The 72,089-nt window shown below is 43.8% G+C and overlaps 1 protein-coding gene and 2 long non-coding RNA genes across 3 annotated transcripts; all 3 read right to left on the reverse strand.

Moving 5' to 3' along the window:
• Positions 1 to 30,514: 30,514 nt before the first annotated feature.
• Positions 30,515 to 32,245, reverse strand: LOC142698090 (uncharacterized). Its single transcript, XR_012865680.1, has 5 exons — positions 32,193 to 32,245; positions 31,903 to 32,018; positions 31,558 to 31,694; positions 31,244 to 31,351; positions 30,515 to 30,576 (listed from the first exon to the last, which is right to left on the reverse strand). It is a non-coding gene; the product is annotated as an uncharacterized LOC142698090 (long non-coding RNA).
• Positions 32,246 to 32,265: 20 nt separating this feature from the next.
• On the reverse strand, positions 32,266 to 33,626 carry LOC142698091 (uncharacterized). Its single transcript, XR_012865681.1, has 3 exons — positions 33,537 to 33,626; positions 32,466 to 32,561; positions 32,266 to 32,354 (listed from the first exon to the last, which is right to left on the reverse strand). It is a non-coding gene; the product is annotated as an uncharacterized LOC142698091 (long non-coding RNA).
• Positions 33,627 to 33,687: 61 nt separating this feature from the next.
• Positions 33,688 to 35,220, reverse strand: LOC142698092 (phosphatidylinositol polyphosphate 5-phosphatase type IV-like). The gene is made up of 4 exons (XM_075847781.1): positions 34,744 to 35,220; positions 34,280 to 34,371; positions 33,934 to 34,058; positions 33,688 to 33,734 (listed from the first exon to the last, which is right to left on the reverse strand). Exons 1-4 carry the CDS (start codon positions 35,056 to 35,058, stop codon positions 33,688 to 33,690), a joined length of 579 nt encoding a protein of 192 aa, XP_075703896.1. The 5' UTR covers positions 35,059 to 35,220.
• Between the last annotated feature and the right edge of the window lie 36,869 nt (positions 35,221 to 72,089).

The raw sequence follows: 72,089 nt of genomic DNA on the forward strand, positions 1-72,089 counted from the left end.
ATTGCGCAATCATATTCTCTATGAGGAGGTAACACTTCGGAGGCCTTTTTAGAAAAAACATCAGCGAAGTCCTGAATAAACTCAGGTAGAGTGTTCACCTCCCCAGGGAGATAAATAAAATTAACAGAAAAACATGATGTCATGCATTCATTACCCCATTTTGTAAGATCCCCAGTATTCCAGTTAAACGTGGGATTATGCATCTGCAACCAGGGAAGGCCTAAAAGCAAATCGGACGATAATCCCTGCATCACCAGTACAGAGCACTACTCCAAATGCATGGAGCCAACAATGAGTTCAAAAACAGGGGTATGCTGCGTAAAATAACCATTAGCAAGTGGAGTGGAGTCGATACCCACTACCGGGACAGGTTTAGGCAAATCAATCAATGGCATAGCTATAGACATAGCAAATTCCACAGACATAATATTAGCAGAAGACCCTGAATCCACGAAGGCACTGCCGGTAGCAGACCTACCCTCAAAAGAGACCTGAAAGGGAAGCAAGATCTTATTAGGATTCATATTTACAGGAAATACCAGTGCGCCCAAGCGTCCTCCCCTATGGTCACCTAGGCGCAGAAGTTCTTCCGGCTGCTTATTCTTACGCCTAGGACAGTTGTTTACTTGATGCTTGTCATCCCCACAGTAGAAGCAGACACCATTCTTCCTGCGGAGCTCTCTACGTTGTTGGGGAGACACAGAGGCCCCGAGTTGCATCTGTTCATCCGAGTTCTCCGTGGAAGAACGAAGCAACGGAAACTCGGGAGCCATCATGATGGAGCCAGAGGAGAAAGCACAAAAGCATTCAAGTCGTCGTTCCCTGAGACGTCGGTCAAGACATACCGCTAAAGCCATAACCTGATCTAGAGAGTCTGAAGGGGGATAGCTAACTAACAGGTCTTTCAGGGCGTTCGACAGACCCAATCTAAACTGGCACCTCAAGGCAGGGTCATTCCACGGAGAAGCTACACACCACTTCCTAAAGTCAGAACAGTACTGCTCAACGGGTCTCTTACCCTGACGTAAGGTCACCAGCTGACTTTCAGCAAAGGCAGTCTTGTCAGTCTCGTCATATATGAGCCCGAGAGCAGAAAAAAAAGATCAACAGAGGAAAGTTCAGGGTCGTCAGGAGCCAAGGAGAAGGCCCATTCTTGGGGCCCGTCCTGGAGCCGGGACATAATTATACCCACTCGCTGGCTCTCTGAACCTGAGGAGTGGGGCCTTAGACGGAAATAGAGCCTACAACTCTCCCAAAAGGAGAAAAAAGTCTTCCGGTCCCCTGAGAACCGGTCAGGCAACTTGAGGTGGGGGGCAATACCAGGGTAGCATCACGCTGGTTGCCCCTCTGAGCCAGGGCTTGGACCTGTAGGGAGAGGCCCTGCATTTGCTGAGCCAGGTTCTCAAGGGGGTCCATAGTTGTGTCAGGGACCAGGGTATAAAAGGTATATGGGCCTGTGATTATGTAATGACGGGGTAGGGAGACAGACAGGTGAGCCCTAATTTACCCGCCACTCAGTCCGTGCCTACTTGCACGGCCCATCCTATTCGACGGCGTACAACTGGACTACGGTTCCTACGCTCAATATGTGCACGACAGACAAACAGACAAGGGTACACAGAAGCTAAGGGAAATTGGGCAGTTGCCCACGGCAAAACCGTGAGCGACAGGCGTAGTGAACGAGCCGAGTCAAACCAGGAGTTTACGAGGTACCAAACGCAGAGCAGGAGCGTAGTCAGTAAAGCCAGGGTCAAAATGAAGCAAGGTCAATAATAATAGCAGGAGCAGCAGAGCCAGGAAACAGGAAAGAATTACAGGCAAAGACAAGCAGGAAATGAAGGTATAAATAGACCGAGGCCAGGAGCTAGAACCGTCTGGCCAGGCTGTGATAGGTTCTCCCACTACTGAGCCTACCAGCCTGAGTGGGAGCAGATCGAGTCACTCTAGCAGACCTAGGAGCAGGTGCAGACTAATTAACCACGGGTGTCGACACAGAAACTGTGTCTGGCAGATCCTTTACACCACGTTCCCGTGACCCAATGTGCCACGTCACAGCGTATTCAAATCATGGAAGTGTCCGGTCTACATGACTACCGACTGTCATGGTGTGCAAACATTAGATCAAAATTTTGACATATAACTAACTGACTCTAAACCTCATAAGGTAATTTTCTTTAGCTATTGTACCAGCATGTAGGCGGAGGAGTAGGCTAAGAGAATGGAAAGTGGCTGAGGCGGAAGTTGGGCCAGAGTGAATATGACGCTTGACTGGGGTCTGGGGAAGGGAAGGGGAGAGAGACATGTGGGAAGGTGGGAGCAGAGGGGCAACATAAAAAAAATAATTAAACTGAATCTACTGCTTTAAAACAGTCACTCACCAAGTTGCGGAGCTGGCCCCTGCATGGGTCCCATTCCTTTCTACAAACCAATTACCACTACTCATAACCTTGATGAGTAGCGGCTGCCCACTTTATTTTACTTTTGTGGCCAGGCCCCTGACAGTAGTACCAGCGGTACTACCCTGATGGCAGGCCTGTTTGCAGGGGTACTAGCCAACTACTTCACAGATAACCCAAGTTTCAAGACCATGCAAAGTTATGGATTTTTGGCATCCCATGGAATATGGGAACAATAGGGAATTCTATCAGTAAGTATTCTGCCTGTTTCTTGGCTAATACTCCTAATCCAATTCCTTCTTCTAGCAGATTTTTTAAAGATTCCTTACATGCGGTGCTTGGTTTCGCCACAAGTTTGCGATATGTCGATTCATTGTCTAAAATGGTATGAACGTGTCTGGGATATAAACAGAAATCTAGAACAACTCCTGCTCCATAAGATTTGGAGGACACAGTTATACGCTGGATATATGGTGAGCACCTCTGTGTTTTCACCTTTAGCCCTTATGTGTACATAGTGAACCTTTTAGAAGGTTAATCTTTACCCGCTAAGGTGGAAGGGTTGGTTCCAATGCCTAGTTATGGTGGTGTCTGAGGAAATAAAGGTCCTTTTAGACGTCCCGATACTGACCATGAAAACCAGCACCAATCGACAATACAGCGTGTCACAAGGATCAATCATCGGTAATGTACGGGGGCAAACAATCGTTACTACACCAGACCCCGCACCGATCTGCCAGTCCAGCTGCCTCCGGGCTCCGGACAACACTGCTGGAAGCAGATTGCTCAGATCACTGCATAGCGGCCGTTTGGCAGAACTGCAGCTCGGCCTCTATTCTTTGACTGGAGCCATCTACTTCCGGCAGTGTTGTCCGGTGCCCAGAGGCAGCTGGAGTGGCGGATTGGTGCGTGGTCCAGGTGTCGGACACGCACCGATCATATACTGATGACCTATCCAGTGGATAGGTCAACAGTTGTCAGATCGTGGAAAACCCCTTTAAAGGGAAGGTGTCACAGAATTTTTCATTTTTTTTATATAATATTGCTTTTAGTATGTCATTAAAATAAATTGTATTTATTTGTGTTTTTTTGTTGTACTTTTTACTTTTTTCTTTCTTTTACTTCTCCTTGGGGGCTGCCATTTTTTTTTCATCTCTGTATCTGTCCATTAACGACACATACAGAGATGGAATACGGCACATACATTCCCATTGAGAATGCGAACGGGAGCCGTTCCATTCACTATAGCGTACGCCGTCTGTGTGGGAACGGCGCATGCGCCACTCCCACACAAACCAAAAGGAAGGTCTTTAGTAGAGTGACATCCGGCGCCATTTTCATGTGGACCGGAAACCACGGCCGGACAGTAAGATGACGACTCCCGGTCGTGGCTTCCGGCCATATGTTGAAGGCAGCGCAGACGCAAGTACTAGGAGCGGCAGGGCGGGGGCGGCAGCGGCGGCAGGAGCAGGTAAGTTATGTTTGTGTATGTGATGTGTGTGTATGTTAGTGTTATACTGTCTGCTGAGCACTGTATCTAATCCTCCTACACTGTGCATTCACTCAGAAAATGGCGGCCCACAGTGTAGGAGGTTTGAACATTCAACCCCCTCCTTTCTCCTGGCACTAGCCAGGACAAGGGAGGGGGGATTCTGTGAGGACACTAGAGCGAGTGTGTCTACTACAAATTTGCAGCACAAGGATATGAGGTTGCTTTACCACATGCCAATGCTGCCATTTTGGAAATTGCTCCCTCTAGTGACCAGCACATGGAAATGTTATAAATTAGAATCTAATTTATAATATTTCCTGACTTGTGAAAAAATTAAAAAAATTAAAACTATGTGAAATCGCTTATATACTAACTGTTTAACTGAAAAAAATAAAATAAAATGTCTAGCGCCACATTCCCTTTAATACTGGCGTTTCATACACCAGTCCTATTAAACAGTTTGCTGGAGTAAGATGCAACACATTTATTAACAGGCGAACGACTCTTAATAAATGTATCGCATCTTTTAGCTGCAACGCGGCCTGTCATCAGTACTTTCTACGTGCTGCGGCCTGCTGTAAGAGCCTGAGGGAATCCGGGAGGGAGAATCGGAGTGGTGAGGTAAGTACATTTTTAAAATGTATTTTATTGTCTGACTGGGGGGCAAACAGTATGATTGGGGGAGGTATGGGTCTGGCACGGACCTTTGCCTTGTTACGCTCCCCAGAGATAAATCTGGGCCGCATTATACATATAGATTTCTGCTATAATTTACATCAGTTACTGGCATAAATTATAGTAAAATTGTTGGCCATTTCTGCTAAGCCCCGCCCATTTTTTGCCCCCAAAAATTTCAACATTTGTGCATTTTGTGCATTTTCTATGCAAGTAAACTGTTGTAGAAAGGTTAATATATTCCCCCCAAAGGCTACAGACCGTAATACAATATCTTAACCCCTTCCCTCTTTAGCCACTTTTGACCTTCCTGACAGAGCCTCATTTTTCAAATCTGACATGTGTCACTTTATGTGGTAATAACGTCGGAATGCTTTTAGCTATCCAAGCGATTCTGAGATTGTTTTCTCGTGACACATTGGACTTGATGTTACTGGCAAAATTTGCTCGATATGTTCAGTATTTAATTGTGAAAAACACCAAAATTTAGCGAAAAATTGCAAACATTTGCATTTTTCTCAACTTAAATGTATCTTCTTGTAAGGCAGGCAGTTATAACACACAAAATGGTTGCTAACTAACATCCCCCATATGTCTACTTTAGATTGGCATCGTTTTTTGAACATCCTTTTATTTTTCTAGGACGTTACAAGGCTTTGAACTTTAGCAGCAGTTTCTCACATTTTCAAAAAAATTTCAAAAGGCTATTTTTACAGGGGCCAGTTCAGCTGTGAAGTGGCTTTGAGGGCCTTATATATTAGAAACACCAAAAAAGTCACCCCATTTTGAAAACTTCGCCCCTCAAAGTATTCAAAACAGCATTTAGAAAATTTCTTAACCCTTTAAAATTTTCACAGGAATTAAAGCAAAGTAGGGGTGAAATTTACAAATTTCATTTTTTTTTTGCAGAAATTAATTTTTAATCCAATTTTCTTTATAACACAAAGTTTTACCAGAGAAATTCAATTCAATATTTATTGCACAGATTCTGCAGTATTTAGAAATATCCCACATGTGGCCGTAGCTGCTACTGGACTGAAGCACCGGCCTCTGAAGCAAAGGAGCACCTAGTGGATTTTGGGGCCTTATTTTTATTCGAATATATTTTAGGCACCATGTCAGGTTTGAAGGGCTCTTGCGGTGCCAAAACAGGGGAAATCCCCCAAAAGTGATCCCATTTGAGAAACTACACACCTCAAGGAAATTATCTAGGGGTATACTGAGCGTTTTGACCCCCCAGGTTTTTTGCAGAAATTATTGGAAGTAGGCCCTGAAAATAAAAATCTACATTTTTTCTAAGAAAATGTAGGTAAAGCTAATTTTTTCTCATTTCCACAAGGACTGAAGGAGAAAAAGCACCACAAAATTTGTAAAGCAATTTCTCCCGAGTAAAACAATACCCAACATGTGGTCATAAACTGCTGTTTGGGCACACGGCAAGTCTCAGAAAGGAAGGAGCGCCATTTGGAGTGCAGATTTTGCTGGATTATTTTATCATTGGATATGTTTTAATTGTCCGTTTGTTTTTTTAGGTTTTTTACACATTTTGGCAATTTGTCGTGGAAATCGTTGTTTGAAAAAACTTGTGGTGAGGAAAGCTATTGGAGAAAACCGATCAGTCTCTGGGAATGTTGCTCGTATCAAGGTTCTCTGCCTGTCTCATCATAGAAAATTGTGGGCATTTGACGGCTTCTTTTTTTCCCCTTTCTTTCTTGTTATTGTATTGCTATATAAAAATATAAATGATAATAACGCTACTTTCGACAACTGTAGGGACCTGTATTATTATAATTATACTATTCATGATAAGAAGATGGGACACGCAGAGTATTATCCTATATGTGAGCGTCCGTTTGTTCTGATGCTTAATAGTTCTCTATTGGTTGGGTTACGTGTTACCCGACCTTATGCGCACGCGCATGCGCAGTCTTGAGTAAGACCACGATGCGCTTCTATGGTAACGGCAGATGCCGGAGATTGAAGGAATTGGTACTTCCGGTCATGCGCTGTGAGAACCCTAGACGTATACGAGATCAGCTATGTCCTTGGAGACTGTTACAAAGGTATTACATTGGCGATCTACAATAGTATTTCCACTATATTTGAGTGTGACGATGTGGGGGCTTGTTTTACTATGTAACGATGTATTTATGAGGGTTTACTAAACGTTATTATTGTTGTGGTTGTACAGGAAGTGATGTCATATCACAGGTGATATATAAAGTGTGCACTAATGTAATATCACTATGCTTGACAAAGACCCTATAGGGGTTGAAACGTTGCAGCTTTTTATGCTTGGTGAATAAATCTGCTTTTTTGGACATCTGAGTGCTGCACTTTTTCTTTCTACTATTATATAAACGGCATTACTTGTTTGTGCACATAGTTATATTGGATGCATATTCTGTGTTCATCACCATGGACCCTCATTCACATAATGCTACATTTCATTGTGTTCTCTGTTCTATAAGTGGGCATTATTTATTCATTATTTTGTGCTTGCCTACAAAAGGGTTAATGTATTATGGCATTTCATATATTTATAAGCATACTACCCTGCTACGGAATTCTTATGTTGACGCTCGTGTATACCTAGATGTGCGTCTTTTGGACGCACATGTATGGGTATGGATTGGCGTTTAAAATTAGCGTTCACTGCTATTTACATATGTACATTCTAGATGTTATCACTATACGTAGCTTGTTTAGTCTTGTACTCTACAATCGCCCCATCCTCTTTGCTGGCACTTTTTCTACTCTTTCCAGCTTCCAAAATGGCCACCGTCGTATAGTGCGCCATATTAGCGTTCCTATATTCTCCTGTCACGGCGTCCCCTTCTTTATGTCATGCGCACTCCCGTCTTGAGTGCGCAGATTTAGGGTTTGACTCTGGCCGTGTTGCCTCTGAAATAACACCACTCAGTAATTCTATCCTTGGTATTCAGTGGCGCACACACCTGCTGCATCACTTCAATCCTTAATGCTATTCACCTGTAGTAGTTGGCCACTATTGGCCTTTGGCTAAATTAACTCCTCCCCCCATCCAGTACAAATACAGTGCCAGATACCTCTCCTGTCAGTACCCCTTGAGAAAGCTACCGCGAAACGTGCGTTGGGGCTCGTGGTGTGGTGTCCACTTTTAGGCTGATTATGCAGTATACCGGTTGGTATAGGTCCTGGGACCGGATTTGAGTTGCGGTTACCCCCTGGTCACTATATCTTTACACTCACACATATACCAGTGTGGGTGGGCTCTGCTCGCTATGTACTCTGGTTGGCTCATTACTTTCTCTATTATGCAGGCACTCTGCATGTACCACATTGTGGTTTTTGAACTTCTTTATTTGCAAGTTGTTCTTTGAATTGTGTATTATGCTTTTCTTTGCCTCTTGAGTATTCTTTACTTGTTACAGCTCTTGTGTTCTCCATATCCATGCATTTTAATTGTATGTCTTATTTTAGGTCCTGATGGCCAACATGTTTTTATGTATATTTAATAAAGTATTGCCATTATTACAAGTCATACTTGTGTACTTGGTGTTTGATGTTGTCCCTTTTGGGATGTGTGATATGTCCACACATACAGTCATGGGTATTCATTCTTTGCTTTTGTTTTGATATGTGTGGACGTTTATCGTTTGGTCTGTTACTATATAGGTATTCATTAATATACAGATAGTTGTAGAAAGATGTGCCTAATATAATAAGAGTCGCAGAGGCCTATTATTAAATTCAGTGCATTTCTGGCTGTCCATGTATTTGCACATTTTTTACACCAGAAAACTGACATAGAAAAGTTAATAAACTTCCCCTGGTGTGTTGTGACGGGTCCATTAAGTTAATTGAATACAATCACAACGCAGCTTTCTTTTAAATTCAGACCAGGATGAAAGCTGAGCTCTGATTGGTTGCTATGGGCAATAAGGACAGTTATACGGTTAGACGGTTTTGATAAATTTGCCGCACTAATGATACCAGTCACACTCATCGAATAAAATGTACGTTTTATTTAAGGTTTTTGTGGATCAAAATATAAGATGGTAAAGATTATGTTAACCCCTTAATGACCGGGCCATTTTGCACGTTAATGACCAAGGATTATTTTTTGCTTTTTCACGGTCGCATTCCAAGAGTCGTAACTTTTTTTTTATTCCGTCGACATCGCCGTATAGGGGCTTGTTTTTTGCGGGACGAGTTGTGTTTTGTAATTGTACCATTTTTAGATGCTTATAATATATTGATTAACTTTTATTAACTTTATTTTAGGAGAGAATTGAAAATAAGCAGCTATTCCAGCATTAATTTTCACGTTATAAATTTACGCCGTTTACTATGCAGCGTAAATAACATGTTAACTTTATTCTATGGGTCGGCACGATTACGGGGATACCAAATATGTAAGGGTTTTATATGTTTTCCTACGTTTGCACAATAAAAAGCCTTTTAGAAAAAAATCAATTGTTTTTCCATCGCCGCGTTCCAAGAGGCGTAATTTTTTTATTTTTCCGTCGATGTGGCCGTATGTGGGCTTGATTTTTGTGGGCCAATGTTTAGTTTTCATTAGTACTATTTTGGGGTACATAGGACTTAGCGATTAACTTTTATTTTTTATGGGGGAAATGGGAGAAAAGAGAGAATTTTGCCATTGTTTTTTGCGGTTTTTTTGGACGCCGTTCATCCGGCGGTTTAATTAATGTGTTCATTTTATTGTTCAAGTCGTTACGATCGCGGGGATACCATATATGTGTATGTGTTATTTGTTTTGACACTTTTACTGAATAAAACCACTTTTTGGGCAAAAAAAGTAGTTTTATTTGATTTTGACTGTAATTTTATTTTTTTTTCCACAAACTTTATTTAACTGATTGACATTTTTTTTTTTAGTCCCACCAGGGGACTTCACTATGCGATGTGCCGATCACATATATAATGCTTTGGTATACTTGGTATACCAAAGCATTATTGCCTGTCAGTGTAAAACTGACAGGCAACCTGTTAGGTCATGCCTCCGGCATCGCCTAACAGGCAGTTGCTGAAGACAGACCTGGGGGTCTTTGATAGACCCCCGGCTGTCATGGAAACCCGACGGCGATTTGTTTGCGGGGGCGCCGATCGGGTGACAGAGGGAGCTCCCTCCCTCTGTCAAACACATTAGATGCCGCTGTCACTATTGACAGCGGCATTTAATGGGTTAAACTGCCAGAATCGGAGCGCGCTTTGATTCCGTCAGTTGCAGCAGGAGCCAGGCTGTGTATAACAGCCGTGCTCCTGCCGCTGATCGCATGGGTACAGTGACAGTACCCGCGCCATCACAGGACGGATATATCCGTCCTCCTGCGCGAACTAGCAGCTGCTGAGGACGGATATATCCGTCCTTCGGCGTTTTGGAGTTAATACAAGATCCAGCATAAACAATGGAAGATGTCACAGTATATACTGTAGTATCAGTAAGGGGTGGTAAATCTGTATTCCAGAGACACAGGAAGAGATGACATGTTCTCCTGTTCTGGGCCTGGTCTTCTGGGTGACATTGATGCCCCGATAACCACACTGATGTCTCTTCTGTGACAGATGTAGACAATTGTAAGTCTCGCCATTGGGATACTTGTAAGATGGCGGGTTCTGCCCTCGGTTGTTATTGGCATTGATGTTGATGTTCTGTTGATATCTGCTGACTTGTTCTGGGGGAGAAGCGCACAACCCTATTAAATATGGATCATTCAAGCTGCATGACAAATATAGAGAGGACATATCTAGAGGAACTTACCTTTCTATCAGCAACAATGGCGGCTCCTCCGGTGACAGGGAGCGCTGTTCTCGCCAGATATAACGCGGAATTGATGTTTATGCTGCAAGAGAAATATTTGCTATTAATGCTCTACTAATATGTGTGTTTCTTGGCAGGCAGAAAATAGAGATGTTTTAATGTGGGTTTTCCGTAAGTGGTCCTGGGGGTCATACTACGAACCTTATAGATGGTTGATCCGAGTAGTGGGTTTGATCTTGAGCTGCGCTGCTCAGGATGTTATAGGAACTTTCTGATGTTCACAAAGTGGCATTGTTGTTTTATCCACCTGAGATGGTAAATGTTCCTTAGGAGTCCTGCAAGATGCCAAGTAATGTCTAACATCAATAACAATGTTCCCCTCAGCCATAATTTAGCTTAGAAGGTAATGCACCATATCAGGCAATTGTATCAATGTGACTTTTCCTTAAAAAAATAATTATATTATATTTCATAAATACTTACAACTGGGATCCCCACTAATCCCGAGAATGGGGATCCCGAACTCCTCATTCCTCCTTGTTGCATCGCCCCCTCACAGTGAGGAGGAGTTTGAATGGAGCAGCGGTCGAGTAAACACCCACCGTTACATTTAATGTTTATGGGACTAAGAGGAACAGCCAAGCGCTGTGCTCTGCTTTTTCTATAGACCTTTAATGGAGCGGCAGCGTGCATGTTTGACTACTATGCAATCAATGTCCTCCTCTCTGTGGTCGAGCAGTGAGGAGGAATAGGGGGTTTAGGATCCCTGTTCTCGTGATATCTGGTGGTCCTAGCAGTGGTCTTTCAAGTGCTGGGGCCCCCAGTGATCAGACATTTATCGCCTATCATGTGAAATAGCCCTTTAAGTTGGTCAATTCTAACAAAGTACAGAGGAAGACCTAAGATGTGGATGAAGATTCTCACAAAAACATAATTAGCAATTACAATGCTCTTACCTTATGTGCGGGAAGGACATGAACACAGGCAGCTAAGTTTTTTGGCCTTTCCTCCTAATGCCCATTAAATAGACCTAGCGGTCAAATCGTCCACCAGCCAAGGGGATGCTGGAATGAGAAATATATTGATGTAGGATATATGATAATGTTAGCGGGTAACCACACAATAATTGTTTAGTTTGGCATCCTATAATCCTCCAGTACTGTGACCCAGGTGTACAGCCACCTGCCCCAAAGTGTGAGCTCTGCTATAAGGCCCATGTAGTAATGGCGGCTACTGAGAGGATCATACCAACATAGAGGAAAGCGTGACTTACTTATCTGAACCAGGCCTGAGGTTTACTTCAAAGATGCCATACACGGGTCAGTGGTCTGATGTTTTTAAAAGAGGGCAAGAGTCGTATCTCAGGACTCGCACATCTCCCTCACATTGGCTCTTATACAACACCCTGTCCTGTAGAGGTCATGAAGATAACATATCAGTGAAATCATATTATACATTTTTTATTTACTACATTGCATCATATAGTTACATTTTGGGCCCATTTTATTTAAATTGCCAAATATTAAGACTTTATTACATTTTAGGTTCTACTTGGTCACACAGATTTCATGAAATAAATATCTTTGGGCCATGCTGGACAAGGACATATTACACTGGGACATTGTGATGACCAACTCACTACATGAAAGTAAATGGACTGGATGCTATATTCATAAGAAATGACTTCTCAGCTATAATTATAATAATTCATTATATTGGGGGAGGGGATTAATTATATCATGGGTTAATGTTGGGTAGCTGCTGTGGTGGACATTTGTTTAGAGGATTTGTCTTGCTCTGGATCCACACAGCTTAAACTTACACAACCGGGCGATACTTCACGGAATTTATTGTCTATTGTTTCTTTAGTTCTAAAGACCAAATAATAAAAAATATATCCAATGTCAAACTTATAGGTAGGAAGGAATTCAATGGTGTTCTCCTTAAAACCTACAATTATGGACCCTTGAGTTGAAAGGACAAAAAAAAGTATTTGCATTAAAAACATGTGGAACTGATGATTGTAGGACTATATAGGAATGTGGGGAACATATCCACCATCATGACAGTGATTTGTATTGATCTGTTGAGGTGTATGTGGTAATGGCTGAGGAGTGATAGAGATCTGTCTACTAGTAACTGTACCGTTGTTCTTGGCGTCATTCAGATGGTCGTGTTTGAGGAGACTGGACATATCTCTTCCTTTAATGTTCTGCAGAAGAGATTCCACAGTTTTTCTGGCCTATTTTAGTTGGAAATTGAGATCCCCAAACCAAAAAACTCGATCAAAGCGGCTGGTGACGTCCACTGTAGAATGAGATAAACACAGGACACAATTAGACCACATGACTGCAATAGACTCGATGAAGATAAATAGAGAAATAAATAAATCCATGGTTTCAACCACATAAGTAATACTCACAGGCATTGGAGTTTATTCTTTCCGGAATAATTTGACGCAGACGGAGACCCTCGGTTATGGTCTTGTAGTCCTTGATCCTTTTTTGACTGCCCCAACTGCCAACAAAACATATGCATATTAGTAAATGAGACCTCCTGGAATTAGGAGAACCACCACATTTTCATTTTCTTTGACAATATAATCTAGGTTTCTTTATCTGATCTAGGTTTCTACTTCTTAGGTTGTGTGGTCTGCAAATAGTTTTTAGTTAAATGGGAATTCCATCTAAATTCATCTTTTGACATTTCAGAAGAGGAGACTGGTGGAGTTCCATGATCTGGTTCTCAGTCGCACTGATATTTCTGGTACTCTATATCTAAGACACAATAATGTTTTTGATAGAGGATAATGAATTTCTATAGCGGTCTGTAGAGGACATTAGGCCGTTTATCCATCCACTATTACTCTCCTCTCATTACATAGAATAAGTTTGATGGATTAGAAAAAGTTTGATCAAATGGCCGAAGAACCTTTCATTTTGCACCAAAACAATAATAGTACAGATCTCTTCATATTATATAATATATTTCAGTTTATTATTAAACAGCAGCACTTTTATACACAGTAAAACTGTACATAGTCACATATTAAAATCGGACATACTTACATTTGATATGGGAATTAATAAACAGGAAAGATGTTCCAAAGACGGTGAAGGCAACACCCAAAGCTCCTTTGGTTTTGACATGGTGGAATAGCCTGGTTGTTACATGGGTGTGCTCTACCTCTGTATAAGAAACACAAGGAGAAGGGTCAGTGGTTAATAGTACCACATGCATCAATGAAACAGAGATAATTTCCTCCTAAACATTATATTACATTTTGTAACTGTGGAATCAGCTCTCAGATCTCCAATACTCCATATAGTGAAGAATCTGAGAGTGGAGCTGTCAGGCGTCTAATTCTAATGACTAAATGAGATGTAAAAACACAATAGTTTATTCCTATAATCAGGACACAGAATGTAGATGTAAGAAAGTGAATCACACCTGAGCAGAACCAGATCAGTTCCCATCTAATAAAGATGGTGAGATACAGGACTCCGAGCCCGGATGAGTGGTATAGCACGTAGTGCGAACCAAGGGTCTCCTGTAATTTTATCTCCCATTCCTGCCTACAAGAAAACACAATTACATTTATTTATATATTAATAAATGACACCAGATTAAGATCCTCAATTTATCTGTTAAACAATCCATAGTATGGCCTCTGAGGTTAAATAGGAAAAGTAGAGAGTGATCCTACAATAAGTAGAGAATCGAGAGAGAATATAGGCTGTTGTAAGACGACTGAGAAGACTTACCTGTTTGGACATCCTTCCTGATGTCTTTGGCGTCATCTGATGGCAATAGCAGATCCTCCAGCCTTTCAGGGAACTCTTTCCATTCCATATTCCAGATGGCAACATACAGTCTCAGCCTCCTATCTGGGAAACAGCAATCTAGTTCTTTAGCGCCGATCACAGCGCTGCTGCCCAAGCTCCTGAATTCGCTCTTCTTGGTGTTCTTTGAGCTGATGCCACAAGATTTGCTGTGACTTGGATCGCTTGATTTTTCGGCTGCCATATCTTTGATGACAGAAAATTTCTGGAGCGAGATGTTAGGCTCCTCCATAGTCGGTATTTCTCCCATCAGATTTCCTTTATCAGGAATCTGGGAGACATGATATTTCTTCATTTTTTTCCAAAAGGGCATGGTTGTTCAATGCCCCGGGTGCTAGATTGCACCAATGTCCGTGGTAGAAAACCGGAAGACTGTCAAGTTGAAATTTGACTTATCGCATCTAGTTCTTCGAAAATAGGACAAATCGTTGACCGTAAAAGCAGCACAGTAAGTAACACAGTGTCAATCCAACAGCAAGATCTAGAATGACCAGAGAAAGGAATAGTTAGCGGCAACTCTAAGGGAACCGTTACTTGTGATGAAACCAGCTGGAGAAATTAGTTATTAAAGGGGTATTGTAACGGCTGCCGCGCTGCTCCCCGCCTTCCCCACGGCCTCTGCTCCGGTTCCTGTGTCCTCCATTACCACATGCTCATCCTGAGCTCCACTTCCCCGATCCGGACGCCCTGCTGGTCCTGGACGGCGTCAGGTATGTGCATCCCTTACCTCCCTCCGCGGCCGTCATCCTCGATGTGCAGCTGCAGTCATTAGAGGGCGCGCTGACTCGTTCTGTCTTAAAGGGCCAGCGCGCACCTTAATTCCAAAGACTTCCTATTTAAGGTTCCTCCTTCCTTTCCTCCCTGATAGTTCAACCAAGTTCCCCGTGAGCTTCCCTGTGCCCTTGTTCTCTGTTTCCTTCTCTTCTGCCTTGTCTGGATTTCCCGTTGCTGACCTCTGCCTGAACTTGACTATCCTTGCCTGCCGCCTGCCTTGACCTATTGCTTTCATACCCGTTACGACGCCTGCCCTATTGCTTCCATACCCGTTACGACGTCTGCTGCCTGTCCTGACTTCTGCCTATCCATCCGACCGCCTCTACCCGCTGTGCCAAGCGTTGCCTGGGTTCCAAGCACCATCTCCCAGACGACACCGAGGATCCACGAACAAACCGGTGATAACCGTTATAGGTATTCCAACAACAGGATCTTGTCAATCAAAAAGGTCAGTAAATAACATTAATTGGGGTCTTGGAGCTTGGACCCCCTGTTAATGACATTGGTTGAGGTTTGGAAGCTGGAATAATGTATTGGTTGTTGCATTGACCATATGGCAATTTCGGGTTTTATATAATTTTGATATTAATTGATAACTATTATTAATATTGACATTAATTATTCTTATTACTATTATTTTATTTATTAATAATTGTTAATTATTCTTGAGGATACGGTTGTAGGGGGTTAGGGATGTTTTACTGCAAATTAATCTGAGGAATGATATCTTGCTTTTTATTTTATCACTTCCCTAATGTTTGAATACAAGAAATATTAACATTCCTAATATTTATTTATTTATACACTAGATCCACTTGATAAACTTTATAATAAAATTACACAACCATAGACTCAGTATATACATGGCTGTCAAGTCTAACATCACAAGACTTTAGAATAGCTGAACCTGATGCTGGTTGGATACATATACATACACCAGCTAAGATATAGGTTGAAACTGATATGTAAATAGTATATATATATACCGTATATGTCGGCGTATAAGACGACTGGGCGTATAAGACGACCCCCAACTTTTACCCTTAAAATATAGAATTTAAGATATACTCACCATTTCGTGCAGGAGCGCTTCACTATGGCCAGGACCCAGGACTCTCTGTCTCTTTGAACTCGCGCATGCGCAGATAGGCTGCTTCATCGCGCGAGATCTGAGAGGCAGGGAATGAGAGGAAAGGGCGGGCCAGAGGATCTTACAGAGATGTTCCCTGGCGGCTAATACCGGCTTCCCTCAGATCCGTGGCGGATTCCGTGCATCCCGGGAGCCTATGTACCGGACTGCAGGCTCACAAGGTAACACACAACCTGTGTGTAGACAATATGTAGACTAGGGATGTCACGATACCAGAATTTGGACTTCGAAACCGATACTTCGTTTAGTATTGCGATTTTGATACCAATTTTGATACTTTTGCCAACAGTAATAAAAAAAAAATTCTTCCGTTTTCTGATGTGAGGCGCGACGTGTGATGAATTTTGAACGCGCCTCACATTAATAGTAATTAATCCCATCATGTTTCTCAGTCATATTGGGTTAATGTGCGAGGTACATGATGGGGTTAATTACTATTAATGTGAGGAACATGCAGGTTAAATTCATCGCACCTCGTGCCTCACATTAATAAGTGAATGAAAGCCGTGTTTGTTTCATTTTTTTACAGCGTACGTATCATAAATGATGCAAAAACATTGTTGTCCGTGCCATTACTGAATGTGTGTATTTTATGTATTGAGACTTATTTTAATGTTTATTGTAAAAAAGGCGTATGTGTATTTTTTTTTAAATTTAACAATACTTTGTTTTTACTTTATTTTTAAACTTTAATGTACTGACATATATCAGATATATGCCAGTACATTAACCTGTGGACGGATAATACACAGGCAGTTGTTAGGACATACTTGGGTATGTCCTAACAACATGAAATATGGTAAGACAGCCCTGGGGTCCGTCAATAGACCCTGGGCTCTCTGCCCATATATGGTATGGCCCTCGATCGCGTCACAGGAATTCCCTGTGACGCGATCCAGGGGCATCCCCCCTTCTCACTTTCCCCTGAATGCTGCAGTCAGCTGTGATCGCAGCATTCAGGGGAATAACGGCGGAGATGAGCGGTTTCTCTGATCTCCGCCGTTATAGAGCGGGGCTGCGGCTGTGTAATACAGCCATTGCCCCGCTCCTGACAGGAAGTGCGCACGCGGTCAGCATGAGGTGATGCGGCCGGCGCTGCACTAATGAGCGGAGGTTCAGGCACTGAGGACAGAACATGGGGGTGTTTTGCAGTGCGCCCGCCATGTTCTGTTTTCAGTGCCGCCGCTCATTAGTGCAGCGCTGGCCGCATTGCATCATCCTGACCCCGCAAACTTATCATGACTCAGGAGCGGGGCTGTGGCTGAATTACACAGCCGCAGCCGCGCTCCCATACATTCATGTGTTACTATACTGAGCTGTGCGGCCGCAGCCGCGCTCCCATACATTCATGTGTTACTATACTGAGCTGTGCGGCTGCAACGTGCATCCCTAATGTAGACAATATCCGGCATATAAGACGACCCCACACTTTTGACATTTTTTTAAGGGTGTAAAAAGTCGTCTTGTACGCCGATATATACGGTATATATATATATATATATATATATATATATATATATATATATATATAGAGAAATATATATACACACACACATATATTTATTTATACTGTGCCCACCAAAAGTTCCAGAACACCCTCATAACTTTTGAACGGCTCGAGGTAGAAGGTTGAAGTTTGATGGGATTCAAACGCTTTTGGAACGTGGATTTTGCTTGGTAATAGTTTTGTTTGGAGTTTTACTGGTATTTCAGTTTATAATGTGGGGCATATGTGAGCTGGGCAGAGTATATTAGGGGCATAGTCAGGTGGTATAATAATGGGGTAAACAATAAAATAAGTCATAAATATTTGTTACACTGTGAAGCAATCCTTTCTACACAGGCCGGTGTCGCACTGATATATGGCGTCCTTTCTTATCCCCCTTTTGGTCCACACTCCGCACCTTTGCAGTTTGGGGAATTTTGCTGGGAAGTGTTGTCCTGGTATAATACGGGCGCCCTCGCTTCCAGTAGATATGTTTGGGCCCTCCCCTTCCTGGTTCCCTAATTTTAGGGCCTTGATAAATCGCCACTAGAAACAGAAGAAATGTTCCCCTCGGGCCGGCACAACTGCATATATTTTTTTCCTGACTTATTGGAGCGATAACTAATTTTATTTTTTCATAAACGTAGTGGTATGAGGGCTGTTTTTTGCGGGACGAGCTGTAGTTATTATTGGTACCATTTTGGTGTACATGCAACTTTTTGATCACTTGTTATCCTTTTTTTGGGGAGGCAAGGTGATCAAAAAACAGCAATTCTGCCATAGTTTTTTTAGGTTTTTTTATACAGCGTTCACCATGCGTTATAAATTACATGTTACCTTTATTCTGCGGGTTAGTCCGATTCCGGCGATACCTAATTTATAGAACTTTTCTATGTTTTACAACTTTTTACACAATAAAATTACTTTCACTGTTCATATTGTAAATTCATATGGTCACCGGAAGACGCAACCAAATGTCGTTCAAGTCCAAGAGCACAATGACATCTTATCTATGGAGACTCAACTTGTTTCCTGATGAGCTGATAGGAGATCCGTGGGGATTGTGTCACCCTAGCGGCTTCCCTGCTTAATGTGTTTTGTCTCCGCTTGTAAAGAGAGTCCAAAATAAAATTTTAAGGAACTGAAGTTTAACCCCTTAAGGACGTAGCCTAGTTTGGGGCTTAAGGCTCAGAGTCCATTTTTCAAATCTGACATATTTCACTTTATGTGGTAATAACATCGGAATGCTTAAACCTATCCAAGCGATTCTGAGATTGTTTTCTCGTGAGACATTGGGCTTTATGTTCGTGGTGAAATTTGGACGATATATTCAGTGTTTATTGGTGAAAAATTGCAACATTTTGAGAAAATTTATAAAAAATATAATTTTTCAGAATTTAAATGCATCTGCTTGTAAAACAGACGGTTATACCACTTAAAATTGTTACTAGTTCACATTTCCCATATGTCTACTTTAGATTGGCATCGTTTTTTGAACATTCTTTTATTTTTCTTGGACGTTACAAGGCTTAGAACATAAATTTCTCATATTTTTAAGAACATTTCAAAAGCCTTTTTTTTTTAAGGTACCTGTTCGGTTTCGAAGTGGCTTTGAGGGGCCTATGTATTAGAAACCCCCATAAAACACCCCATTTTGAAAACTAGACCCCTCAAAGTATTCAAAACAGCATTTAGAAAGTTTATTTAACCCTTTAGGCATTTGACAGAAATTAAAGCAAAGTGGAGGTGAAATTTGCACATTTCATTTTTCTTGCTGAATTTCAATTGTATTAAAAAAAATTCTGTAACACAGAAGGTTTTACCAGAGAAATACTACTAAATATGTATTGTCCAGATTCTGCAGTTTTTAGAAATGTCCCACATGTGGCTCTACTGCGCTCGTGGACTAAAACACAAGCCCCAGAAGCAAAGAAGGACCTAGTGCATTTTGAGGCCTCTTTTTTTATTTTAGGCAGCATGCCAGGTTTGAAGAGGTGTTGAGGTACCAAAATAGTAGGAATCCCCCAAAAGTGACACCATTTCGAAAACTACACCCATCAAGAAATTAATTTATGGTTGTTGTTACCATTTTGACCCCACAGTTTTTACACGGCACGTATTTGAATTGGGCTGTGAAATTTAAAAAATGAAATTTTTTCCAATAAAATACAATTTTTAATCAAAATTTCTTATTTTCACAGGGAACAAAATACTCCATTTTGTTGCCCAATTTCTACTGAGTGCAGCAATACCCCATTTGTGGCGATAAACTGCCGTTTGGGCCCATGGGAGGCCTCAGAAGGGAAGGAGCGCTGTGTGTTCTTCGGAGTGCAGATTTTGCTGGATTGGATTTCGGGTGCAATGTCGCATTTGCAGAGCCCCAGAGGTATCAAAGCAATGGAAACCCACCATAAGTGACCCCATTTTGGAAACTACACCCCTCAAGGAATTCATTTATGGGTAATGTGACCATTTAGACCCCATAGTTTCTTCACAGAACTTATTTGAATTGGGCTGGGAATTAAAACAAAATTACTTTTTTCCCAATAATATGTAGTTTTAGCTCAAAATTTCTTATTTTCACAAGCAAAAAAAAAAGGGTCCATTTTGTTGCCCAATTTGTCCTGAGTGTGGCAATATCCCATTTGTGGTAATAAACTGCCGTTTGGGCCCATGGGAGGGCTCAGAAGGAAAGGACCACCATTTGGCCTACTGGGGATTTTCTGGTGTGAAGTCATGTATGCAGAAGCCCCTGAGGTACCAGTACAGTTGAAAACCCAGAGAAGGGACCCAATTTTAAAACTACACCCCTTAAGGCATTCATCTAGAGGTGTAGTAAACATTTTGACTGGAGACATACACCCCATAAACTGTAATGTGAGTTCTCACGGGTATGGCAATACCCTACATGTGGCTGTTATCTGCTGCCTGGGCACACAGCATGGCTCAGAAGGGAAAGATGAGGGGGATAAGCTGTGCGGAGTGCATGAGTGTAAGTAAAACTGGGGTAGATTAAAAATCAAGGGATGTATGATACATTTTAAAACACTCTTTCATACAGAGCCTTAGTTTTTCAGGAAACATGTCACATTGATATATTGTGTCCTTCCTTATCCCACTCTTATAGAAGACGTTGCACCTCTTTTGACTTTTTCCCTTCTTGCCAGTTTGGGGAACTTCTCCTGGAAAGTGTTGCCCTGGTACGATGCGTGTGGCCTCGCTTGCAGAAGTACTGGGAGCCCTCCCCTTCCTGGTCCCTAAAAATTAGTTTCTTGATAACCACCTCTTGAAATTCCAGGAAAGTTCCCTTCTGGCCTATACATCGACGTAGCACGTACGCATTGTATAATGCCATCTGTATGATGTGCACGGCCAGCTTCTTATACCACACCGCATGGCGCTGTAGGGCTTCAGGGCTTGATCTGACAAGTCCTCCCTCCCATGTACCTATTGTAGTCCAGGATGCAGTCTGGTTTGGGGGTCTCTGTACTGGTACCTCGTACAGGTACATGGGTACTGGTGTGGGCATGTATTGTTGTCAATACAAGGATATCTCTCTTCTCTTGTACTTGACACACAATATGTTGCTGCTGGATTGTGCCCTGCTCTCACCCCTTCTGGGTGTTTACCAAGCAGAGTCTTAGGGAGGCCTCTCAGATTTCTTCTAGCAGTGCCGCATGCCGCAATACTTCTGGAAGCGAGGCACTTGAAGAATGGGATGCTGGTATAAAAATTATCCAGGTAGAGTTGGTAACCCTGGTCCAGCACTGGGTGCACCAAATCCCAAAATGTTTTGCATTAACTCCCAGTAAGGGGGGGGAAGGCATTCTGGAGGCTGAATACTGGTGTCCTTCTCTTCATGTATCCTAAATTTGTACGTATACCCCAGGGGTCTCAAGCACGCGGCCCGTGGGCCGCATGCTGCCCCTGGGGCTGTCATCTGCGGCCCGCGGGACACAGAGCTGCTAGCATCGGCTCGAGACTATGGAATTACCTGACATCGCTGTCCACATATGAACAGCGATGTCTGGGGCTTCCCCAGAGCCAGAGTCCCGAGCAGAGCACTGGTGTCGGCTCTGCTCCTGGACTCTGTGGAATTCCCTGACATCGCTGTCCACATATGAACAGCGATGTCTGGGGCTTCCCCAGAGCCGGAGTCCCGAGCAGAGCGCTGGTGTCGGCTCTGCTCCGCGACTCTGTGGAATTCCCTGACATCGCTGCCCATATATGGACAGTGTGTCAGGGTCTTTCCCAGAGCGGAGCAGAGCGCTGGTGTCGGCTCTGCTCCGGGACTCTGTGGAATTCCCTGACATCGCTGCCCATATATGGACAGTGTGTCAGGGTCTTGCCCAGAGCGGAGCAGAGCGCTGGTGTCGGCTCTGCTCCTGGAATCTGTGGAATTCCCTGACATCGCTGTCCACATATGAACAGCGATATCTGGGGCTTCCCCGAAGCCGGAGTCCCGAGCAGAGCGCTGGTGTCGGCTCTGCTCCGGGACTCTGTGGAATTCCCTGACATCGCTGCCCATATATGGACAGTGTGTCAGGGTCTTCCCCAGAGCGGAGTCCCGGGCAGAGCGCTATTATTGGCTCTGCTCCGGGACTCTGGGGAAGCCTCTGACATCGCTGTCCATACATCGACAATGATGTCAGGGGCTTCCCCAGAGCAGGAGTCCCAGTTATGTCAGGAGCACAGCTGGAGTCCCAGGAAGAGCCTACTAGCGCTCTGCCTGGGACTTCAGCTCTGGGCAAGCCCCTGACATCACTGGGGCAGCCTCTACAGAGGGCACTGGGGCAGCCTCTACAGAGGGCACTGTGGCAGCCTCTACAGAGGGCACTGTGGCAGCCTCTACAAAGGGCACTGTGGCGTTATCTACAAGTGGGTGTGTGACAGTATCTGAAGAGGACACTGGCATTATCTAGGGGTGTGTTGCATTATCTACAGAGGGCACTGTGGCCTTATCTACAGAGGGCACTGTGGCCTTATCTACAGAGGGCACTGTGGCCTTATCTAGGGGTGTGTTGAATTATCCAGAGAGGGCACTGCGGCAGCATCCACAGAGGGCACTGTGGCCTTATCTACAGAGGGCACTGTGGCCTTATCTACAGAGGGCACTGTGGCCTTATCTAGGGGTGTGTTGCATTATCCAGAGAGGGCACTGCGGCAGCATCCACAGAGGGCACTGTGGCAGCATCCACAGAGGGCACTGCGGCAGCATCCACAGAGGGCACTGCGGCACTATCTAAAAAGGGGCTGCCCAATCTTGACATGTGTGCTAACTGAGCCGCCGGACTGCATTTAGCGACACTTAAACTGGAAAGCTGGATTGTTGAAATAAGCAGGTGGAGAAATATCTCAAATTTTAAACCTAGCGCTATTATTATAGTAATGTAGTATTATTATTATAGTAATATAGTGTTATAGTAGTTAAAATAACTAATTGATTAACAATAATTTTGTATTGTATCAAATTTGAAAGTAATGCGGCCCGTCAACTTCCCATTTTTTCTATATGCGGCCCACTAAAACCGGCCGAGTTTGAGACCCCTGGTATACCCTGAAGCACTCTCACAGCTTATACATCTTCACGCCATACCTTGCCCTCTTACCCAGCAGGTACTGGCGGAATTTAACCCTCCCTTTAAAATGTACCAAGGACACATCAATAGACATACACTTCTCGGGGGTGTATGTTTGGGAAAACCGGGCACTGAAACGGTCTAATAGGGGTCTCAGTTTATACAAACAGTCAAAACTGGGGTCATCTCAGGGTGGGCACGGCTCATTATCAGTATAATGTAAGAAGCGAAGTATTGCCTCATTTATTTATTTTTTTAGGTTCCAGTTCAGTTCTGAAGTTGCTTTGAGGGGCCCATATATTAGAAACCCCTATCAAACACCCCATTTCAGAAACTAGACCCCTCAAAGTATTCACAACAGCATTTAGAAAGTTTATGAACCCTTTAGGTGTTTCACAGGAATTTAGAGCAAAGTAGAGGTGAAATTTGCATTTTTATTTTATTTTGTCAGAAAATCATTTTTATACCATTTTTTTTTATAACACAAAAGTTTTTACCAGAGAAACGCAACTTAATACTTATTGCCCAGATTCTGCAGTTTTGAGAAATATCCCACATGTGGCCCTAGTGCGGTAATGGACTGAAGCACCGGCCTCCGAAGCAACAGAGCACCTAGTGGGTTTTGAGGCCTCTTTTTTATTAGGCACCATGTCAGGTTTGAAGAGGTCTTGTGGTGCCAAAACAGTGGAAACCCCCCAAAAGTGACCCCACTTTGGAAACTAGACCCCTTGAGGAATCCATTGTAGTTTTCTTGGGGTGCATGCGGCTTTTTGATCAGTTTTTATTCTATTTTTAGGTGGCGTGGTGACTAAAAAGCAGCAATTCTACTATTGATTTTTTCTTCTATTTTCTTTACAGCGTTCACCGTGCGCTATAAATGACATATTCACTTTATTCTGCGGGGCGATACGATTACGGCGATACCAGATGTTTATAGTTTCTGCAGCGTTCACCGTGCGCTATAAATGACATATTCACTTTATTCTGCGGGGCGATACGATTACGGCGATACAAGATGTTTATAGTTTTTTTTATGTCTTATGGCGTTTGCAAAATAAAATACTTTTTGTAGAAAATCATTTCCTTTTTATTTTTTGTGTAATGAACTTTAGTTTCGATCAGGACCATTTTTCGGTACATGTGACTTTTTGATCTCTTTTTATTCCATTTTTTGGGAGGTGAAGTGACCAAACAATTGTGATTGTGGTTCGGTTTATTATTATTTTCTTTTACAGCGTTCACCGCGAAGGATAAATTAAAATATACATTTGTAGTTCAGACCGTTACGGACGCGGCAATATAAATTATGTATAGTTTATTTGTTTGTTTATATATTTGTATTAATAATAAAGGACTGATAAGGGAAAAAGGGGGATTTTTACTTTTATTACTTTTAAAACTTTTATTTAGTAAATGCGTAGTGCAGTGTATTAGAGCTGTCAGCTACTCACTGACAGCAAGCATAGTAGGTCCTGACTTCGTCAGGACCCACTAGGCTTCTGTCGATGGCATAGCCGGACGCCATTGTTTGGTGTCCGGTTGCCATAGTCACCATCGCCGGCCGCTATCGTGTAGCAGGCCGGCGATGGTAGCTTAACCCCTAAAAAGCCGCGTTCGGTATTGAATGCAGCTTTTAAGGGGTTAATCAGCGGTGACACAGCGATCGGTCCCCGCTGTAGGAGCTGCGGCAACTGCTGTACGAGACAGCAGCTGTCACAGCTCCTGCATGTGTCGTGAAGACGGCCGAAATGGCCGTTACTCCCGCGATGTAATATTCCGTCGCTGAGCGCGAACGGGATGGTCAGCGCAACGGAATATTACGTCGCTGAGCGTTAAGGGGTTAAACAACTATCAAATATATCACTGTTTTACATCTCCTGTCACTTTTTTTCCAACATATGATCTAATCCAGTACATATGGCGGCACGTTCCATACTCTCTCTATTGTGTACATATGATACAATGTCCTGTCACCTACCACTGGATTAAACGCGATGTCACACAAATAGCGCTGTGAAGGGTCGGATAAGTGAATTGTATACACTGTGGTAAGTTGCAGCCGGGCACTGAACACACTAATAAATACCAGTCACACTTATGGATTGATGTTAAAGATTTATTTAAGGTTTTTGTGGATCAAAATATAAGATGGTAAAGATGATGTTATACAAGATCCAGCATAAACAATGGAAGATGTCACAGTATATACTGTAGTATCAGTAAGGGGTGGTAAATCTGTATTCCAGAGACACAGGAAGAGATGACATGTTCTCCTGTTCTGGGCCTGGTCTTCTGGGTGACATTGATGCCCCGATAACCACACTGATGTCTCTTCCGTGACAGATGTAGACAATTTTAAGTCTCGCCATTGGGATACTTGTAAGATGGCGGGTTCTGCCCTTGGTTGTTATTGGCATTGATGTTGATGTTCTGTTGATATCTGCTGACTTGCTCTGGGGGGAGAAGCGCACAACCCTATTAAATATTCATTATTCAGGCTGCTTAACAAATATAGAGAGGACACATCTAGAGGAACTTACCTTTCTTTCTATCAGCAACAATGGCGGCTCCTCCGGTGACAGGGTGCGCTGTTCTCGCCAGATATAACGCGGAATTGATGTTTATGCTGCAAGAGAAATATTTGCTATTAATGCTCTACTAATGTGTGTTTCTTAGCAGGCACAAAATAGAGAAGATAGTTACATAGTTACATAGTTTGTACGGTTGAAAAAAGACACATGTCCATCAAGTTCAACCAAGGGATGGGAAAGGGGAAGTGGGATGGGAAAGGGGAAGTAAAAAATTTCTACACATAGCAGTTAATATTTTTTTGTTCTAGGAAATTATCTAAGCCTTTTTTAAAGCCATCTCCTGTCCCTGCTGTGACGGCTCCTGCGGTGTCTACTCTCCCTGCTGTGACGGCTCCTGCGGTGGCTATTCCATAGATTCACAGTTCTCACGGTAAAGAAGGCTTGTCACCTCTGCAGGTTGAACCTTTTTTTCTCCAGACGGAGGGAGTGCCCCCTTGTTTTTTGAGGGGGTTTTACATGGAACAGAATTTCACCATATTTTTTGTATGCGCCATTCATATATTTATATAATTTAATCATGTCCCCCCTTAGTCGTCTTTTCTCAAGGCTAAATAGGTTTAGTTATTTTAATCTTTCCTCATAACTTAGATTCTCCATGCCCCTAATTAGCTTCGTTGCTCTTCTTTGTATTTTTTCCAACTCCAGGGCATCCTTTCTATGAACTGAAGCCCAGAACTGGACTGCATATTCTAGATGAGGCCTCACTAATGCTTTGTAAAGTGGTAATATTACATCCCTGTCCCGCGAGTCCATGCCTCTTTTGATACATGACAATATTTTGCTGGCCTTTGAAGCAGCTGATTGACACTGCATGCTGTTATTGAGTTTATGATTTACAAGTACACCCAGATCCTTCTCAACAATTGACTCCCCCAGTGTAGCTCCCCCTAGGACATATGATGCTGCAGATTATTACACCCAGATCCTTCTCCACAAGTGACTCCCCCAGTGTAGCTCCCCCTAGGACATATGATTCATGCAGGTTGTTGGTACCCAGATGCATAACTTTACATTTATCTACATTAAACTTCATCTGCCAAGTGGACGCCCAAACACTTAGTTTGTTTAAATCTGCCTGCAATTCACAAACATCTTCCATAGACTGAACTATATTGCATAGCTTGGTGTCATCTGCAAAAATAGAAATAGTGCTATTAATCCCATCCTCTATATCATTAATAAATAAGTTGAATAATAGTGGTCCCAGCACTGAACCCTGGGGTCACCACTTATAACCGGGGACCATTCAGAGTAGGAATCATTGACCACAACTCTCTGGATACGGTCCTTGAGCCAATTCTCAATCCAATTACAAACTATACTTTCTAAACCTATAGTCCTTAATTTACCCATTAGATGTCTATGAGGGACAGTGTCAAATGCCTTTGCAAAGTCCAAAAACACTATATCCACAGCGGCCCCTCTGTCTAGGCTTCTGCTTACCTCTTCATAAAAACAAATCAGGTTTGTTTGACAGCTTCTGTCCTTTGTAAAACCATGCTGGCTGTCACTTATAATGCTATTTATTGTCACATAATCCTGTATATAGTCCCTCAATAGCCCCTCAAACATTTTCCCCACAATTGATGTTAAGCTTACTGGTCTATAATTACCCGGCGAAGACCTAGAGCCCTTTTTGAAAATAGGCACCACATTTGCGCTGCGCCAGTCCCTTGGCACTATACCACTCATGAGAGACTCTCTAAATATTATGAAGAGGGGGACAGAAATAACTGAACTAATCTCTTTAAGAACTCTAGGGTGTAACCCATCTGGTCCCGGGGCCTTGTGTACATTTATTTTATTTAATTTAGCTTGGACCATATCTACATTCATCCAATTCAGTATATCAACTGATATATTAACAGCACCGGCAGCGGCTACATCAGCTGCTCTTTCTTCTGTTGTATATACAGAGCGGAAGAACCCATTTAGTAACTCTGCCTTCTCTTGATCCCCTGTGACCAACTCCCCATTACCACTATCTAGGGGTCCTACATGTTCAGACCTTGGCTTTTTTGCATTTATATGCTTGAAGAATTTTTTAGGATTTGTTTTACTATCCTTGGCCACCTGCCTTTCATTTTGTATTTTTGCTGATTTTATTACATTTTTACAGATTTTATTAAGCTCTTTATATTTTACAAAGGCTGCAGATGTACCCTCAGATTTGTATTTTTTAAATGCCCTTTTTTTGTCGTGTATTGCCCCTTTCACAGAAGGTGTAAGCCATGTGGGTTTTAATTTGAGTCGTTTATACTTGTTACCTGATTTGAAAATCTCCCATTTATCATTTGTCCCATTATTTGACATTAGTTCTTCCCAGTCCATATCCTGAATTGCCGCCCTCATCCTGGGGAAATTGGCTTTCTTAAAATTAAATGTTTTTGCCCTCCCAGCCTGCGTCTGTTTTTTACAGTATAGGTAAAATATAACTATATTATGATCACTGTTACCGAGGTTTTCACGAACATTGACATTCCCAACAAGCTCTGCATTATTAGAAATGACCAGATCCAACAGAGCTTCACCTCTAGTCGGGTCTTTCACAAACTGGCACATAAAATTTTCCTGCAACAGGTTGAGGAAATGTCTCCCCTTTGCAGTTGAAGCTGAACCATGACACCAATTAATATCCCGATAATTAAAATCTCCCATTATCGCAACAGTACCCGCCTGTGCAGCCCACTCCATTTGTTTATATATTTGACCTTCTATCTCTTCAGTTATATTGGGGGGTCTATAGATTACACCAAAAGTAATTTTTTCAGTGTTTACTTCCCTTTGTAATTCCACCCACAAGGTTTCAACCTCCTCACAGTCTTCACCCTCTAATGTCTCATTCACACTCACCTTCATATCACTTCTCACATACAGACATACACCACCACCTTTCCTATTTGCCCTGTCTTTCCGAAACAGTGTAAAACCCTGTAGATTTACAGCCCAGTCATGTGAAGAGTCCAGCCATGTTTCAGCAACACCAACTATATCTATATCTTCTTCCAGTATTAAGGCCTCCAGCTCCCCCATTTTGCTTGCTAGACTTCTGGCATTTGTGAACATACACTTTAACTTGCCTTTAAATGTTTCACTTTCACTATCAGAAATGTGATTATTTGACATTTGGGCCTTTTTATTTTCACTGCTGTTTTGTAACGAAAGGATCTCCTTATCTTGTTGCCTAGTCCTCTCCCCACTGTCTGTTTCTCCCCCCACCAATATAGTCTGACCCCTCTCTAACCTAACTACCCCTTTTATTTCCTACATTGGCCTCCCTCCTCAGCCCTAGTTTAAACACTCCGCCACCCCAGCTAGAATTTTCTCCCCCAGCACAGCGGACCCCCTTCCATTTAGGTGCAAATCATCTGCAGAATACAGTTTGTACCCCAATGAAAAGTCAGCCCAGTGCTCTAGGAACCCAAATCCTTCTCCTCTACACCAAGACTTAAGCCATGCATTTAACTCCCTGTACTCCCGCTGTCTTTCCTGTGATGCGCATGGCACAGGCAGTATTCCTGAGAATACAACCTTGGAGGTCCTTCCCTTCAGCTTGTAGCCTAGTTCTTTAAAATTATTCTTAAGGCTCCTCCACCTACCATTTATTCTGTCGTTGGTACCGACATGGACCACAACAGCTGGATCATCACCAGCCCCTCCCAGCAATTTGTCCACCCGTTCCACCACATGCCGAACCCTGGCACCAGGGAGACAGCAAACCATTCGGTTGAGGTGGTCTTGGCGACAAATTATTCTATCCGTCTTCCTGATTATAGAATCCCCTACAACTATCAATTGTCTTGGCTTACCTGCATTACCATCCCGCCGACTACTAGCTGGGCTGTTCTCCCGGCTGTTAGGGAGATCAGTATCCACTAGGGCTGCCTTTTCTGAGACTGACACCCTCACATCATCACCCAACCTGGCAATTTTGCTTGGAATGCCAGAAACCGGATCAGCCTTCCTTGTCTTTGACCCCTTTCTACTGCCCCTAACTACATTAACCCAGCTACTTACCTGATCCTGCTCACCCATGTCTTCACCCTCCAGTTCTAACCCACTAACTGCATGCTCTGTGAGCAGCAAGCTCAGCTCAAGATTGTCTATCCTCCTCAGTGTTGCATTCTGCGCCTCCAGATCTCTAATACGAGCTTCCAGGTGACCAACATGCTCACATCTGCCACAGAGATATTCACCCTGGAACTCCGGCTCCAGTCGTGTATACATATGGCAAACTGTGCACTGAAGAAAACCTCCAATCTTGCTATCCATTATCCAAGTTACACCAAAACAGCGAACAATTGTCAAAGTAAAAGAAAAGAAGAGTACTTACTGGGGCTTCAACTCCTCTCTTCAACTCCGGTTTTAGAACTCCACTTAGTTCACAAGCCACTTAAACCACCAAGCTCAGAAAGAGCCAGCTCAAAATGAGGTCTGCTGACTAATTTATACCACCTGTGTCCAGTTAACCCCTTCCTCCTAGACAGCTGCTCAGCTGGAACGAATCTGTGTCCAGTTAACCCCTTCCTCCTAGACAGCTGCTCAGCTGGAACGAATAGAAGTACAGCAACACAATCCGGTTTTAGAACTCCACTTAGTTCACAAGCCACTTAAACCACCAAACTCAGAAAGAGCAAGATGTTTTATTGCGGATTTTCCTATTAGATCCTGGGGGTTACACTACAAACCTTGAAGATGGTTGATCCAAGCGGTGGGTTTGATCTTGAAGCTGCGCTGTTCAGGATGTTACAGGAACTTTCTGATGTTCACAAAGGTGGAATCATTGTTTTATGCACCTGAGATGGTAAATGTTCCTTAGGAGTCCTGCAAGATGCCAAGTAATGTCTTACATCCATAACAATGTTCCTTGTATCTATCATGTTTGCTTAGAAGCTAATGCACCATAAAATACAGTTTATCCATCCATCCTAGTGGCAGGATTCTTTAAGACACTTCAAATAGGGACATTTTGTAACTTTTCTATGCCAGTTTTTTTTACGTAGAAAAGTTATAAACGGAACAAAAGTCACAATTTGCGGTAAAAATTGTGATCTGTGTAGTTTCTGCGCTTACGGCACTTTTCTAAAAAGTGGACAGAGAGTAGCTGGAGGAGCAGAGCCATCAGCGGCCGACACATTTATCATAATAACATGGATTATTAGTTATTAAGGTGCGGGCCTTTTCATAAATTAGGCACATTTTACTCCAAGTTTCTTTTATATTAAGACCGGTATAAGAAACGTCAGTCTTAATAAATTCCCACCAATCTGTTATACTATATACATGCTTACCGTTTTCCTCTAAAACCCACAACCTTCATTTAGAAATTAAAAAAATATCTGAAAACAAGAAAATGTAACTAGAAGATAGAATGACTTATTTACAATTTCTTTATGTTGGTTGATAAAATAAATTACAGATTCAGAGGAAGACTTAAGAGATGGAAGAACATTCTCACAGCAATCATACTAGACAAGTACAATGCTCTCACCTTATGTGCTGTAAGGACATGAACAGACGCAGCTACTTTTTTTGTCCTAACCTTCTAATGCCCTTCAAATAGATCTTGCGGTCAAAGCGTCCACCAGCCAATGGGATGCTGGAATGAGAAATATACTGATGTAAGACATATGATAATGTTAGCGGGTAACCACACAATAATTGTTTCGTTTCACATCCTATAATCCTCCAGTGCTGTCACCCAGGTATACAGCCACCTGCCCCAAAGTGTGAGCTCTGCTATAAGGCCCATGTAGTAATGGCGGCTACTGAAAGGATCATACCAACAACATGGACATGACTTACTTATCTGAACCAGGTCTGAGCTTTACTTCAAAGATGCCAAAAACGGGTCGGTGGTCTGAGGTCTTCAAAACAGGGCAAGAGTCGTATCTCAGGACTCGCACATCTCCCTCGTATTGGCTCTTATACAACACCCTGTCCTGTAGAGGTCATGAAAATAACAAATATCATCAGTGCAATCATATTATCATTTATTTATAAACCTCATAGCATCATAGACTGAACATTTCGGCCTATTTTATTTAAGTAATATAAATTTTGAGACTTTCTTGCATTTAAGGTTTGAAAATCTATCCATGACATCTATTGTTTCTTTAGCTCTGTAGACCTGGAAATAAGATATCTTACCGTATATGATGGAATTCTCTGCTTTTCTGATGTATCGTAGGTGTCTGTGCCAATGTCGAACTTGTATGTAGGAAGGAATTCAATGGTGTGCTCCTTAAACCCTACAAATATGGAACCTTAAGTTAAAAGAAAAAAAACATGTCAGTATTAAAAACATGTGCAAGAGATGTAGGACTATATAAGAATGTGGGGAACATATGAACCATCATGACAGTGATTTGTATTGATCTGTTGAGGTGTATGTGGTAATGGCTGAGGAGTGATAGAGATCTGTCTACTAGTAACTGTACCGTTGTTCTTGGCTTCATTCAGATGGTCGTGTTTGAGGAGACTGGACATATCTTTTCCTTTAATGTTTTTCAGAAGAGATTCCACGTTTTTTCTGTCCTCTTTTAGTTGAAAATTGAGGTCCCCAAACCAAAAAACCCGATCAAAGCGGCTGGTGACGTCCACTGTAGAATGAGATAAACACAGGACACAATTAGACCACATGAATGCAATAGACTCAATGGAGATAAATAGAGAAAGGAATCGATAGGTTCAACCACATAAGTAATACTCACAGGCATTGGAGTTTATTCTTTCCGGAATAATTTGAGGCAGACGGAGACCCTCAGTGATGGTTTTATAGTCCTGGATCCTCTTGTAGACTGCCCCAACTGCCAACCAAAAATATACATATCAGTAAATATGACCTCCTGGAATTTAGGACAACCACCATATTTAAGTTTTCTCTGACAATAGGTTTCTTTATCATATATTATGTAGGTATCATATCTACTTCTTGGGCTATGTAGTCTGAATGTTCCCTCAACAATTCATTTTCTGCAAATAGTATTTATTTGAATAGGATTTCTATTGACATTTTAGAAGATGAGACTGGTGGAGTTCCATGATGTGGGTCCGCACTCTGTACACCAGACGCACTGATATTTCTGTTACTGTAAATCTAAGACACAATCATTGTCTTGACAGAGGATACAGTATTTCTATTAGGGTATGTGCACACGATACCGTCAGTTACGGCTGAAATTACGGACCTGTTTTCAGGAGAAATCAGCTCCTGCATTTCAGACGTAATTGCTCGTACTCGCATTTTGCGAGGCGTCGATTACGGACGTAATTTGGAGCTGTTCTTCATTGGATTCAATGAAAAACGGCTCCAATTACGTCCCAAGAAGTGTCCTGCACTTCTTTGACGAGGCTGTTATTTGCGTCTTTTGACAGCGACACGTAAAATTACAGGTCGTCGGCACAGTACATCGGCAAACCCATTGAAATGAATGGGCAGATGTTTGCCGACATATTCAAGACTTTTTTTTTCAGATGTATTTCGAGGCGTAAAACGCCTCCAATACGTCTGAAAATAGGTCGTGTGAACCCAGCCTAATAGTCTGTAAAGGACATTAGGCCGTTAATCCTTCCACTATTACTTGTCTCTCACTATATAGAATAAGTTTGATGGATTAGAAGAAGTTTGACCAAATAAGGAAGAACCGTTCATTTTGCACCAAAACATTAATAGTACAGATCTCTTCATATCATCTCATATATTATAGTTTTTTATGAAACAGCAGCACTTTTATACACAGTAAAACTCTACATAGTCATATATTAATAACAGACATACTTACATCTCATATGGGAATTAATAAACAGGAATGATGTCCCAAAGACAGTGAAGGCAACACCCAAGGCTCCTTTAGTTTTGACATGGTGGAATAGCCTGGTAGTTACATGGGTGTGCTCTACCTCTGTATAAGAAATGAAACACAAGAAGAAGGGTCAGTGGTTAATAGTACAACATGCAACAATGATACAGAGATATTTTCCTATTAAACGCTGGAAATATTACTACAACATCATTTCACACTTTGTAACTGTGGAGTAAACTCTCAGACCTCCAATACTCCACAGTGAAGAATCTGAGAGTTGGGTTCTCAGACATCTAGTTCTAATGACTAAATAAGAAGTTCCAACTAATGACTTCAATTAGGACTTATTATGTAAATGTAAGAAAGTCAATCTTACCTGAGCAGAACCAGATCAGCTCCCGTCTAATAAAGATGGTGAGATACAGGACTCCGAGCCCGGATGAGTGGTACAGCACGTAGTGCGGACCAAGGGTCTCTTGTAACTTTATCTCCCATTCCCGTCTACAAGAAGACACAATTTCAAGTTTACATATTAATAAATGACACCAGATTAAAATACTCAACTCATCTATTAAACAATCAATATTATAACCTCTGGGGTTAAATAGGAAAATTAAGGAGCGATCCTATACTAAGTAGAAGGTCGAGAGAGAATTTCAATCAGCCGACCTGTAGTCCATCTGCAGACATAGGCTGGTGTAAGACAACCTGAGAAGACTTACCTGTTTGGACATCCTTCCTGAACGCCAATTACATAAATGTCTTTGGTGTCATCTGATGGCAACAGCAGATCCTCTAGATTTTGTGGGAACTCCTGCTCAAAATATGAAGATATTAATAATGTATACACAGAGCACCAACCAAACTGACATCTTCTATATCGCCTACAAAAATTTTTATCTGATCGAATTGGATTTTAGTCTTTATAGACGATGGCCAGGGCTGCAGTCTTAGGATCGGAGGTATTGCCATTCCAAAGACATAGGTTATTAGTTTGACAGTTTGCAGTGTGTGAAGCAACAGTGATTGGCCCAAATGTTTAGAAAATGTGGGCCTAGGGTAGGATATAATATGTCTATGTGATATCCAACTGCAAACTAAAGACACATGGTTACTGACCCAATTTATCCAACTGTAGATCAGACACACTGATGGGTCACAATAGATATTGTACATTACTTCTCACCTTCCCCTCCATATTCCAGGTGGCAACGTATAATCTCAGCCGTCTATTTGGGAAACAGCGATCCAGTTCTTTAGCGCCAATCACAGCGCTGCTGCCCAAGCTCCTGATTGCGCTCTTCTTGGTGTTCTTTGAGCCAATGTCACAAGGTTTGCTGTGACTTGGATCGCTGCATTTTTCGGCTGCCATATCTTTGATAATAGAAAACTTCTGGAGCGAGATGTTAGGCACTTCCATAGTTGGTATCTCTTTCATCAGATTTCCTTTATCAGGAATCTGAGAGACATGATATTTTTTTGTTTTTCTCCAAAAGGGCATGGTTGTTTAATGCCCCGGGTGCAAAACTGTACCAATGTCCGTGGTAGAAAACCAGGAGGCAGTAAAGATTGAATTTAACTAATCGCCTCTAGTTCTCTGAAAATAGGACAAATCGCTGACCGTAAAAGCAACACAGTAATCCAACAGTGTCAATCCAACAGCAAGATCTAGAATGACCAGAGAAAGAAATAGTTAGCGAAAAAACTCTGAGGGAACCAGCTGGAGAAATTAGTTATAAAAGTACAGGATCTGGTCAATCAGAAGTGTTTGAAGATCACATTGCTTGGGGTCTTGGGGCTTGGACCCCCTGTGAATGACATTGCTTGGGGTCTTGGGGCTTGGACCAGCTGTGAATGACATTGCTTGGGGTCTTGGGGCTTGGACCAGCTGTGAATGACATTGCTTGGGGTCTTGGGGCTTGGACCAGCTGTGAATGACATTGCTTGGGGTCTTGGGGCTTGGACCAGCTGTGAATGACATTGCTTGGGGTCTTGGGGCTTGGACCACCTGTGAATGACATTGCTTGGGGTCTGGATGTTGGAACAATGTATTGGTTGTTGAATTGACACAGTATGACATTTCCGGGGTGTATGTAATTTTATATGAGATACTAACCATAATTTAGAACCTCTGTAATTTGTTAATGAAAAATGACAATTGCTATTGAGGATACAGTATTAGGGGGTCAGGGCTGTTCTTAATAAATCACTTCCCTAATATTTGTATACTAGTAATTATTAATAATAATAGTGTATTTTACATAAGTAGAGAACCTAAAATGCATAATTAGTAATTCCCTAGTAAATATTTATTATGAGAATTACTCCTGTTATAAACTGAAGGGTTCCAATAATAAGTTCTCAGGGCTGCGGGACATTCTCATTCCCTTTCTTTGTGGTGGCTTTATCACTTTACCAGCAGAATACAGATGGCAATTTTTGTCTGCAAGCTGCATTCTGTCTCTGGAGCAGAAGTCACAGGCCGCCATATTGCCATTTAGCAACTTCTTAGTAAATTAGTATAACTATTCCAAATATAAACTAAACTTTAAATGGCAGACACAGCAGAATTGTACCGAAGAATAAAATATTCATAAAGAAACTGATAGATGAGACTCATCTAGAGACGTAGCGCTGATAGAGTACTTAGCGGTCACATCCAACTGATGAGTGACAGATCTGTGGCCAGCACCATAGTATATACCCATGCTCTGTGACATCACAATAGCTGTACCCGGGGTGAGCTGCTTTTATCACCACACCAATAATTTGCATATTTCAATATGGATTTACTATAATTTTTTATAGTAGTGACATCACAATAGATATACCCGGTGAGAGCTGCTTTTATGACCACACTTATCATTTACATATATCAGTATGGCTTCACCATTCATTTTATTGGTTGATTTTTATGTACATTTTTAATGCAATTTCTATATTCATAATGTTTGTCTGAGGTCAGACTCTTACCCAGCACTGCCAAGATTACAGCTCAGGAATAGAATTAAATCCCATAATATATGATAAAAGTCGGGCATATGGGTCACTGGTGGTGCATAGAACTTGTAATGTTCATCTCTCACAGTCGGTTTAGTGTGTGTATAGTTATTACAATCTGTAAGGATCTGCAGCTGCTGAACATCTGATAAATTATCATTTCACTCTCCTGACGAAGCTGAAGCGAAACGTACGTTGGGGTAGCGCTGCAGATCCAGCTGGGGTCTGTTACCTATTGATTTATACTTCTCTTAACCTGCAAACTGATATGGGACTCTTTTTAGAGAACATCAGTGTACACAGCAGGGAGATAGTGATAATTAGAGATGAGCGAACCGGGACAACCAAACCCGGTTTCGGTCCGAACATCGGGAAAAGTTCAGTTCGCAGCGAATCCGAACTTCACCGTGTTCGGCCGAACACGTTTTGACTGAACCCGGTCAAAAATATTATACAAATCGGGAGCCACTTGTCTCTATCAATCACTGATAGAGAAAAGAGGCTGCTGATTAAAAATAAAATAAAAAGCATTTCATACGTACCCGGTCGTTGTCTTGGTGACGAGTCCCTCTTCTTCCTCCAGTCTGACCTTCTTGCCTTACGCGGCAGCCTGTGATTGGCTGCAGAGGCCGCTGCAGCCTGTGATTGGCTGCAGAGGCCGCGGCAGCCTGTGATTAGCTGCAGCGGTCACATGGGCTGTAACATCATCCAGGAATGTCGGGCCGGATGTCGAGAGGGACGCGTCACCAAGGCAACGGCCGGGAGACCGGACTGGAGGAAGCAGAACGTTCTCGGTAAGTATGAACGTCTTTATTTTTACAGGTTACTCTATATTCTGATCGGAATTCACTGTCCAGGGTGCTGAAACAGTTACTGCCGATCAGTTAACTCTTTCAGCACCCTAGACAGTGACTATTTACTGACGTCGCCTAGCAACGCTGCCGTAATGACGGGTGCACACATGTAGCCACCCGTCATTACGGGGCCTCATGCACACGACCGTAAAAACACCCGTTATTACAGGTCGTAATTACGACCCGAAATAGCGGGCCCATAGACTTCTGTTAGCCACGGGTACCTTCCCGTTTTCTCACAGGAAGGTGCCCGTGCCGTTAGAAAGATAGAACATGTTCTTTTTTTTTTATTTTACGGGCCGTGCTCCTATACTTTATAATGGGAGCACGGCTCGGAAAAATGACCGGCTGCCCGTGCCCGGCCGTGCTCATCTCCTGAAATACTCTGTGCTGCCTTAAACTCTGTGGACAGGTCAGGATCCTGTTTCTTTTAAATGCTGCTGGGGAACCCGCTCGATCCACTATATAAGGCTGCGCTACAGTGCTTGGGAACAAGTGACTGGGGCAGAAGAGGATGGAGGCGCAGCCTTATATAGTGGATCGAGTGGGTTCCCCAGCAGCATTTAAAAGAAACAGGATCCTGACCTGTCCACAGAGTTTTAGGCAGCACAGAGTATTTCAGGAGATGAGCGTGGGGATCTTGTGCGGGGTGGTGACTTGCCAATCATGTGAAGGTGTTATTGAGGACAGGAGTGGAGGAGAGGTAACAGACTGAGAGCTACGTAATGGTAAGAGCAGAGTTCACAGCAGCACAGAATCTGCACACTCCTCTCCTGAAATATTCTGTGCTGCTGTGAACTCTGCTCTTACCATTTCGTAGCTGTGAGCAGATGCCGGCGGCGGCTGCTGCATTCGGCCCCGCCTGGTTGGAGGAACAAGCTGCAGCGGTGGCCAACGCTCCGGTACCTTCGGCTGCCTCTCCCCCGCTCCGGGCCCGGCGCTCGCGTCCTCCAGAAAGGCTGAGCCCCGACGTTGCTCCTCGGACCCGGCGCCGCAGAGGGAGCCCTGTGAGGGACCCTCTGGCTCGGGCGTCTGGCAACACTGATACTGCAGCCGGTGCCAGGGTCGGGAGGAATCCCGCTTCGCGGCGGAGTTCAGTGCAGGTGGGGGGGTGTGGCCCCTACTTCCGGTCACCCCTCCACTCGCCAGTTCTACGCCGGGTTCCATGGTTCGGACAGCTGCCCCTGGTGATGTGCCGGCTGGGGGTGGAGCCCCACGGCGATCCGGAGGAAGCAAGGGACATGCATTGGGCCGCAGGCCTAGGTCGTCCGTTTCGAGGGTGACTTCCGGGCAGCGAGCTGCCGGCCCTCCGGTGGCGGTCGACTGCCAGAGAGAGAGCTTGGGAGCCCACCCCTCCCCCACCTCGGTTCCAGCCGTTGAGCACGCCGAAGTCCTTGAGGATGAGCTTCGTGGACAGGACGGTCCAGCTGATGGGTCCACAGCGCCTGTGCATCTCGGTGAGTCGTTTTCACCGTCTTTACCTTTTCCTGCTATACTTATGTCTCCTGTTTCGGGGGAGGGTTCCACGGTTGGGGAGCAATCCAGCTCAGGGGGCAACGCAAAGCTCGGGCTGTGCTGGCAATACAATGAGGGGCAGTGTAAATTCGGAGCAGGTTGCAAGTTTTTTGTTCTCAATGCAATGGCGCGTCCCACGGGGCATCTAAATGCTTGCGCAAGGGAAAACGAGGTGGGGGAGGGGGGTTTAATGCCAGTCATGGTGGTGACACCAGTGAAGAAGGAAAGGATGGTCAGTTTTCTAAATAGTTATCCCGACAGGGCCAATGCGCAGTTGTTGTTTGATGGTTTTAATGTGGGTTTTTGTATCCCCTCCCCTCCTCACAGGTTCCCCTTTTCCATAAAAAATCTGAAGTCAGCTTACCAGCATCCCGACGTGGTTAGGGAGAAATTGGCAAAATACGTGGATTTGGGGCGCATGGCGGGGCCCTTTAGTTCTCTCCCCATCCCGGGTTTGGTCGTCTCCCCGCTGGGGGTTGTCCCGAAGAAGGAGGCAAACAAATACCATTTGATTCACCATTTGTCTTATCCTAAGGGCTTGTCGGTTAATGACGTGATAGATAGGGATCTTTGCTCGGTCGTGTATACATCATTCGACGCGACGGTGCAGTGGGTGCGTTTCCATGGTAGGGGGGCATTAATGGCCAAGACGGATGTCGAGGCGGCTTTTCGGCTGTTGCCGGTGCATGTGGATAATCAGCGTTTACTGGGGTGTTTTTGGGGGGCAGTTTTTATGTGGATCGGTGTCTCCCCACGGGTTGTTCCATTTCTTGTGCGTACTTTGAGGCGTTTAACTCATTTTCGGAATGGGTGGTCAAATCTGTGGCGGGGGTGGATTCGATCATTCATTATTTAGACGATTTCTTGTGTGCAACGATCTTGGGGCCCGCCCGTTCCGTGAATTGGTTCGGGAAATAAAACACGATCTGTTGCACCTGTGGTCGTTGTACCCGAACTTGATCACGGTGTGGTCGGATATTGTGCCTAGAAAATCCTGGCGTTTGGCACGGTCGGTGGAGCGGATCAACAAAGCCAGGATAAAAGTTAACAGGGCGGTGTCTGCATTTGTTGCACGGAATGGTGGCATATGTGTTCGGCACTGGGGCTTGGAAGCTGGAGTTGGAGCGTATTGGAGTGCAGATGGTGTTCACCTGAATGATGTGGGAACAAATTTGTGGTGCTTGGGCTTGCAGGATGGCATTGAGAGGGCTATTTTGTTGGGGCGGGATTCTCAGGCTTGAGGGGGTCAAGGCCTGTTCGCTGTGGCTGGGGAGTCCTTGGAGTTAGACAAATAATTATGGGGGGGATGCATCGTGGGTATGGATCCCCCTGGGTTTTAAAGATGAAAGGACACTGTCTGGCGGTTGGATAGTGTGGTTTCCTTAGGGTGTTATCCCTTGGCAGAGGTGGCAGTTACCTTACGGCATCTGCCAGGAATATTGGTGCCTCTGAGCCGGGTTTTTACGGCTGGGGGTAAAATGGTGGGGCAGATAGCCGGTAAAATAAAAAGTTAATGATAGCTCCAAGGACTTCTCCTAGTCTATGTGTTAATGTTTGTTTGTCAGTGGTGTCTGACGTGTTTGGGTTATAATTTATGGTTCGTGCATTATTGATTTATTATTGTTTTTGTTAATAAATAATATGGATATTATTTATTTATGGTTAATTGAGTTAACTAACTTTTATATTTATTTCTTAATAAAATGGCTGCTGTGGCCACTTTATCCAAACCCTCGAAGTCGAGTCTTCTTGAGAGAAAGGTGTGGGTTATGAATGGGGAACAGATATATAGGTAAGTGTAATTTGCATACACATACATCACTCGACTTACCCCAAGTCAAGCAAAATAAAGACACAAAACATTATAATTGGGTGTTAAATGGTCAAAACTTTTATTATATTATATGACCAAACCCAAAATGGCAAACCTCCGACTCACGAAGAGTCGCCCTCCAGCACGCAGGAAAGGAAAAAACCCCTGTGGGGGAAACCTCTAGGGAAACCATGGCTGGAGGATTGCCCTTCCTCTGGGCTTAGAAGGGGCCAAAATATCATTTGTAACAGAATTTGTACGTTTTCTCAGATTTTCAAGGAAAGACATTACAATGAACGAATAACATAAAACACATAAATCGGCTGATCTGGTTGGCTAGGCGGATGTCTCTCTTCCTGGGCACCCATTAAAATGAATGGGTGATCCACGGATGAGATGGGTCCTCCAGATGCCTCCTTGTAGCACCTGTCTCCGCTCCGGCTAATAGAGGGGGATCTCCTGCTGGAAACCCCCCTCTATTACAGACAACCCGTATGAAGAGGATGGCATCACTGTGATGAAGAAGTGGTCTGGGGTGAAGGGTTTCCCTGCTAGAACCTACAAATTACATCAGGTCGGTATTGGTGGGGAAGTCAAGCTCAAGGTCCTCAGTCCCATCCAATATGGCGCTGAATGTGTCAGTAAAACCTTCTAATATGGAATCTTCTTTATGTCATAAACATTTGTATTTATGACATCAGCACCTTCATCATCATTACTGCAGGAGTTTATTACCTCTGCACAACTCATACATTGTGACGTCACACACAGTGGTCTGAAGTGTTAACCCTTTATTGACTGGCAGTGTACTTACCACAGAGGCCATAAAGCTGAATAGAACATATCAGAGGCCATAAAGGAAAAGGGATAATGCAGGGAGCATCTCCGCACAAGAACTATCCATGACAAAGGGTTGTCAGGATAAGATAACTTGTCTGCTTTCTCCAAAAACCAGCACCACACCTGTCCATAGGTTGTGTGCGGTATTACAGCTCATTACCATTCACTTCAATGGAGCTAACCTGCAATACCAGATACAACCTGTGGATAGGTGTGGTGCTGTTTTTGGAAGAAAGCAGCCATATTTTTCTAATCCTGCACAGCCCCTGTTAGAAAAAGTTCAAAAAAGTGGGGGGAGAAAAGAAATTAAAAAAAGGTAAAAAGAGGAACTCTGAGGTAAAAGAAATCAAACTAGAATGAAAGGAGTCTGCTGGAGGTGCCAGATGGAAAGACAGATTTCTGCCATGGGGACCAGATTAGTTGAAATGTATCTTGAAGGGGGGCTTCAGAGAGTGGGTTTTAACCCCTTCCCGCCCTATGAAGTGCTGTTGCATTGAAAAACTATGCCGTTCATCTTCGAATGCAGCGTCACAAAAACAAATTATTTTGTAAAAAATAAAACTATATAAATTTGGTATCGCCATAATCGTAACGACCCGCAGAATCAAAATATCATGCAATTCATGCCGCCCGATGAACACTGTAAAATCAAAACAGAAATGGCGGAATTACAGGTTTTTTTTCAATTCACCCCACAAAATGTAGGTTTTTAAAAAAAAATAAAAAAATACATTATATGGTACATTAGTCCGCAGGGTAAATTCCACATAAACAGCGCCATTCATCGGTTAACTGTTTAAATGATACCAGTTCAAGTGACCTTTATCGAGAAACACCATAAGACATTTTTTAACAATTAACCTTCTAATTGGGCCTAGCATGTGTGATACTGTCTGCTAAGCCGTTGTATCTAAGCATATTATATGTGATACTGTCTGCTGAGCCGCTGTCTCCTATCAAGTAGCAGAGCTATCAGGTGCCATAGTGTAATGAAACGGGGTAGGGAGACGGACAGGTGAGCCCTAATCTACCCGAAACTCAGTCCCTGCCTACTTGCACGGCCCGTCCTAGGTGATGGCGTACATCTGGGCGACGGTCCCTAAGCTCAATATGTGCACAACAGACAAACAGACAAGGTTACACAGAAGTTAAGGGTAATGGGGCAGTAGCCCATGGCAACACCGTGAGCAACAAGAGTAGTGAACGAGCCGAGTCAAACCAGGAGAGTACGTGGTGCCAAACGCAGAGCAGGAGAGTAGTCAGTAAAGCCAGGGTCAATATGAAGCAGAGGTCAATAGGAAAAGCAGGAACAGCAGAGCCAGGAAGGAAGAGAATCACAGGCAAAGGACAAGCAGCAAGTGAAGGTATAAGTAGACAAAGGGCGGTAGCTAGGACTGTCTGGCAAGGCTGTGATAGATTCTCCCACTCCTCAGCCTACCAGCCTGAGTGGTAGCAGAACGAGTCACTCTAGCAGACCTAGGCACAGATGCAGGCTGATTACCCACGGGCATTGACACAAACGCTGTGTCTGGCAAATCCTTTACACTTAGCCATTAAATGGGCCTTTGAAGAGTGGTGCCACTTCCTGGAGGGGGCTGGGCACCAGGTAACGGTCCTTACTGACCACAAGAATCTTGTTATCCTAGAATCTGGCCGGAGGCTAAACCCGAGACAAGCTCCATGGGCGTTGTTTTTTTACGAGATTCAACTTTGTGGTTACCTATAGGGCTGGGTCAAAAAATATTAAAGCTGAAGCTCTGTCGCGTAGCCTCATGGCCAGCCCTCCTCCTGAGGAGGATCCCGCTTGTATTTTGCCCCAGGTATAATCATATCCTCTGTCGATTCAGACTTAGTCTCCAAAATTGTGGCTGATCAAGCTTCTGCTCCCCAGAACCTTCCTGAGAACAAGCTATTTGTTCCCCTGCAATTCCGGCTAAGGTTGCTCAGGGAGAACCATGACTTCGCACTATCTGGCCATCCAGGCATCCTGGGTACCAAGCACCTAATTTCTAGAACCTATTGGTGGTCTAGGTTGCTTAAAGACGTTAAGGCCTACGTCGCCGCTTGTGAAATTTGTGCTAGGTCCAAGACTCCCAGGTCCCGACCTGCGTGCTTACTATGTTCTTTGCCCATTCCCCATAGACCTTGGACCCATATCTCCATGGATCTTAGTCCCTGCCTACTTGCACGGCCCGTCCTAAGTGACGGCGTACAACTGGGCGACGTTCCCTACGCTCAATAAGTGCAAGACAGACAACACAAGACAAGGGCACACAGAAGAAAAAGGGGGAGGTAGGGGCAGTTGCCCACGGAAACACCGTGAGCAACAGGCAGTGGTAAACGAGCCGAGACAAACCAGGAGAGTACAAAGTAGCAAATCAGAGCAGGAGAATAGTCAGTTAAGCCAGGGTCAATAGGTAACAACGGTTAATAAGGTAAATAGCAAGAATCGCAGAGCCAGGAAACCAGACAATCACAGGCAAGGAATATGCTGCAAGTGAGGGCAAAAATAGACCAAGGGCGGGAGCTAGAACCATCAGGCCAGGCTGTGATAGGTTCTCCCTCTCCTCAGCCTGCCAGCCTGAGGAGGATCCCGCTTGTATTTTGCCCCCAGGTATAATCATATCCTCTGTGGATTCAGACTTAGTCTCTGAAATTGCGGCTGATCAAGGTTCAGCTTAAGAGGTACTAACCAAATGGAGCCATTTATCGTGGAGGTTGACGCCTCCGAGGTGGGAGTGGGTGTTGTCTTGTCCCAGGGTACTAGGTCTCTCACCCATCTCCGTCCCTGTGCCTACTTCTCCAGGAAGTTTTCCTCCACTGAGAGAAACTATGACGTTGGCAACCGCAAACTCTTAGGGTATGTTCACACGGCCTATTTACGGACGTAAATCGGGCGTTTTTGCCCCGAATTACGCCCGAAAATAGCGCCTCAATAGCGCTGACAAACATCTGCCCATTGAAAGCAATGGGCAGACGTTTGTCTGTTCACACGAGGCGTATATTTACGCGCCGCTGTCAAAAGCCGGCGCGTAAATAGACGCCAGCGTCAAAGAAGTGACCTGTCACTTCTTTGGCCGTAATTGGAGCCGTTATTCATTGACTCCAATGAATAGCAGCGCTAATTACGCCCGTAATTGACGCGACGTTCAAGCGCCTGCACATGCCGGTACGGCTGAAATTACGGGGATGTTTTCAGGCTGAAACATCCCCGTAATTTCAGCCGTTACGGACGCCCTCGTGTGAACATACCCTAAGTGTAATGTCGGGGTAGGGAGACAGACAGGTGAGCCCTAATCTACCCTCAACTCAGTCCCTGCCTACTTGCACGGCCCATCCTAGGCGACGGCGTACAACTGGGCGACGGTCCCTACTTTCAATAGGTGCACGACAGACAAACAGACAAGGGTACACAGAAGCTAAGGGAAATGGGGCAGTTGCCCACGGCAACACCGTGAGCAACAAGAGTAGTGAACGAGTCGAGTCAAACCGGGAGTGTACGTGGTGCCAAATGCAGAGCAGGAGAGTAGTCAGTAAAGCCAGGGTCAATATGAAGCAGAGGTCAATAGGAAAAGCAGGAACAGCAGAGCCAGGAAGCAAGAGAATCACAGGCAAAGGACAAGCAGGAAATGAAGGTATAAGTAGACAAAGGGCGGGAGCTAGGACCATCTGGCCAGGCTGTGATAGGTTCTCCCACTCCTCAGCCTACCAGCCTGAGTGGTAGCATAACGAGTCACTCTAGCAGACCTAGGCACAGATGCAGGCTGATTAACCACGGGCGTTGACACAGACGCTGTGTCTGGCAAATTCTTTGCAGTACCCCCTCTTTTATGAGAGGCCACTGGACCCTTCCTAGGTGGACCTGGCTTGTTGGGGAACCGAAGATGGAACTTCCTAAGCAATAACCCGGCGTGAACATCCGGGGGGGGACCCAAGTCCTCTCCTCAGGCCCGTATCCTCTCCAATGGACCAGGTACTGCAGGGAGCCTTGGACCATTCTGCTGTCCACAATCTTGGCCACCTCGAATTCTACCCATTCTGGGGTCAAAACAGGGGCCGGAGGTTTCCTCGAGGTAGCCAAGGATGGGGAGCAGCGTTTCAGGAGGGAGGCATGTAACACGTTGTGTATTTGAAAAGATGGGGGTAACCTCAGCCGGAAGGAGGCAGGGTTAAGGACCTCACTGACCTTGTACGGCCCTATATACTGGGGAGCAATTTTTTTGGACGGAACTTTAAGGCGCACATTTTTTGAAGACAACCACACCAGATCCCCGACCACAAACAAGGGGTTAGCAGAACGCCTTCTATCTGCCTGAGTCTTTTGTGTGCTGGGACGCCTCAAGGTTCTTCTGAACCTGGGCCCAGACTGTGCACAGTTCCCGATGAACGACATCTACCTCGGGAATGTTTGACACACCAGGAGAAATGGAGGAGAACCGTGGGTTAAACCCAAAATTACAGAAAAAGGGGGAGACCCCTGACGAGTTACTGACCCGGTTATTAAGGGAAAATTCGGTGAGGGGAATGAAGGAGACCCAATCATCTTGACAGTCAGAGATAAAACACCTTAAATATTGTTCTAGAGACTGATTAGTCCTCTCAGTTTGGCCATTAGTTTCAGGATGGAAGGCCGAGGAGAAGGACAGATCAATCTCCAGACTCTTACAGAAGGCTCTCCAAAACAATGAAACAAATTGTACCCTTCTGTCAGAAACAATATTGACAGGAACCCCATGGAGACGCAGAATGTGTTTGACAAACAAGGTAGCTAACGTCTTGGCATTGGGTTGTTTCTTGAGGGGTACAAAGTGGCACATCTTACTGAAGCGGTCTACTACAACCCACACCACCGACTTACCTTCGGATGGAGGCAGATCAGTGATAAAATCCATGGAGATATGTGTCCAAGGTCTCTGGGGAATGGGCAAGGAACATAGTAAGCCCGCTGGTCGGGACCTGGGAGTCTTGGACCTAGCACAAATTTCACAAGCGGCGACGTAGGCCTTAACGTCTTTAGGCACTCCAGGCCACCAATAGGTTCTAGAAATTAGGTGCTTGGTACCCAGAAAGCCTGGATGGCCAGATAGTGCGGAGTCATGGTTCTCTCTGAGCAACCTTAGCCGGAATTGCAGGGGAACAAACAGCTTGTTCTCAGGAAGATTCTCGGGAGGACCTCAAAAGCCTGGACCGCCTCCGGAGGCCAGTGGAGGAGATCAGCACCTTTACGAGTAAGGTCCGTAAGAGGCTTAGCGATGACCAATAATGAGCAATAAATCTCCTGTAATAATTAGCAAACCCCAGGAAACACTGTAAGGCCTTCAGGGAGGCAGGGTGGACCCATTCTGCCACGGCCTGAACCTTGGCAGGGTCCATGCGGAATTCATTAGGAGTGAGCCTCATTTTTCAAATCTGACATGTGTCACTTTATGTGGTAATAACGTCGGAATGCTTTTAGCTATCCAAGCGATTCTGAGATTGTTTTCTCGTGACACATTGGACTTGATGTTACTGGCAAAATTTGCTCGATATGTTCAGTATTTAATTGTGAAAAACACCAAAATTTAGCGAAAAATTGCAAACATTTGCATTTTTCTCAACTTAAATGTATCCGCTTGTAAGGCAGGCAGTTATAACACACAAAATGGTTGCTAACTAACATCCCACATATGTCTACTATAGATTGGCATCGTTTTTTGAACATCCTTTTATTTTTCTAGGACGTTACAAGGCTTAGAACTTTAGCAGCAATTTCTCACATTTTCAAAAAAAATTCAAAAGGCTATTTTTACAGGGGCCAGTTCACTTGTGAAGTGGCTTTGAGGGCCTTATATATTAGAAACCCCCAAAAGTCACCCCATTTTGAAAACTTCACCCCTCAAAGTATTCAAAACAGCATTTAGAAAATTTCTTAACCCTTTAAACTTTTCACAGAAATTAAAGTAATGTAGGGGTGAAATTTACAAATGTCATATTTTTTTGCAGAAATAAATTTTTAATCCAATTTTCTTTATAACACAGAAGGTTTTACCAGAGAAATGCAATTCAATATTTATTGCCCAGATTCTGCAGTTTTAGTAAATATCCCACATGTGGCCGTAGCTGCTACTGGACTGAAGCACCGGCCTCAGAAGCAAAGGAGCACCTAGTGGATTTTGGGGTCTTATTTTTATTTGAATATATTTTAGGCACCATGTCAGGTTTCAAGGGCTCTTGCGGCGCCAAAACAGTGGAAATCCCCCAAAAGTGATCCCATTTGAGAAACTACACACCTCAAGGAAATTATCTAGGGGTATACTGAGCGTTTTGACCCCCCAGGTTTTTTGCAGAAATTATTGGAAGTAGGCCCTGAAAATAAAAATCTACATTTTTTCTAAGAAAATGTAGGTAAAGCGAATTTTTTCTCATTTCCGCAAAGACTGAAGGAGAAAAAGCATCGCAAAATTTGTAAAGCAATTTCTCCCGAGTAAAACAGTACCCCACATGTGGTCATAAACGGCTGTTTGGACACACGGTAGGGCTTAGAACGGATGGAGCACCATTTGGCTTTTGGAGTTCACATTTAGCAGAAATGGTTTGCGGAGGCCATGTCACATTTACAAAGCCCCTGAGGGGATAAAACAGTGTAAACCCCCCACAAGTGACCTCATTTTGGAAACTACACCCATTGAGGAAATTATCTAGGGGTATACTGAGCGTTTTGACCCCACAGGTTTTTTGCAGAAATTATTGGAAGTAGGCCCTGAAAATAAAAATCTACATATTTTCAAAGAAAATGTAGTTTCAGCACATTTTTTCTCATTTCCACAAAGACTGAAGGAGAAAAAGCACAGCAAAATTTGTAAAGCAATTTCTCCCGATTAAAACAGTACGCCATATGTGGTAATAAACGGCTTTTTGGACACACGGCAGGGCTTAGAATGGAAAGAGCGCTATTTGGCTTTTGGAGATCACATTTAGCAGGAATGGTTTGCGGAGGCAATGTCGCATTTGCAAAGCCCCTGAGGGGCAAAACAATGAAAAATGCCCAAATAGTGACTCCATTTAGGAAACTACACCCCTTGAGGAATCCATCTAGGAGTATTGTGAGCATTTTGACCACATAGATGTTTCATAGAATTTATTAGAATTGGGCAGTGAAAATAAAAACAATCCTTTTTCTTCAATAAGACGTAGCTTTACCGCAAATTTTTTTGTTTTCTCAACAAATAATGGAAAAAAAGAACACAACATTTGTAAAGCAATTTCTCCCGAGTACGGCAATACCCCATATGTGGTCATAAACTGCTGTTTGGGCACACGGCAGGGCTCAGAAAGGAAGGAGCGCCATTTGGAGTGCAGATATTTCTGGATTTGTTTCTGGGCACCTGTGGGACCAAAACTGTGGATACCCCGCAGAAGTGACCACATTTTGGAAACTACACCCTCAATGCATTTACCTAGGGGTGTAGTAAGCATGTTAACCCTGCCGGTGTTTTGTAGAAATTTGTGTGCACTCGATGTTGCAGAGTGAAAATGAGATTTTTTTTCCATATATATGCCAATATGTGGTGCCCAGCTTGTGCCACCATAACAAGACAGCTCTCTAATTATTATGCTGAGTTTCCTGGTTTTAGAAACACCCTTCATGTGGCCCTAATCTTTTGCCGAACATTCGACCAGGCTCAGGTGTGAAAGCGTACCATGCAAAATCGAGGCCTAATTTGGCGATTTATAAAGTATTGGATCACAATTGCAGAGGCTCAGATGTGAAATAATAAAAAGAAAGCCCTGAGAAGTGACCCCATTTGGAAACTACACCCCTCAAGGCATCTATTAAGGGGTGTAGTGAGCATTTTCACCCACAGGTATTTTTCATAAATGATTGCGCTGTGGATGGTGCAAAGTAAAAATTGATATTTTTCCCTAGAAATGCCATTTCAATGGCAAATATGTCATACCCAGCTTATGTCACTGGAGAAACACACCCCAAAAATTGTTAAAAGGGTTCTCCCGGGTATGACGATGCCATATATGTGGAAGGAAACTGCTGTCTGGGCACACTGTAGGGTTCAGATCGGTGGGAGCGCCATTTGGCTTTTGGAGCGTGGAATTTGCTTGCTAATAGTTTTGTTTGGAGTGTTTCCGTTTATAATGTGGGGCATATGGTGGGGCATATGTGAGCTGGGCAGAGTACATCAGGGGCATAGTCAGGGGGTATAATAATGGGGTAAAAAAACAATAAAATAATCCATTTATGTGTGTTACACGGTGAAGCAATCCTTTCTGCACAGGCCAGTGTCGCACTGATATATGGCGTCCTTTCTTATGCCCCTTTTGGTCCACACTCCGCACCTTTGTAGTTTGGGGAATTTTGCTGTGAAGTGTTGTCCTGGTATAATACGGGCACCCTCGTTTCCAGTGGATATGTTTGGGCTCTCCCCTTCCTGGTTCCCTAATTTTAGATCCTTGATAAATCGCCTCTTGAAACAGAAGAAATGTTCCCCTCGGGCACAACTGCATATTTTTTATTTCCTGACTTATTGGAGCCATAACTAATTTTATTTTTTCATAGACGTAGTGGTATGAGGGCTGTTTTTTTTGCAGGACGAGCTGTAACGATTATTGGTACCATTTTCGGGTACATGCGACTTTTTGATCACCTTTTATTCTATTTTTTGGGATGCCAGGTAAACAAAAAATCGCAATTCTGGCACAGCTTTTTTAGTTTTTTTTATACAGTGTTCACCATGCGTTCTAAATTACCTGTTAACTTTATTCTGCGGGTCCGTACGATTCCGGCGATACCTAATTTACAGAACTTTTTTATGTTTTACAAATTTTTGCACAATAAAATTGCTTTTGTAAAAAGAATGTATTTTTTCTGTCGCCAAGTTGTGAGAACCATATCTTTCCAATTTTTTTGTCGCCAGAGCTGTATGAGGGCTTGTTTTTTGCGAGACAAGCTATAGTTTTTATAGGTATCATTTTTGGATACGTGCGACTTTTTGATCACTTTTTATTCCAATATTTGTAGGGCAAAGTGACCAAAAAACAGAAACTCGGGTATAGTTTTTGTACGGGTTTTTTTTACGCTGTTCACCGTGTGCAATAAATAATATAATATTCTGATACCTCAGGTCGTTACGGTCGCGGCGATACCAAATACGTATGGTTTATTATTTTTTTTCAATAATAAAGGACTTGATAAGAGAAATAGGGCGATTGTGTTTTATTTTATTACTTGAAACTTTTATTGTTTGCAAACTTCTATTTTTTATTTATTTTTTTACACTTTTTTATACTTTCTTTTACACTTTCTTTCAAGTCCCACTAGGGGACTTGAAGTTCCAACTGTCTGATGTTTTTTTTCTAATACTTTGCACTACCTACTGTGAAGGATGATTTATTTGCTTATATTCTCTGTATGAAATTACATTGTGAATTATCAAGCAGGAGGCCGGATTACTAAGATATGTATTATGTGAAAGTGATGATAATGTTTAAATGATTTAGTTTCGTGCAGCAGCCATCTTGCCTGGAGTTCCCATCTTGTCTGGAGTTCCCATCTTGTCTGGAGTTCCCATCTTGTCTGGAGTTCCCATCTTGGTTCTTTTGTAGTGAATAGGAAAGTCATTGTTCCTTTAAAGGGAATGTGTTGCCAGAAAAACATGTTGTTTTTTTTTAAAATTAAACATTTAGTGTGTAGGTGATTAAACATTGTTCAATTTTTTTTTATTTTTTTCACGAGTCAGGAAATATTATAAATTAATTCTAATTTATAATATTTCCCATTGCTGGTCACTAGATGGAGCTATTCCCAAAATTGCAGCATTGCAAAATTGGGTAAAAAGCCCTCGCTCTAGTGAGCTCTCAGCATCCCCCCCCCTCCTTTATCCTGGCTAGTGCCGGGATAAACGAGGGGTTTGAACGGTCTAACCTCCTACTCTGTGTGTCGCCATTTTTTGAGCTAACACACAGTGTAGAAGGTTTACATACAATAGTAAACGTACACAAACACGAACATACATAGAAATCTCTTACCTGCTCCTGCCGCCGCGGCTCCCTCCGGCCCGTCCGCTCCGTCTGCTGCCGCTGGTCCAAGTGCACAAGTCCGGAAGCCGCGACCGGAAGTAGTAATCTTACTGTCCGGCCGCGACTTCCGGTCCACAGGAAAATGGCGCCGGACGGCGCGCATTTCAAATTGGACTGTGTGGGAGCGGCGCATGCGCAGTTCCCACACAGACGGCGTACATGTTAGTGGATGGAACGGGCCCCGTTCACAGTCCCTATGGGACTGTGGCTGCCGTATTCCATGTCTGTATGTGTCGCTAATCGACACATACAGAAATGGAAAAAAAAATGGCAGCCCCCATAGAGAAGAAAAAGTGTAAAAATAAGAAAAAGTAAAACACAAACACACAAATAAATATAAACGTTTTTAATAAAGCACTAACATCTTTAACATATTAAAAAAAAATTGTGATGACATTGTTCCTTTAATACAAGTAATGTTGATTTTGTATGTTTTATCTTTGACCTTGGTTCCCATGTGAAGATGGACAGGGAGTGAGATGGGGGGATGGCAAGTATGCGTGAGGGAAGGTCTCCCCCATCTCCACGAGGACATTCTGTCCAAAAGAGAGATAAGAAACCTGTAAACATAATGTGTGAAGAATTATAATGATGTATCTGGGATGTATTTTATTGTATGCTTTTTACTGAATAACAAATATTGTTACATTGTCTCTGATTGGTTTACCTCAAGCCGACACCCCTTCTGAATTTCAGTTTAACAGTTTGAGTTTGGTAATAAATCCTTCAGAGGAGCATTTTGAGCATATCAGCGAGTCTGTGTGTTTTCTTCTCGTCTCTCGAGATATATCGGTGAAATATCCTAATTAGGATTCTGACTAATGGAGTCTGGCCTTGAGAGTCTGTTGGGACTCGTATAAATTTCAGTCTAATATATTTTGAGCGATGGATTTCCACGACACTACGTAGTGCAATGTATTAGATCTGTCAGTTATTCACTGACAGCAAGCCGATTAGGCTTCGCCTCCCGGCGGGGCCTAATCGGCTTCCGTAATGACATATCAGGAGACCATTGTGTCTCCTGTTGCCATAGCAGCAGTCGCCAGTCCTGATTGCCTGTCAGGGCTGGTGATCTGCTAGTAACCACTACGATGCAGTAATCGCTTTCGATTGCTGCATCGAGGGGGTTAATGGCAGGGATCGGAGCTAGCTCCGGTTCCTGACATTACAGGTGGATGCCATCTTTCCGGCGGCTACGGAAGCGGATCAGGCTCCGCCGCCGGGCGGATCTTGACTGTCTTCCGTATTAGGCAGACCGGGAGGCCAGTATTAGGCCTCCGGTTGCCATTGCAGCCACCGGAACCCCGGCAATTTCATTGCTGGGGTTCCGATGAGCTGCAAACACCTTAAGTGCAGCACTCGCGTTTGAGCGCTGCACTTAAGGGGTTAATGGCGGGGATCAAAGCTAATTTCGGTCCCCACCATTACAGCCGGATGTCAGCTGTAAGATACAACTGAGATCCGGCGATGATGGCACCGACTCAGCTTCTGGGCCGTTGCCAAACATTTGGCGTATGGATACGGCAATTTGCGGGAAGTCATAGCTTTCCATGGCGTACCCATACGGCAAATGTCGGGAAGGGGTTAATGTAAGGATATGTACACTTAATTGTGCAGCAACGCTTGTTGTCTCCATTCTATGTCAGTGTGGGAAGTAGATGTCCGGCCTTAAGATTTTGTGATATGTGATAGACCCAGAATCCCAATCACCAAACCAAAGAATGCAAAATAAAGACACAAAACATTATAATTGGGTGTTAAATGGTCAAAACTTTTATTATATTATATGACCAAACCCAAAATGGTAAACCTCCGACTCACGAAGAGTCACCCTCCAGCACGCAGGAAAGGAAAAACCCCCTGTGGGGGAAACCTCTAGGGAAACCATGGCTGGAGGATTGCCCTTCCTCTTAGAAGGTGCCAAAATATCATTTGTAACAGAATTTGTACGTTTTCTCAGATTTTCTAGGAAAGACATTACAACGAACGAACGAACGACATAAAACACATAAATCGGCTGATCTGGTTGGCTAGGCGGATGTCTCTCTTCCTGGGCACCCATTAACATGAATGGGCGATCCACGGATGAGACGGGTCCTCCAGATGCCTCCTTGTAGCACCTGTCTCCGCTCTGGCTAATAGGGGGGGATCTCCTGCTGGAAACCCCCCTCTATTACAGACAACCCGTATGAAGAGGATGGCATCACTGTGATGAAGAAGTGGTCTGGGGTGAAGGGTTTCCCTGCTAGAACCTACAAATTACATCAGGTCGGTATTGGTGGGGAAGTCAAGCTCAAGGTCCTCAGTCCCATCCAATATGGCGCTGAATGTGGCAGTAAAACCTTCTAATATGGAATCTTCTTTATGTCATAAACATTTGTATTTATGACATCAGCACCTTCATCATCATGACTACAGGAGTTTATTACCACTGCACAACTCATACATTGTGACGTCACCCACAGTGGTCTGAAGTGTTAACCCTTTACTGACTGGCAGTGTACTTACCACAGAGGCCATAAACCTGAATAGAACATATCAGCGGCCATAAAGGAAAAGGGATAATGCAGGGAGCATCTCCGCACAAGAACTATCCATGACAAAGGGTTGTCCAGGATAAGATAACTTGTCTGCTTTCTCCAAAAACCAGCACCACACCTGTCCATAGGTTGTGTGTGGTACTACAGCTCATTACCATTCACTTCAATGGAGCAAACCTGCAATACCAGATACAACCTGTGGATAGGTGTGGTGCTGTTTTTGGAAGAAAGCAGCCATATTTTTCTAATCCTGCACAGCCCCTGTTAGAAATAGTTCAAAAAAATGGGGGAGAAGGAGAAGAAGGGGAGAGGGAAAGAAGAAATTAAAAAAAGCGAAAATGAGGAACTCTGAGGTAAAATAAATCAAACTAGACTGAAAGGAGTCTGCTGGAGGTGCCAGATGGAAAGACAGATTTCTGCCATGGGGACCAGATTAGTTGAAATGTGTCTTGAAGGGGGGCTTCAGAGAGTGGGTTTTAACCCCTTCCCGCCCTATGAAGTGCTGTTGCATTGAAAAACTATGCAGTTCATCTTCGAATGCAGCGTCACAAAAACAAATTATTTTGTAAAAAATAAAAAAATATAAATTTGGTATCGCCATAATCGTAGCGACCCGCAGAATCAAGATATCATGCAATTCATGCCGCCCGATGAACACTGTAAAATCAAAACAGAAATGGCGGAATTACAGATTTTTTTTCAATTCACCCTACAAAATGTAGTTTTTTTTAAACATTTTTTAAAAACATTATATGGTACATTAGTCCGCAGGGTAAATTCCACATAAACAGCGCCATTCATCGGTTAACTGTTTAAATGATACCAGTTCAAGTGACCTTTATCGAAAAACACCATAAGAAATGTTTTCACAATTAACCTTCTAATTGGGCCTAGCATGTGTGATACTGTCTGCTAAGCCGTTGTATCTAAGCATATTATATGTGGTACTGTCTGCTAAGCCGTTGTATCTAAGCATATTATATGTGATACTGTCTGCTGAGCCGCTGTATCTCAGCATATTATATGTGATACTGTCTGCTAAGCCTTTGTATCTCAGCATATTATGTGATACTGTCTGCTGAGCCGTTGTATCTCAGCATATTATATGTGATACTGTCTGCTAAGCCGTTGTATCTAAGCATATTATATGTGATACTGTCTGCTAAGCCGTTGTATCTCAGCATATTATATGTGATACTGTCTGCTAAGCCGTTGTATCTCACCATATTATATGTGATACTGTCTGCTAAGCCGTTGTGTCTAAGCATATTATATGTGATACTGTCTGCTGAGCCGCTGTCTCCTATCAAGTAGCAGAGCTATCAGGTGACATAGTCTTAGGGTTCACACGCAAAGTAAAAAATGGCTGAAAATTACAGAGAACACAGACTTTGATTTACAGCCGTTTTTGAAGCTGGAAACGTTTTTTGAGGTGTTTTTTTCTAGATGTTTTTGGAGCTGTTTTTCCATTGACACAATGAAAAACATCTCCAAAAACAGCTCAAGAAGTGACATGCTCCTTCTTTTTACGTGCCGCTTTAAAATACAAAAGGCAGATGTTTGTAGGCATTGGGCTACCGATATTTCAGGCGTATTTGAAGGCGTTTACGCTCCGAAATACGCCTGAAAACACAGCGTGTGAATATACCTTTATAGATACGCTGTCTCAGATATATATATCTTTTTTTTTTTTTTTAGGTGGGTGGGCAAAACACATGTCTTGTGGCACAAGACAGTCTAATTAGTGGGGTAGATACGGGGTCTGGCTTAGGCCTTTTGTTACACTCTCAATGTAAAATTCTACACTAGCTCGGAGCTGGCGTTGATTTCTGCTTTACATTACGCCCGTTACTGGTGTAAATGATAGTAAAATTGTCGGCCCTTTCTGCCAAGCTTTACACACTTTTCAAAAAATGCCAAGCGCAGCATAAACTGCCCAAAAACTTTCCCGCACTTTTGGGACTTTTCTATGCCAGATAAGCGGCTTAGCAAGTTTAATAAATTCTCCTCTGAGACTACAGACAGTAATGCAATATCTTAATGCAAGGATCTGTACACTCAGTGTTTGACTGAGGTACCTTGGGCCCACCAAAGGAAATAATTCTTGGGGGTCCACTCTTCAACTATATAGAAATAATTTGAACAATCTTAATTCTGTACTAAAAACATGTGTTGTAAAACAAAGACCAATATTCCCACCATATTGTGACAGATATCAGTCCTACACAGGCATTCTGTAGACCATATAAGTGTATACAGTGCAGTGAAATTCAGTGACTCACAGATGACATCTTCTCAGATTGGAGTCGTTCATGTTCTCTTTTCTTCTTCATCCGGCCCAGAACGCCATGATGACTTCTTCCAGTCTTCTTCATCTCCAATGCCCAAGCGCGAACCACAAGATACGTCATGAAAATCATGATGTAAACTAGATACCACGTGTAATGACGGGGTAGGGAGACAGACAGGTGAGCCCTAATCTACCTGTCACTCAGTCCCTGTCTACTTGCACGGCCCGTCCTATTCGACGGCGTACAACTGGACTACGGTTCCTACGCTCAATATGTGCACGACAGACAAACAGACAAGGGAACACAGAAGCTAAGGGAAATGGGGCAGTTGCCCACGGCAACACCGTGAGCGACAGGCGTAGTGAAGGAGCCGAGTCAAACCAGGAGTGTACGAGGTACCAAACGCAGAGCAGGAGCGTAGTCAGTAAAGCCAGGGTCAAAATGAAGCAAGGTCAATAATAATAGCAGGAGCAGCAAAGCCAGGAAACAGGAAAGAATCACAGGCAAAGACAAGCAGGAAATGAAGGTATAAATAGACCGAGGGCGTTAGCTAGAACCGTCTGGCCAGGCTGTGATAGGTTCTTCCACTCATGACTCAATACCTATAAAAGACTGTGAAGACAGCTAGTATATCCAGAAAATAAGCGACACATAGCACTGATTACGTACCATGACAATAAAAAATAAACTTTATTATATTGCACATAACAGCATATTGGCCATCACAAAAATAAAAACAATAATACACACAATTTAAAAGTAGAGTGTGGAGAAACAGCGTAAATAGTCCCAGTTATATGCTACCATAGTATAAACATCATGTGATGTGGTGTAGTACAGAAATCTCTATCCAAAAGGATATATCATAAGCCAAATAATTAAACTCAAGAACAGAGAAGGTTCTAGATGTAATATACACCTGGCCAAAAAGCACAAAATGGGCTAAGAGAGCTGCATAAACCCGTGGATTGCATGATGGACCAAAAAACTAAAGATCTCCACACAGACCGCCCCCAACGTGCGTTTCGCCGTCAGCTTTCTCAAGCCTACCAGCCTGAGTGGTAGCAGATCGAGTCACTCAATCAGACCTAGGAGCAGGTGCAGACTGATTAACCACGGGCATCGACACAGAAGCTGTGTCTGGCAGAACCTTTACAGTACCCCACCTTTTATGAGGGGCCACTGGACCCTTTCTAGGTGGACCTGGCTTATTGGGGAACTGAAGATGGAACCGCCTGAGCAATACCCCAGCGTGAACATCCCGGGCGGGTACCCAAGTCGTCTCCTCAGGCCCGTATCCTCTCCAATGGACCAGGTACTGGAGGGAGCCTTGGACCATCCTGCTGTCCACAATCTTGGCCACCTCGAATTCTACCCCTTCAGGGGTGAGAACAGGGACCGAAGGTTTCCTCGAGGTGGCCAAGGACGGGGAGCAGCATTTCAGGAGGGAGGCATGAAACACGTTGTGTATTCGAAAAGACGCAAGTAACTCCAGTCGGAAGGAGACAGGATTTAAGGACCTCAATGACCTTGTACGGCCCTATATACCGGGGAGCACATTTTTTGGACGGAACATTAAGGCACAAATTTTTTGAAGACAGCCACACCAGATCCCCGACCACAAACAAGGGGTTAGCAGAACGTCTTCTATCTGGCTGAGTCTTTTGTATGCTCTGGGACGCCTCTAGGTTCTTCTGAACCTGGGCTCAGACTGTGCACAGTTCAAGATGAATGACATCTACCTCGGGATTGTTGGAACTACCAGGTGAAACAGAGGAGAACCGTGGATTAAACCCAAAATTACAGAAAAAGGGGGAGACCCCTGACGAGTTACTGACCCGGTTATTAAGGGAAAATTTGGCGATGGAAATGAAGGAGACCCAATCATATTGACAGTCAGAGATAAAATACCTTACATATTGTTCTAGAGACTGATTAGTCCTCTCGGTTTGGCCATTAGTTTCAAGGTGGAAGGCCAAGGAGAAGGACAGATCAATATCCAACTTTTTACAGAAAGCTCTCCAAAACAATGAAACAAATTGTACCCCTCTGTCAGAAACAATATTGACAGAATCCCCATGGAGACGCAGGATGTGTTTGACAAACAAGGTAGCTAACGTCTTAGCATTGGGTAGTTTCTTGAGGGGCACAAAGTGGCACATCTTACTGAAGCGGTCTACTACAACCCACACCACCGACTTGCCTTGAGATGGAGGCAGATCGGTGCTAAAATCCATGGAGATATGGGTCCAAGGTCTCTGGGGAATGGGCAAAGAACATAGTAAGCCCGCTGGTCGGGACCTGGGAGTCTTGGACCTAGCACAAATTTCACAAGCGGCGATGTAGGCCTTAACGTCTTTAAGCAACCCAGGCCACCAATAGGTTCTAGAAATGAGGTGCTTGGTACCCAGGAAGCCTGGATGGCCAGATAGTGCGGAGTCATGATTCTCCCTGAGCAACCTTAGCCGGAATTGCAGGGGAACAAATAGCTTGTTCTCAGGAAGGTTCTCGGGAGCAGAAGCTTGATCAGCCGCAATTTCGGAGACTAAGTCGGAATCCACAGAGGATATGATTATACCTGGGGAAAATTACAAGAGGGATCCTCCTCAGCAGGAGGGCTGGCCATGGAGCTACGCGACAGAGCATCAGCTTTAATATTTTTTGACCCAGCCCTATAGGTAACCACAAAGTTGAATCTCGTAAAAAACAACGCCCATCGAGCTTGTCTCGGGTTTAGCCTCCGGGCAGATTCTAGGAAAACCAGATTCTTGTGGTCAGTAAGGACCGTTACCTGGTGCCTAGCCCCCTCCAGGAAGTGGCGCCACTCTTTAAATGCCCATTTAATGGCTAAGTGTAAAGGATTTGCCAGACACAGCATCTGTGTCAACGCCCGTGGGTAATCAGCCTGCATCTGTGCCTAGTTCTGCTAGAGTGACTCGTTCTGCTACCACTCAGGCTGGTAGGCTGAGGAGTGGGAGAACCTATCACAGCATTGCCAGACGGTCCTAGCTCCCGCCCTTTGTCTACTTATACCTTCATTTGCTGCTTGTCCTTTGCCTGTGATTCTCTTCCTTCCTGGCTCTGCTGTTCCTGCTTTTCCTATTGACCTCTGCTTCATATTGACCCTGGCTTTACTGACTACTCTCCTGCTCTGCGTTTGGCACCACGTACACTCCTGGTTTGACTCGGCTCGTTCACTACTCTTGTTGCTCACGGTGTTGCCGTGGGCAACTGCCCCATTTCCCTTAGCTTCTGTGTACCCTTGTTTGTTTGTCTGTCGTGCACATATTGAGCGTAGGGACCGTCGCCCAGTTGTACGCCGTCGCCTAGGATGGGCCGTGCAAGTAGGCAGGGACTGAGCTTCGGGTAGATTAGGGCTCACCTGTCTGTCTCCCTACCCCGACATTACATAATCACAGGCCCTATACCTTTTCTACCCTGGTCCCTGACACAACTATGCACCCCCTTGAGGTCCTGGCTCAGCAAATGCAGGGTCTCTCCCTACAGGTCCAAAACCTGGCTCAGAGGTGCAACCAGCGTGATGAGACCCAGGTGGTGCCCTCCACCTCACCTCTTGAACCCCACCTCAAGTTGCCTGGCCGGTTCTATGTGCCTCCAATGTCGCACCAACATATACGCCAACATCTTCATGGCATTTTTCTAAGAAAAGTTTGTGTACCCATCCAGCTTCTTCCAATTTGTGGGGGGCTGGATGAGGTACATAGACGATATTTTCTTTGTGTTGTACAACAGCGAAATTGAGTTATTGATACTTCAGGAAGAAATTAATAGCCACTTCTCTGAACTACAATTTACCCTAATATATTCGCAGGAGAATATACAATATCAGGATACAACAGTTACAAAGAAAGATAATTGTCTTGTTACAGATTTATACGTAAAACCCACTGATTGCAATAATTTGCTGCATTTAAGTAGTTGTCACCCGCGGGGTACAGTGGAGTCCCTTCCATTTAGTCAACTCCTTAGAGTTAAGAGAATTGTCTCAGAGGACAATGTTGTGGAGAATAGACTTGGGAGTATGTGCAATAAATTCCTCAGGCGAGGCTACCCTAGATCTGTCATAGAAAGGGCTAGCAATAAGGTAGGAAAATGCAAACGTAGTGACCTGCTGATCAAAAACTCTAATAAGATGATGTTTAAGAGAATTCCCTTTGTGTCAACGTATTCTCCCACTAGCAAAAAAATCTCTAAGATCCTCAGGGATTATTGGCCCATCCTCAGTAAGGCCTCATTCACACGGCAGGGTTTCCCGGCCGGGTGCCGGCCGTTCATAAATCGGCCGGCACCCGGCTGCATTAGGAATAATAGACCCCTAATGGGGCTATTCACACGACCGATTTTTTGACGGCCGAGAAATCCGGCCGTCAAAAAATAGGACATGCTCTATCTTTGCCCGGGTACCCGGCCGCCCGGCTCCCATAGAAGTCTATGGGGCCGGGTATTACACGGCCATCACCGGAATGTGTTCCGAGTGATGGCCGGGTTTCCCGGCGCTTGCGCTCTATCTCCTCCTCCTCACAGCGCAGAGTGCATGTGAGGAGGAGGAGTTGATGCCATTCTGACGAATGGCATCGCTGTACACGGTGTGGCAGGGCCGGAGTGTACAGCAGGTGGAAGGGAGCGCTGCGCTGGCTCCCTTCCCCTGCTTGAAAATCACCCTGGCCCGGCGACACCTTCGATGGCGCCGCTAGCAGCTGCAGCTGCTGCTGCTGCGGCTGCTATTACCGTAGCGACGCCACTATAGCAGAGCGGGGAGGTATCTCCCCGCTCTGCTATGTGCTAGCCGCACTTTAGCTCCTTGAAGGAGCGGAATCCCTGTGTTTTCGGGGATTCCGCTCCTGGACAGAGCGCTTGATGTCTCTGTCCATATCTGGGCAGTGACATCAGGGGAAACTCCTGAAGCGGAATCCCCGAACACATGGGGATTCCCCTTCAGGAGTTGCCGCTGATGTCACTGTCCGGATCTGCCCGGCCCGGCACGGATGCAAAACTTTATGCAAACCGGCCGGGCAGATTGGCCGATTTTACCGGCCGGCACTCGGGCTCGGGAACGACCCGTTCGTGTGAATCCCGCCTAATACTTTCTCTAAGAACATTGAGTTCCGAGATCCTCCGATTATGTCCTATCGTAGACCCCCTAATTTGCGGGATAGGTTGGTGCGTGCAGACGTAGGTTCCCTAACTAAGTCTCAAAAGAAAGGATGTGTTCCCTGCCTTGGATGTTGCAATTGCAATAGTATGATGCGGGGTAACACCATGGTACATGCAAGTACAGGTAAAATGTATGGGATTAAGCAGTCTTTCACATGCCTATCTAAGTTTGTTTTATATGTCATACAATGTCCATGTGGACTTTTATATGTGTGAGAAACCACATAGGAGTGCAGAACGCGCATTAATCAACATAAATATACCATCAGGAGTAAAAAAATTGATTTGCCAATCCCTGAGCATTTTGTTCAGTTTGGCCACAATATTTCGCAATTGCGGTTCAAAATTATTGATGGGGTTGCACCCTTGAGGAGAGGAGGAGATAGGGAAAAGATCCTCAAAAAGCTAGAACTTAAATGGATCTACGAACTAGATACCCTTGAACCGAAGGGGCTCAATAGGGAGTTCAGGACTACGGGTATCTGTTAAGAATGTGTCTGTGGGCAGGGCTCTGGCCACATCGTCATCGGAAATGGAATTGTGATAAGGTGCCTGGTTATTAACCAAGTGATTATTTTATCATTGGATATGTTTTAATTGTCCGTTTGGAGAAAACCGATCAGTCTCTGGGAATGTTGCTCGTATCAAGGTTCTCTGCCTGTCTCATCATAGAAAATTGTGGGCATTTGATGGCTTCTTTTTTTCCCCTTTCTTTCTTGTTATTGTATTGCTATATAAAAATATAAATGATAATAACGCTACTTTCGACAACTGTAGGGATCTGTATTATTATAATTATACTATTCATGATAAGAAGATGGGACACGCAGAGTATTATCCTATATGTGAGCGTCCGTTTGTTCTGATGCTTAATAGTTCTCTATTGGTTGGGTTACGTGTTACCCGACCTTATGCGCACGCGCATGCGCAGTCTTGAGTAAGACCGCGATGCGCTTCTATGGTAACGGCAGATGCCGGAGATTGAAGGAATTGGTACTTCCGGTCATGCGCTGTGAGAACCCTAGACGTATACGAGATCAGCTATGTCCTTGGAGACTGTTACAAAGGTATTACATTGGCGATCTACAATAGTATGTCCACTATATTTGAGTGTGACGATGTGGGGGCTTGTTTTACTATGTAACGATGTATTTATGAGGGTTTACTAAACGTTATTATTGTTGTGGTTGTACAGGAAGTGATGTCATATCACAGGTGATATATAAAGTGTGCACTCATGTAATATCACTATGCTTGACAAAGACCCTATAGCGGTTGAAACGTTGCCGCTTTTCATGCTTGGTGAATAAATCTGCTTTTTTGGACATCTGAGTGCTGCACTTTTTCTTTCTACTATTATATAAACGGCATTACTTGTTTGTGCACATAGTTATATTGGATGCATATTCTGTGTTCATCACCATGGACCCTCATTCACATAATGCTACATTTCATTGTGTTCTCTGTTCTATAAGTGGCCATTATTTATTCATTATTTTGTGCTTGCCTACAAAAGGGTTAATGTATTATGGCATTTCATATATTTCTAAGCATACTACCCTGCTACGGAATTCTTATGTTGACGCTCGTGTATACCTAGATGTGCGTCTTTTGGACGCACATGTATGGGTATGGATTGGCGTTTAAAATTAGCATTCACTGCTATTTACATATGTACATTCTATATGTTATCACTATACGTAGCTTGTTTAGTCTTGTACTCTACAATCGCCCCATCCTCTTTGCTGGCACTTTTTCTACTCTTTCCAGCTTCCAAAATGGCCACCGTCATATAGTGCGCCATATTAGCGTTCCCATATTCTCCTGTCACGGCGTCCCCTTCTTTATGTCATGCGCACTCCCGTCTTGAGTGCGCAGATTTAGGGTTTGACTCTGGCCGTGTTGCCTCTGAAATAACACCACTCAGTAATTCTATCCTTGGTATTCAGTGGCGCACACACCTGCTGCATCACTTCAATCCTTAATGCTATTCACCTGTAGTAGTTGGCCACTATTGGCCTTTGGCTAAATTTACTCCTCCCCCCATCCAGTACAAATACAGTGCCAGATACCTCTCCTGTCAGTACCCCTTGAGAAAGCTACCGCGAAACGTGCGTTGGGGCTCGTGGTGTCCACTTTTATGCTGATTATGCAGTATACCGGTTGGTATAGGTCCTGGGACCGGATTTGATTTGCGGTTACCCCCTGGTCACTATATCTTTACACTCACACATATACCAGTGTGGGTGGGTTCTGCTCGCTATGTACTCTGGTTGGCTCATTACTTTCTCTATTATGCAGGCACTCTGCATGTACCACATTGTGGTTTTTGAACTTCTTTATTTGCAAGTTGTTCTTTGAATTGTTTATTATGCTTTTCTTTGCCTCTTGAGTATTCTTTACTTGTTACAGCTCTTGTGTTCTCCATATCCATGCATTTTAATTGTATGTCTTATTTTAGGTCCTGATGGCCAACATGTTTTTATGCATATTTAATAAAGTATTGCCATTATTACACGTCATACTTGTGTACTTGGTGTTTGATGTTGTCCCTTTTGGGATGTGTGATCTGTCCACACATACAGTCATGGGTATTCATTCTTTGCTTTTGATATGTGTGGACGTTTATCGTTTGGTCTGTTACTATGTAGGTATTCATTAATATACAGATAGTTGTAGAAAGATGTGCCTAATATAATAAGAGTCGCAGAGGCCTATTATTCAATTCAGTGCATTTCTGGCTGTCCATGTATTTGCACATTTTTTACACCAGAAAACGGACATAGAAAAGTTAATAAACTTCCCCTGGTGTGTTGTGACGGGTCCATTAAGTTAATTGCATCCAATCACAACTCAGCTTTCTTTTAAATTCAGACCAGGATGAAAGCTGAGCTCTGATTGGTTGCTATGGGCAATAAGGACAGTTATACGGTTAGACGGTTTTGATAAATTTGCCGCACTAATGATACCAGTCACACTCATCGAATAAAATATACGTTTTATTTAAGGTTTTTGTGGATCAAAATATAAGATGGTAAAGATTATGTTAACCCCTTAATGACCGGGCCATTTTGCACGTTAATGACCAAGGATTATTTTTTTATTTCTCACTGTCGCATTCCAAGAGTCGTAACTTTTTTTTAATTCCGTCGACATAGCCGTATATGGGCTTGTTCTTTGCGGGACGAGTTGTATTTTGTAATTGTACCATTTTTAGATGCTTATAATATATTGATTAACTTTTATTAACTTTATTTTAGGAGATAATTGAAAATAAGCAGCTATTCCAGCATTAATTTTCACGTTATAAATTTACGCCGTTTACTATGCAGCGTAAATAACATGTTAACTTTATTCTATGGGTTGGCACGATTACGGGGATACCAAATATGTAAAGGTTTTATATGTTTTCCTACGTTTGCACAATAAAAAGCCTTTTAGAAAAAAATCAATTGTTTTTCCATCGCCGCATTCCAAGAGCCGTCATTTTTTTATTTTTCCGTCGATGTGGCCATATGTGGGCTTGATTTTTGCGGGCCAATGTGTAGTTTTCATTAGTACTATTTTGGGGTACATAGGACTTATAGATTAACTTTTATTTTTTATGGGGGGAATGGGAGAAAAGAGAGAATTTTGCCGTTGTTTTTTGCGGGTTTTTTGGACGCCGTTCATCCGGCGGTTTCATTAATGTGTTCATTTTGTTGTTCAAGTTGTTACGATCGCGGGGATACCATATATGTGTGTGTGTGATTTGTTTTGACACGTTTACTGAATAAAACCACTTTTTGGGCAAAAAAAGTAGTTTTATTTGATTTTGACTGTAATTATTTTTTTTTTTTTCCACAAACTTTATTTAACTGATTGACATTTTTTTTTAAAGTCCCACCAGGGGACTTCACTATGCGATGTGCTGATCGCATATATAATGCTTTGGTATACTTAGTATACCAAAGCATTATTGCCTGTCAGTGTAAAACTGACAGGCAACCTGTTAGGTCATGCCTCCGGCATCGCCTAACAGGCAGTTGCTGAAGACAGACCTGGGGGTCTTTGTTAGACCCCCGGCTGTCATGGAAACCCGACGGCGACCCGCGATTTGTTTGCAGGGGCGCCGATCGGGTGACAGAGGGAGCTCCCTCCCTCTGTCAAACACATTAGATGCCGCTGTCACTATTGACAGTGGCATTTAATGGGTTAAACTGCCAGAATCGGAGCGCGCTTTGATTCCGTTAGTTGCAGCAGGAGCCAGGCTGTGTATAACAGCCGTGCTCCTGCCGCTGATCGCATGGGTACAGTGACAGTACCCGCGCCATCACAGGACGGATATATCTGTCCTCCTGCGCGAACTAGCAGCTGCTGAGGACGGATATATCCGTCCTTCGGCGTTAAGGAGTTAATACAAGATCCAGCATAAACAATGGAAGATGTCCCAGTATATACTGTAGTATCAGTAAGGGGTGGTAAATCTGTATTCCAGAGACACAGGAAGAGATGACATGTTCTCCTGTTCTGGGCCTGGTCTTCTGGGTGACATTGATGCCCCGGTATCCACACTGATGTCTCGTCTGTGACAGATATAGAAATTGTAAGTCTCGCCATTGGGATACTTGTAAGATGGCGGGTTCTGCCCTCGGTTGTTTTTGGCATTGATCTTGATGTTTTGTTGATATCTGCTGACTTGTTCTGGGGGGAGAAGCCCACAATCCTATTAAATATGGATCATTCAAGCTGCTTAACAAATATAGAGAGGGGACACATCTAGAGAAACTTACCTTTCTATCAGTAACAATGGCGGCTCCTCCGGTGACAGGGAGCGCTGTTCTCGCCAGATATAACGCGGAATTGATGTTTATGCTGCAAGAGAAGTATTTGCTATTAATGCTCTACTAATATGTGTGTTTCTTAGCAGGCAGAAAATAGAGAAGATGTTTTAATGTGGGTTTTCCGTAAGTGGTCCTGGGGGTCATACTACGAACCTTATAGATGGTTGATCCGAGTAGTGGGTTTGATCTTGAGCTGCGCTGTTCAGGATGTTATAGGAACTTTCTGATGTTCACAAAGTGGCATTGTTGTTTTATCTACCTGAGATGGTAAATGTTCCTTAGGAGTCCTGCAAGATGCCAAGTAATGTCTAACATCAATAACAATGTTCCCCTCAGCCATAATTTAGCTTAGAAGGTAATGCACCATATCAGGCAATTGTATCAACGTGACTTTTCCTTAAAAAAATAATTATATTATATTTCATAAATACTTACAACTGGGATCCCCACTAATCCTGAGAATGGGGATCCCGAACTCCTCATTCCTCCTTGTTGCTTCGCCCCCCTCACAGTGAGGAGGAGTTTGAATGGAGCAGCGGTCGAGTAAACACCCACCGTTACATTTAATGTTTATGGGACTAAGAGGAACAGCCAAGCGCTGTGCTCTGCTTTTTCTATAGACCTTTAATGGAGCGGCAGCGTGCATGTTTGACTACTATGCAATCAATGTCCTCCTCTCTGTGGTCGAGCAGTGAGGAGGAATATGGGGTTTAGGATCCCTGTTCTCGTGATATCTGGTGGTCTTTCAAGTGCTGGGGCCCCCAGTGATCAGACATTTATCGCCTATCATGTGAAATAGCCCTTTAAGTTGGTTAATTCTAACAAAGTACAGAGGAAGACCTAAGATGTGGATGAAGATTCTCACAAAAACATAATTAGCAATTACAATGCTCTTACCTTATGTGCGGGAAGGACATGAACACAGGCAGCTAAGCTTTTTGGCCTTTCCTCCTAATGCCCATTAAATAGACCTAGCGGTCAAATCTTCCACCAGCCAATGGGATGCTGGAATGAGAAATATATTGATGTAGGATATATGATAATGTTAGCGGGTAACCACACAATAATGGTTTAGTTTGGCATCCTATAATCCTCCAGTGCTGTCACCCAGGTGTGCAGCCACCTGCCCCAAAGTGTGAGCTCTGCTATAAGGCCCATGTAGTAATGGCGGCTACCTACTGAGAGGATCATATCAACATAGAGGAAAGTGTGACTTACTTATCTGAACCAGGCCTGAGGTTAACTTCAAAGATGCCATACACGGGTCGGTGGTCTGATGTTTTTAATAGAGGGCAAGAGTCGTATCTCAGGACTCGCACATCTCCCTCACATTGGCTCTTATACAACACCCTCTCCTGTAGAGGTCATGAAGATAACATATCAGTGAAATCATATTATACATTTTTTATTTACTACATTGCATCATATAGTTACATTTTGGGCCCATTTTATTTAAATTGCCAAATATTAAGACTTTATTACATTTTAGGTTCTACTTGGTCACACAGATTTCATGAAATAAATATCTTTGGGCCATGCTGGACGAGGACATATTACACTGGGACATTGTGATGACCAACTCACTACATGAAAGTAAATGGACTGGATGCTATATTCATAAGAAATGACTTCTCAGCTATAATTATAATAATTCATTATATTGGGGGAGGGGATTCATTATATCATGGGTTAATGATGGGTAACTGTTTGGTGGACATTTGTTTAGAGGATTTGTCTTGCTCTGGATCCACACAGCTTAAACTTACACAACCGGGCGATACTTCACGGAATTTATTGTCTATTGTTTCTTTAGTTCTAAAGACCAAAAAATAAAAAAGATATCCAATGTCAAACTTATAGGTAGGAAGGAATTCAATGGTGTTCTCCTTAAAACCTACAATTATGGACCCTTGAGTTGAGAGGACAAAAAAAAGTATTTGCATTAAAAACATGTGGAACTGATGATTGTAGGACTATATAGGAATGTGGTGAACATATCCACCATCATGACAGTGATTTGTATTGATCTGTTGAGGTGTATGTGGTAATGGCTGAGGAGTGATAGAGATCTGTCTACTAGTAACTGTACCGTTGTTCTTGGCGTCATTCAGATGGTCGTGTTTGAGGAGACTGGACATATCTCTTCCTTTGATGTTCTGCAGAAGAGATTCCACAGTTTTTCTGTCCTATTATAGTTGGAAATTGAGATCCCCAAACCAAAAAACTCGATCAAAGCGGCTGGTGACGTCCACTGTAGAATCAAATAAACAGATGACACAATTAGACCACATGAATGCAATAGACTCGATGAAGATAAATAGAGAAATAAATAAATCCATGGTTTCAACCACATAAGTAATACTCACAGGCATTGGAGTTTATTATTTCCGGAATAATTTGACGCAGACGGAGACCCTCGGTTATGGTCTTGTAGTCTTTGATCCTTTTTTGACTGCCCCAACTGCCAACAAAACATATGCATATTAGTAAATGAGACCTCCTGGAATTAGGAGAACCACCACATTTTCATTTTCTTTGACAATATAATCTAGGTGTAATGACCGAGGGGTAGGGAAACGGACAAGTGAGCCCTAATCTACCCGCCACTCTGTCCCTGCCTACTTGCAACGACCCGCCCTAGGCGACGGGGTACAACTGGGCGGCGGTCCCTGTACTCAGTAAGTGCACGACAAACACGACAAACATACAAGGGAATACAAGCAAGGGAAAGGGGCAGTTGCCCACGGCAACACCGTGAGCAACCAGAGTGGTGAACGAGCCGAGTCAAGCCAGGAGTGTGCGAGGTACCAAACGAAGAGCAGAAGAGTAGTCAGTAAGCCAGGGTCTGTATGAAGCAGGAACAAAATAGAAGGAGCTGTAGCTGGGCCAGGAAACCACAAGGAAAGAAAATCACAAGCACTGGAGGAACAGGAAAGGCAGGCTTAAATAGACCGAGGGCGGGAGCTAGCTGAGTCTGGACAGGTTGCGATAGGCTCTCCCACTCCTAAGCCTGCCAGCCTGAGTGGTGGAAGCTGGAGTCAGTCTCAGGGATGTAGATTCAGGTGCTGACTGATTAATTAAGGAAGTTAACCCCGAAGCTGTGCCTGGCAGATCCTTTACAGTACCCCCCTTTTATGAGGGGCCACCGGACCCTTTCTAAGTGGACCTGGCTTACTGGGGAAACGCAGGTGGAACCTCCTGACCAATACCCCAGCGTGAACATCCCGGGCGGGTACCCAAGTCCTCTCCTCGGGCCCATAACCTCTCCAATGGACCAGGTACTGGAGGGAGCCTTGGACCATCTTGCTGTCCACAATCCTGGCCACCTCGAATTCCACCCCCTCAGGGGTGAGGACGGGAACAGGAGGTCTCCTCGAGGGAGCCAAGGACGGGGAGCAGCGTTTAAGGAGGGAGGCATGAAACACGTCGTGTATACGAAAAGACGGGGGTAACTCCAGCCGGAAGGAGACAGGATTGAGGACCTCAATGACCTTATACGGTCCAATAAACCGGGGAGCAAACTTCTTGGACGGAACCTTGAGACGCAAGTTCCTAGACGACAACCACACCAGATCCCCGACCATAAACAGGGGGTTAGCAGAACATTTTCTATCAGCCTGAGTTTTTTGTACGCTCTGGGACAGTTCCCGATGAACGACCTCTACCTCAGGATTGTTGGAACTACCAGGTGAAACGGAGGAGAACCGTGGATTAAACCCAAAATTACAGAAAAAGGGAGAGACCCCTGACGAGTTACTGACCCGGTTATTAAGGGAAAATTCGGCGAGGGGAATGAATGAGACCCAATCATATTGACAGTCAGAGACAAAACACCTTAAGTATTGTTCTAGAGATTGATTAGTCCTCTCCGTTTGGCCATTGGTTTCAGGATGGAAGGCAGAGGAGAAGGACAGATCAATCCCCAACTTCATACAGAAGGCTCTCCAAAACAATGAAACAAATTGTACCCCTCTGTCCGAAACAATATTGACAGGGACCCCATGGAGACGCAGGATGTGTTTGACAAACAAGGTAGCCAACGTCTTGGCGTTGGGTAGTTTCTTGAGGGGCACAAAGTGGCACATCTTACTGAAGCGGTCTACCACCACCCACACCACCGACTTGCCTTGGGATGGAGGCAAATCGGTGATAAAATCCATGGAGATATGTGTCCAAGGTCTCTGGGGAATGGGCAACAAACGCAGTAAGCCCGCTGGTCGGGACCTGGGAGTCTTGGACCTAGCACAAACCTCACAAGCGGCGACGTAGGCCTTAACGTCTTTAGGCAACCCAGGCCACCAATAATTTCTGGTAATGAGGTGTTTGGTACCCAGGATGCCTGGATGACCAGATAGTGCGGAGTCATGATTTTCCCTAAGTACTCTTAGCCGGAATTGCAGGGGAACAAACAGCTTGTTCTCAGGAAGGTTCCCGGGAGCTGAACCTTGATCAGCAGCAATTTCAGAGACTAAATCAGAATCGATCGAGGAAATTATTATACCTGGAGGCAAAATACAAGCAGGATCTTCCTCCGAAGGAGGGCTGGCCATGAAGCTACGCGACAGTGCATCAGCCTTAATATTTTTAGACCCAGCCCTATAGGTAACCAAAAAATTGAATCTGGTAAAAAATAACGCCCATCGAGCTTGTCTCGGGTTTAGCCTCCGGGCAGATTCTAGGAAAACCAGATTCTTGTGGTCGGTAAGGACCGTTACCTGGTGTCTAGCCCCCTCCAGGAAGTGGCACCACTCTTCAAATGCCCATTTAATGGCTAAGAGTTTGCGGTTGCCAATATCATAGTTACTCTCAGTTGGCGAAAACTTCCTGGAGAAGTAGGCACAGGGGCGGAGATGGGTGAGGGACCTGGTACCCTGGGACAAGACAGCCCCCACTCCCACCTCAGATGCGTCAACTTCCACGATAAATGGCTCCATTTGGTTGGGCTGAACCAGCACCGGGGCCGAGATAAAGCACTTCTTAAGGACCTCAAAAGCCTGGACAGCCTCAGGAGGCCAGTGGAGGAGATCAGCACCTTTGCGAGTGAGGTCCGTAAGAGGCTTAGCGATGACCGAGAAGTTAGCAATAAATCTCCTGTAATAATTAGCAAACCCCAAAAAACACTGTAACGCCTTCAGGGAGGCAGGTTGGACCCATTCCGCCACAGCCTGAACCTTGGCGGGGTCCATGCGGAATTCATGAGGAGTGAGGATTTGACCCAAAAATGGTATCTCCTGTACCCCAAACACACATTTTTCGGTTTTGGCAAACAGTTTGTTTTCCCGAAGGACCTGGAGCACCTTCCTGACATGCTCAATGTGGGAGGACCAGTCCTTGGAAAACACCAGTATGTCATCAAGGTACACTACAAGAAATATCCCCAGGTAATTTCTCAAAATCTAATTTATGAAATTCTGGAAGACCGCAGTGGCATTACACAACCCAAAGGGCATGACGAGGTATTCGAAATGGCATTCGGGCGTGTTAAACGCAGTCTTCCACTCATCCCCCTCTTTGATGCGAATAAGGTTATACGCCCCCCGTAGATCCAATTTAGAGAACCATTGGGCCCCCTGAACCTGATTAAAGAGATCAAGAATCAACGGAAGGGGA

The sequence above is a fragment of the Rhinoderma darwinii genome (genome assembly GCF_050947455.1).
Source record: "Rhinoderma darwinii isolate aRhiDar2 chromosome 11 unlocalized genomic scaffold, aRhiDar2.hap1 SUPER_11_unloc_9, whole genome shotgun sequence".
Classification (NCBI taxonomy): domain Eukaryota; kingdom Metazoa; phylum Chordata; class Amphibia; order Anura; family Rhinodermatidae; genus Rhinoderma; species Rhinoderma darwinii.

Bases quoted from the DNA above. Each gene is read 5' to 3' on its own strand.
- LOC142698092 (XM_075847781.1), bottom strand. From the start codon at position 35,058: ATGCCCTTTTGGAGAAAAACAAAAAAATATCATGTCTCTCAGATTCCT. The intron at 34,059-34,279 runs GTAAGTCTTCTC...GTCTTCTTGTAG, and splicing joins CAGGAAGGATGTCCAAACAG to ACGGGAATGGGAGATAAAGT. The intron at 33,735-33,933 runs GTAAGATTGACT...AGCGTTTAATAG, and splicing joins GCTGATCTGGTTCTGCTCAG to GAAAATATCTCTGTATCATT.